Consider the following 70,398-nt stretch of genomic DNA (forward strand, 5'->3'; position numbering starts at 1 on the left):
GGACTGACTATAAAAATTTTAACTGATTAATTTAAGAATATTTCAGGCTATTTTCCTGATTTTACTATGCTGATATGAGCTAATATTTTGTCCATATTTAGACATGATGAAGACATTAAAATGTTAAGTTTATTTTGTTTAAGGAAGGTCTTTATTGCCTAATGATTTCTACAGTTTAAGGCAAGGATTGATTTTTTTCAATAAATTCATATTGTTAATTAAACACTAAATATATTAAACTGCTGACTTAGATCCCAATTTTGACAATTCTCCTTGGTTACTAAATTTGATTGATTCAGAGACACTGCTGATTCTTACATGTTACTTTGTTTCTTGGATAATTATGAGATTTGGGAGAACATTTTATTAGGACTGAGGTTTTCCAAATTAAAGTTGTATGTTAGTTTTGAGCAATAATGGTTACAAACCTTGTTGAAAATTCATTGGTACTTTATAAGTTCTCTGACTGGACCTATTATCTGTAAAAAAAAAAAAAATATGATAAGATTTATATATCACTCTCTACACTGGGAAGTAACCTTAATCATATTTTCTAAAAGACAATTAAGAGACACCTAATTAAAGGATAATATTCTGAAACATAGAGATATTTTAAGACCTTGTCTCAGAAAGAGGTTGATGGTTCTTTTTAAATTGTTAGAATAAAATAACTATCTATGTATTGGGAAATTACAATAATCAATAAAAGGTATCTCATTTTCATATCTAGCCTTAATTACTCTTAAGAGAAGGACTTAAAATTTTACCTACTAGAACCTATAATCAAGGGAAGCCTCTCAAACTTAATATAGACCAAAATAAATTCAGGGAGATTTTTCAAGAGATCCAGATTCATATATTAATATTTTAGAATTTACACCAGACCTTTAATCAATTTTATTAAATAAAGAAAAGGGGGAAACAGGACTTCACAGGCATACACTACATCTTACAAAAATTTCAAAATTTTCTTAAATTGTGATACTGAGAGTCTTATTGTTACTGAACATGATTCAGTAAATTAATCAGATTTCAAAAGATAAAGTTTAAACCTGTCATCATGATAATGACTGAAAAATCTGGCACAGGAAGGTAAATTTTCAGCTGTAGAGTTTATAGCTATGTAGATTCACGAGCTTGTCAGGTCAGTAAAACTTATGAAGAGACTTCTATGGACCCATTTCTCAGGTCCATTTTTAATGTACATTGCAATGTGGACTGGAAAGTCCACCAATGAAACTAGATTAATTGTACAGATGATACCACTAGATAATGGGTGACAAATCCTGCTTCCCCATGAAGTTTGAACATTAGAGAAGCATGCTGAGGTAAGCATATAAACCAGGGTTTATTTAAAAAGGGGTTACATAGACTTCTTCCATGAGGGAGAAAGGGGTCATAGCTGGTATCCCAAGAAGCAAGGTGTTCTGCCCTTTTTGTATGACCTAGGCTTTCTTTGTTCTCCTGTCTTTCCCCCCTTATCTTTTTCCTTCCTTTCTAGTGACTAGGCCCAGGAATGCTCAGTGGGTGGGTCAAAAGGTGGGAAATAGGTGGGCTGAAGAGGGAAGAGCAGGGTAGAGTACTCCTGGATATATTAACAACCTTATAGCTCCCTGTAGGGAGGGGAAATTCCTGGGACAGGTTACCTTGACAACAGGTTGGAGCAGAGGCAGGTTCTTGATAAGAACCCTCAGGGGACAGTCTCAGACTTACTCAGAATTGGCCTCTTGACCTGACCTAACTCAATGTACCTATCTATAGTGACTGCCTGTCTAATTCTGGCTTCACTGACCGTAATCAACCTATATGTTGATCCTATGGTAAACAGGATGTCTGGAAGTATCATTTGAGAAAAAGACAGCATATAAGAAACCTAAACCAGCCAATCATGCTGGTTCCTAAGATTAAGACTATATTTACTTATCTAGACAATTGTCAGAAAAATTAATAAAATAGATTTTTTTCCTATTCAAGACAGTTATTTACATAGAATATCCACCAATGTATTATTGCCCTAATATTTCTACAATAGAAGTTGATACCTTTTGTAAATGGATGGATTCTGCATGTCTTGACAGTACAACACAAGATATCTAGAAATAAAGGATATATTTTAGGCTGGTCTCCTAGAATGGACAAGAAAAATTACATGAGGATGCCATAACTCCTAGAAACTTTAAACTCTCAGTGAGATGGCATCCAAAAAGATGTTTTGATGTTTGACTCAAACCTTCGGAATATTTATATTACTGACAGATCTAATAAACTCCTTAAATGTGAGAATGAAGAGGAAGGATGAAAAATGCAACTTAGATTATTGTTATCTCTAGTTATTTCCAGCTAATATTTCAGATCTATTATATGCTGTAGTTAATATTTAGGCTTTAAAACAGGTGCATGCCAATTAACCAGACCTAGGCAAGCTCTTGATCTCATGATCCTTGAAGTGATACTTTAAATATTATTCCTTGCTTCTACAATATTTCTTGCAGTTATATCTTAAAACTTATATTGATTTTATTAATATTTGACTTAAATTACTTCCAAGATTCTTCATAGTCAGATAAGTGCTGATGGAAGGATTGGAACTAAGTTAAAACGCTCTAAAAAGCCTCTATAATAAATATTGTGAATGAGCTGTCTGCTCTATGATTTGTGGAAAGGTCTAAATGCCATGCCAAATAAAATGTTACTATGGCCAAACAGAATGCTTCCCAATAAAACTGGGAAAAGATTAAGAATCTTCTGATAAGTATTGGCAAAATAATAATAATAACCTGGATCTTCCAAAGTTAACTAAATAACTTTAATCCTAAATATGTTGAAACATTCCACATGGTATGTCATTGAGATAATATGTTTTCTACTAATTCCTTTTGTGTTTCAATAGTAGATCATGATGACCTCAGACCAAGAATTCAGTGACTAAAAGATATAATTCCTCAATTGTATTTAAATATTAAGAAAGGGGGAATATGTGGGGAGCCACACTGAGCTACCATGCCTTCCAGTCCTGATGCACCACAGGATCTGAAAGATCACTGTAGTTGGCATGGTAGTGCCATGACTCATGACTCCGTCTTTTCCCCCACTCAGATAGCAAGGCCAGTCTTCTGAGTAGGCATACCCCTGAGGTTGAGCTACATGCACCTATTCTTTTTGTAACACTACCCCTTTGCCCAGTTTGGGATAGAACAGTCAGTCAATCTGCTGATAGCAGACATCATGAAGCCACACTCAACCCCCTGAAACCTGACCACGTGCATAATTTGAATGGCTTCTCCCCAATTAAAGGGATCAGCACATGTTCTTTCTTTCCATGAACCCCTAAGGTCAGAGGAGCCTTCACAGGACCCAAAGAAAAATTTTTCTCTCTCTCTTGTGTGATTATTTCATGCAGCCCTGTTCAGTTTACCTGGAGTGACCCTAAGTGTTTTAGTCATGAGAAATGCAACAATTATGGGTAATGTTATTGTGAGTTTTGCCCTCTCACCCTTGTCAGGAATCCCATGGAAACTGAAAGCCATATATCCTGGTGCCCTAAGGATTCTGAGTAATGTTAGGGCCAGTATTAGGGCTATGGTAAGTTTAGGGTTTGTTTTGGTACTAAGGATTGAACCCAGGGGTGCTTAAGCACTGAACCACATCTCCAAACTTTTTATTTTTTGAGACAGAGTCTTGTTAAGTTTCTTAGGGCCTCACTAAATTGCTAAGGCCAGTTTTGAACTTGTAATCCTTCAACCTCAGCCTCCCAAACCTCTGGGATTAAATACCATGTTTAGCATTTTGCTGATTATCTTCTAGGGATCCTGGTGGTTTCTTCCAATTAGAATTGTGGGTAATGTAGTCCTGGGTTTAGCCCACTCACTATAAGAGAAGGGCTCTGACAACTTCTGCCCCTTGGCATCATGGTTGATATAATTCTGAGTTTTGCCCACATACCTCTGCTAGTAGTCACATAAAGATGAATGCCTCATGCTTGCCCTGGTACCGAGGATTCTGAGCAGTTAGGGTTAGGGCTAGGATTAGGGCAAGGGCTAGGGGTTGGGTTAATACTTTCCCTTTGCTGATTGGGATCCTGGAAGTATCTGCCACTTCAGATTGTGGGTAAGGTAATCTGTGATGTGCTTGCTTATTGTGGAGAATCCTTGGAGCATTGGGTGCTCCCTAGCTTTTGGGGTATAAGGAGAGTAAAAGGTGAAAAATGACTGAGGGAACCTGAGGACAGGCTGTGCTTCTAGGAGAGATTGAGGGTGACATTGAGGTACAAAGAGAGTGAAGTGCTTATAATCAGGGTCAGGGTGAACCACAGGCAAGCTCGGTTCAAGTGGTCAAGAGCCAGGGTGACAGAAGGGAGGTCACTGACCTGATGAGAAGTAGGGTCCTGGAGGCTCTTACCATGTGGTAAGAAGAGGTGATGCACCTCAGCCAATCTTTGCACAGGGGACAACTGATCAATGACCCTCTTGCTCACTGGAGATTTGGGTAAATGAGATAAAGCCTCTTTTCTGCAGAATCAAAACAAGGATATCTGCTGTTGCCCTCAGATCTGGTCATTGTCCTAAAACTCACCCATTGCTGAGCCATTAGGACCAACAAAACCTGTCCCATTCAACCACAACCACTAACACCAGATGACCCCAAGTCATAATCTACAGAACCACAATCCCCAGGCCTATGGTATTTCAAGCACAGATATCCTAGGACAAACACAATTTCAAGGCCACTGGCTTCCAGGTGCTGTCATCCCCTCAGGCAGTGGGGCCTTCTCTCTTGCTCAGTTCCCCTCCTTCCTTAGTTGGAGACCAGGGTTTAGAGAGGGAGGCTGGAGCACAGCAGTGATGAACTTGGCTCAGGTGGCCTGGAATAGCTGGGCTGGATGCCATGTCTGCCTCCCTACTTGAGGTTGTGTTATGCTGCATGTGGACTATTCTCCCTCCTCCCTCCAGTGGGTTGTGGAATTTCTTTCCTTACAGGATTTACCCACCCATGCAGCAGCCATCACCAGAGTGTTCCTGGAGAAGGGTCCAGGCCCAAGAGATGAGCTCTCAAGAGATGGGCAGCTTTCTGGTAACCGTGCTTCCACCATAGACTGCTGATTTATGGTCCCCAGAGGTAGGCCCCAAGAGCTGTGGGCCTAGATAAGCATTTCTGCAGGACATGAGGTTGGATACTGCCTGATTTATAGACTTGCCATCTCAGAATATGCAGATAAAGCTTCCTCATGGATTTCTGAAAACTCTAATAGTTCCTGCCTACATCTTTCAAAAATAGCAGTTTTGCCTTCTAATAAAAGAACAAGCTGGGGAGGGTCTTGAACAGCCTAGGTAAGAAACTGCTCTTGATGACATCGAAGTTATGTACTATTGAAGATGAAGCAGAGATGACCAAGGTCTCTGGGAAACTGCAGAGATTGGGTGGAAAGTGTGAAGGTGTCATCTGGGATCTCCTTTGGAGAGATAGACCAAGACTTCAAAGATGGGAAAACAAGTAGGAGACCACAGAGACAGAGTGTACATTGTGGTGGAATGGTCTGGGGTCCTCTGTGGAGAGATGACCAAAGACTCCAGAGTGGGAATACAGGTTGGGGGTTGCAGAGAGAGGGGGTGGGATGGAGAAATGTGATGGGATGATCTGAGGTTCTCTAGTGGAGAGGATCACCTCCACCACACTTGTCCTATCTCTATTAGTGGCCACCAGGACTAGGTCCCTGGGATAGAGCTAAAGATCTGGGGACCCAAGGCAGGTGCTAAGTGAGGGTAGATTAAGGAATATGAGGAAAGGGTAGTAGCCCCCACATCACAGGCTCTGCTTGCTGAAATGACAGAATTATTAGAACACAGATGAACTTGCTGTTGCCAGGGTAGGACAGACACCTCAGAGCCACCTGTGTCCCTGTGGGTGGCTGACAGTTGCTTACCTGTTCTGTGGATGACATTTGCATGTTGGTGGTTATGTTGTGGGGCAGGTCACTCAGAAAACACATCAAGTCCCAGTTTTGTCCAAATTGAAGGGTCTATTCTGACTGGCTTGGACTACTTCCTACAGGACCAAGTTGTCTCTGCAGAAAACAGCCTTGAACTTCAACATTTTAGGGTATTTAAAGGCAAAAGCCACATCCAGGTTGATGTAGCTGCAAGCAAGCAGGGTACAGAAGCTGAATTGAGCAGTTAATGAAATAATGCAACAGATGTTCCATGTTGCCATAGCAGCAAGCAAGCAAAAGGAAAGTGTGTCAAAATGACCCCAGTTGAGCACAAGTTAGAGAATAATTACTAATGGTTACTAGACAATCTCTGTCAGGGTACATTGCCCAAGAAAAATGGGACCAAAAAAAACCAGTTTTACTTTGTATAAGAATTGACATTTTGTGTTGAAAAGTATGCTATGCTAGGTAAATATTAATGAGTACAGAGGCAGGTCTTTCCCATAGGAGAAGTATTTCTTACAGGATATGGAGTCTCAGGATAAAATGGAGTCTGTTGATCATTGCCCATATAGCCTGACCCAAGACAGAGCATTACAAAATAGGCTGCTGTGAACATTCCTGTGCATGTGTGCTCTGCAAACACCTTCACTTTCCCTGGTGCACAACTGACCACCAACATGGAGGCATGTGTTGACATGTGTAGGAATAACTGTTGTCCTGGGTGACTATGTTTGGCCATTATCTGCTCTCCCTCCTCCTGATCCTTAACTTTGTCCTAATGGCCTCCCATCTCCTTCATAACTCAGGCTCATCCTTCACCATCTCCTCCTTCACATGTGTGCACTGGATCCATCTCCATAAACTTGCTCTGACACCCTATTTTCTCTTGCCCTGTGACTTGTGGAGCAACTCTATTCAGGATGTGTCACATTTCCCTCTTAATAGACACCCTTTACAGGGTTGAACACTGACAGAAGAGAGTATTCAGGATTCACATTGAGCACCTAGGATGACTCCTAATGTGGAAACACATTGGTGGGATGATCTTGTTAGGGAGACAGAGCCCATCCTGATGTGTAAAAAGGGGACTGCAATGTCTTATCACATAGCACCCCTGAGGCAGGGCCCATCTCAACACTGTTCTTCTGCCAGGGCCCCATTGTCTGCCATCTCAGCACGCATGCTGAGCCAACTCCTGCTCTCCAGCAAGATGAGGCCTTCCTATGAGCACCACATGTTTCCCTCTTCCTTCATGATTTAGAGCTCAAGGCTGAGGAAGGCTCAGCTAGTGTTGTTAATATGAATATATGAGGTTAACAAAGATCAGAGACAACTCACAGCTGAATGTAGTGGACTGAGAGCTGGAGTGGGGTTGTTGCAGGGCATTGTCCCCTCCAGAGTCCAGAGTATGGCCTGCACATGGCCAGGAGGTGCCATGGGGAAGACAGACCTTGGGAGAGGTGCCTCTTCATGTAATGCTTTATTGGCTTTCTGGGCACATTGGCCTAAAGCTGGGCCTCCTGTGATGCCTTCTTGGGAGGCAGGAGGCTACTTGAACTGGCATCTGGGCAGAAATATGTATGGAGAGCCAGGTCAGCCCCCCATGAGGATCAGGTAAAGATTGTCAGTTTTTCAACAAAAGTTATAGAGCTTCATTTTGAGTAAAAACAGAGGTCCCCAGAAATTTTTTAAGGTTTCTGTGGAGACAAAAACACTGCCACCCTAGGGTAGTGTGTTTGGCAGCTCCTTGTGTTAGAGGGAGCATTTGAGAAATGTTCAGAAATTGAGCAGCAGCCACAGGTCAGAATTGAGCTCCCTGTGTCCTCTGTGCAGTGAAGTCTTACCTAGAGAGAGAAGTGTTCCCTTTCCCACCACCTGTGCACAAGATCACATTCCTGCACCCCACTAGCCTTCTAAATGGGGTGTGGGCTGCATTCTGAAATGCTTGTGTCCATGGGGCATCTCCTTTGAGTACTGAGAGGGAAACCTGACTGAGGAAGGCCCAGGGAGGGTTGACAAGGGTGGATTTTGATTAAATTGTAATCCATTGGATTTGAGAAGAGGGTTGTAGCCCCCAGCTTATTCTACTCTCACTGCCTTAAAAGGCTGGCTGGGCCCAGTGGACACAGGTGAGATACCATGACCAGGTGGAGCATCCTTTTCTGTGCCTTCCTGAGACACCCTTCCTGCTGAGATTAAAAGGGACACCTTGGCTGTTCCAAACTGTGGATGGCTAGGGGGGCATGAGAGATTGGTGGACTTTCTGGATTCTGTGATTTTGGAGATTGAGTTTCTTTCTTTTTTTTTAAAGCGAGAGAGAGAATTTTTAATATTTATTTTTAGTTATTTGCGGACACAACATCTTTGTTTGTATGTAGTGCTGAGGATCGAACCCGGGCCGCACGCATGCCAGGCGAGCGCGCTACCACTTGAGCCACATCCCCAGCCCAGAGATTGAGTTTCCTACACAAGAAATTTTAAACACATGTGGAATGCAAACATTCAAGCCATAGTGGCATGTTTTTAGATTCAGGCATGGGATAAGGGGTTCAATTTCAGCTTCAATGTGCAAACTTATGTTGTGGAATAAAGGGAACACTGAATCTCTTTGGCCATTCTGAATAGAATTTCTGTGTATAAATGCATGTTGTATATAATATTTTCAAGACATTTTCTAAGCAGTTGTCTAAATTCTTAAGTTTTTATTGGATCATATGGTGTGCTTATGTATGGCTCTGGAAAAAAACTTAAAACTTTTAAAAGTGATAAACTATTATGCATTTCACCAGCAATGAATGAGAGTTCTGGTTCTACATCTTCCAATTGAAAAAGTTTGGAGCCATTGAATGCAGTTGAAGTTCCATACAGCATAGTGGGTCATTTCCTCTCATGTCAGGTGTAGCTGAGCAGCATTTCTATGCTTTTTTGCCATTTTCATATCTTCTTTGTTGAGTTGTTAGTTCAGATATTAACCCATTTTAATTCAATTGTTTCTTACCATATTTAGGATACAAGTCCACTTTAGATGGACTTCATGTATTTTCCAAATATTTTCACCAGTCTCTGGCTTAATATTTTTGTTCCTTTAATATGAATTTTTCAGAGTGGATGTTTTTATTTAAAAAAATTGGGGGGCGGGGCTGGAGCTGTGGCTCAGTGGTAGAGCACTTGCCTAGCATGCATGAGGCACTGGGTTTGATTCTCAGTGCCACATATAAGCAATTAAATAAATAAAGGTCCATCAATAACTAATAAAAATATTTTTTAAAAAAATTGGTACTGAACATAAAACACAGGGGTGTTCTACCACTGAGCTATATTCCCAGCTCTTCTTAACTGTTTTACTTTGAGACAGAGTCTTGCTAAGTCACCTCAGGCTACCTAGTAGCTGGGACTACAGGCATGTACCATCATGCACAGCGACAATTTAAATTTAAATTAAGTCCACATTATCAATTCTTTCTTTCATGGATTTGTTTTTACAGCTGTATTTTTTAATAAAAACTCAATATGAAACATGGTCATAGTAGTTTCTACTATAATTATTATAGTTTCACATTTTTGATGTATGCTATGGACTATTTAGAGTGAATTTTGTGAACCTTATAAAGGTTTTCCCTGTCCATTTCTCCCATAGGGTTTCCAAACACTCCAACACCATCTGTGCAGTAGATGCTGTTTTCTTCATGAAGGTCTCTTTCCTTTGACAAAATCAGCTGCCTGTAGGCATGTGTGAGTTTTGGGCTCTCCACTCATTTCCATTTATATCTACCTGTCTATCCCTTCACAGCATCACATTTCCTCACTACTTCAGGTGTTGTGACACAGATGTGCGAGTTCTTTGTCCTTCTGTAGTCTGTGACATCTATTCTAGGTTCAGAAAAAAATTTCTGGAAATTTGAGTGTGATTGTGCTGAATCTGCAAATCAACTGTGGGAGAATTTCATCTTTACTATGTAGAGACCTGAACAATGAATATCTGTATATTTTGTTTGATTTCTTTCAATTGTTTCAAGATTTTCTAAAAGTATAGTTGTAATTTAAAACATATAACTTTTCAATTTTGGGGGTGCTATTGTAGATGGAATAGTTCAATTATTTTTCTTATTCTAGTTTTTAAATTCCAATTTTTCCTATATAGTTTTGCTGATTTATAAGAAATCAATTGATTTTTTCTTATTGACTATGTATTTTGCTTTTTTTCTATCTGTATCCTTTATGAACATGGTATGGTGGATTCTATTGCTGTTTGATTTCCAAAATTATGGCCTCATAAAATCAAAACCATGAATTTCAGAGCTTCACCAGGACTGCTACAAGGGGGTGCAGGGCCAATGCTGAACAGTGAGCACTGATTATCCTCAACTGCCCACAATGGCCAGAAGAGGGTTCTCAGAGTGACTTTTTCTAATCCCCTTGAATCATATGACTGCCAGGGATGGATGTCCTATTCCCACAGCAAACTTTTTTCTCGGGACTCAGCTGGTGAAATTCCATGGCTGGGGGTACCTGGGGTCTATGTCCACAGTGAGGTAACCCAAGACTTGCTGTAACTTAAAGACTTGCTGTAACCCTCACCCTTGTTGTCCACCAGGGGAGACCATTGCTGTGGACACCTTGGGCTATGAGTGTGGTGACAAAAGCTTCCTTCTCCTTGGGACCCACACAGGAAAATGCTGTAGCTGAGGACACCTGGTGCCCATGTCCACAGTGAAGTAACTCTAACCCAAAACTGGGAACCCACCCAGGAAGGGACCATGGGTGCAGGCTAAAGGCACCTTGGAGCAATGACTGTTGTGACAGAGCTTCCTTGATACCCTCACAGGGAGATGCCTTGGCTGGGGACACCTAGGGACTGTGTGTACCATGAGATTTCTTCCCCTAGGAATCTACATGTGGATGGCACAGTGATTTTGGGATAAATGAAGTCTATCTGAGGAAAAGGTGGGGGAAGAATGAGGAAAAGCCCCTTTGTCCACTATCCCAGGCACTGAGAAAGAAGCTCTGCTGTGTTTTTACTTTTGTAGGTAATATTTTGGTGGGACTTAATTTTATGAAAGTATTCCTTGTGAGGCTTTGAGTGCTCACTGTCATAATATATTTTATGGGGAGAAAACCCAGCACAATAAAAGGAGAAATTGAGGCATAAACTCAGGGTAGTGCAGGGGAGGCCTGGGATTCCCAGCACAGGGGACTCACTAGTGCCTGAGTGCCTGAGGGCTAAGGCTAATGCTGCTTCATTGTTATATTTATTCTGGGTGAGTCTGCACACCATTGAGTGATTTGTCTGATAATTCCCAGAAGCCACTGTGGTGATAACTGTGCTTACATAGACATCTGACAGAGGTGTATGTGGGAAAAACACTGGACTACATTACCCACAATTCTCAGGGGGCAGTAGAAGCTTACAGGAGTGCTCCCCACTGTGAGCTAGCAAAGTGTGGGACTACATTACTCACAGTCCTAAGGGGGAAGAAGCTCTCAGGATCCCCCACAGAGAACCAGCAAAATACTAGACTACATTACCCACAATGCTTGGGGTGGAGGTGGGAATGGGAGGGTCATAGGAATTCCTTCACCATGAGCTGTAATGTGGGACTACATTACCCACAATCCTGGGGGACAGAAATCACAGGATTCCCATGCCTCACGTGAGCTGGTAAAACATGTGACTAAATTATTCACAATCCTGAGGTGGCGGATGCTCCCAGATTCCCCCACAGGAGCCAGCAAAATGTTGCACTACAGTGCCTTCAGCCCTCTGTTGCGGAAATTCTCAAGAGCCCCATTTCTCCACCCCCCAGGCAGGCAAAATGCTGAACTACATTATTTATAATCCACGGAGGGGGAGGGAAAAGTGTACAGAATCAACCCCCCTGAACCAGAAAATACAGGAACTTCATTACAATCCAAATGGGGCAGAAGTTCCCTGGGTTCTGCAGAGAGAACCAATACTGGACTACATTACCCACAATCTATGGGGGGGGGGTCACTTCACTGGAGCAAACTAACAAAATGCTGGACTACATTACCCACAGTCCTCAGGGTCATAAACTTATAGGAGAATTATTTCCACCTCTTCCCATGAGTGGGAAAAAGTCTGGACTAAATGACCTACAATCCTAAGGAAGATGAAGCCCCAGGATCCCCCATGAAGAGCTAGCAAAATGCTGAACTACATTACAACAAGAATAGAGTTAGGGTTTGGATTTTTCTGACTCTCCTTGGGAGATTCTGGGTGCTTCCTCACCCTAAGAATTATAGGTGATGTAGTCCTTGATCTTGGCCACACACCTCTGCCAGGAGACCCATGAAAGCTGAATGCACATGCTTGCCCTTATACCCTGAGGATTCTGAGTAATTTTAGGGGTAGGGATAGGGCTAGGCAAAAATTAGCCACAGAGCAAAGGTTAGTTAGATTTACAAAACCAAGAGGTACTCTTGAATTTCTGCCACTAAAGACCATGGGTAGTATAGGCCCAGGTTTAACCACTGACACTGGAGATCCTGGGAACTTCTTCCCCTTAGGATTATGGATAATGTAGTCCCAATATTTCCTGCTCTTAGCTTGGTATAGTGGGAGGCTCTCCCCAAATATTGTGGGTGAAATATTAACAGGTGTATGGCTTAGGTTGAGGAATTCTGGGTAATTCCTCCTACCAATTCACATGGAATTGCAGGTAATATAATCTCATGTTTTATTCAAACTGTGGAGACTTGTGGGAGATTCCTCCCCTGTTAAAGTTGTGGGTAATGTAGCTTCATGATTTATTGGCTCTGTGCAGAGGATCTTGGGAAGTTCCTCCCTCCTAGGATTATGGGTAATATAGTACAATTTGCCTGCCCAATGCTTGGTATTCTGGGAGCTCTCCTCCCTGAGAATTTTGGGTGATGTAGTCCCATGATTTGCCCTCTCCATGTAAAGAATTCTGGGAATTTCCTGAGCCACAGAATTGTGGGTCATGTACTCCCAAGAATTACACCGTGGGTGACTTGCAAAAGCTTCCTTTCCTGTGGACTTGTGGGTATTGTAGTCCCATGATTTAGCCTTTCTGAGCAAAGAATTCTGGGAACTTCACCTCCTTAGAATTATGAATGAGATAGTATCAACATTTGCTGTTCACCACTGGGTATTCTGTGAGCCTTTTTCCATAGGGCCCGTGGGTGAAGTAGTAAAGAGCATACCACTTACTTTGGGCAGCTCGGGAATTCCACCCAATATAATTGTGGGTAATGTAGTCCCATGATTTGTCCTCTTTGTGCAAAGGATCTTGGAAACTTCCTCCCCTTTAGTATTATGGGTAACATAGTCCCAGTATTTCTCCACTCACCACTTGGTATTTTGGGTGTCTCCTTCCCTGAGGATGATGGGTGAAGTAGTCAGGAGCATACCACTCACTTTGGGGGATTCTGGGAAATTCCACCCCTCAGAATTGTGGGTAATGTAGTCACATAATTTATACTATCGGTGGGGAATTGTGGGAGATTTCTCTCTCTATTTGAATTGCGGGTAATGTAGTCTCATAATTTGTCTTCTTCATGCAGAAATCCTGAGAACTTCCTCTGCTGAGAATTATGGGTAGTGTAGTTCCAACATTTGCTTGCTCACTGCTGGGTATTCTGGAAGCCATCTTACCCCTTTGTTTTATGGGATATGTAATCCCAAGTTTTGCCTGCTCACTGTAGGAGACCTGGGAAATGCGTCTTCATAGAATTCTGGAAATTAAAGTTCCATTATTTGCTTGCTCACTGATGGCTGTCCTGGGAGACTCTTCCTCTAAGAAGTATTAGTAATGTAATTTCAGATTTACTGCTCACTTTGGGGAATCTTGGGTGCTTTGAGCCCATGTAATTATGGGTATTATAGTTCTAGACATAATCTCTTCGGAGGGGGAGGGGGACACCATTACCCATAATCCTAAAATGGAGGAAGTTCCCAGTATCCCACTTCTTCCATTTTAGTATTATTGGTAATGTCCCAGGTTTTTCCCTGATAGTAGCAGGGTCTCAAGTGAGGATTATGGGTAATGTAGTCCAAATTGCCTGCCCACTGCTGGTAGGCTTCCTCCCTGAGGATTTTGGATAATGTAGTCCCATGATTTGCCCTCTCCATTCAAAGAATTCTGAGAACTTCCTGTGCCATAGAATTGTGGGTCATTTTCTTTCCTGTGGACTTGTTACTCTCCCAATGAGGATTGTGGGCAATGCAGTCTTTGGTTTATCACTCCCTGAGGGATTCTGGGAGATTCCTCCCCCCATAAAGATTTAAATACAGTGTCAGGTTTACCACAGGCCAAGGGGTTCCTGGAACATCTTTGCCTTAGGTAATACAGTTCCAAGATTTATGAATAATATGCCCCCATTTTTCCTTGATAAACATTGGCAATGCTGGGAACTTCCCTTTTTTCTTGGGATTGTGGATAGTGTAATCCCTGGTTTAGCTGGCCCACAGTAGGGAAATAGGAGTTCCTAAACCTTAGTCTGTACATGATACATTCCTAGGTTTACCACTTATGACATAGGATCTTGGAAACTTTCTCCCATTAGGATTGTAGGTAATGTAGTCCCAAGTTTTACCTGATCACTTAGGGAATCTTAGGAATTTCTGCCTATAGTAGGATTGTGGGTAAAGTGGCCTCACAATGAGAAATTTTGGAGTCTCTTTTTAGAAAATTATAGATAATTATGGATAACTAAATTATGATTAATTTAGTCCTGGGTTTAACCACTCAACATGGGGTATTCTGGGACCTTCCTACCTCTTTAGAATTGGAGGTAATACATTTCCAAATTTATTTGCTTGCTTCAGGGATTCCTGGGAAACTTGTTAAAAATTATTGTGGGCACTGTAGTCCTATTTGGCTGCCCATTAGATAATCTTGGTGCTTACTACCCCTTGGGATTGTGGAAAATGTAGTCTATGGAATGCCCCTCACATTCCACAGGAATGTGGAGGATCCTGGGAACTTCCCAGGACTGTGGATAATGTAGTCCCAAGTTTTGACTGCAAACTGCAGTGATTTCTTAAAAACTTATTCACAAAGGATCATGGGCACAGTAATTCAATTTGACTGGTCACTGATGGGCAACCATGGCAGTTTCTGTCCCTTACAATTGTAGGCAAGTTAATCATTGGAATTTTCCTCTTGCTATAGAGGATTATGGAAACTTCCTTCCTAAGAACTGTGGGTAATGTAATCCCAAAATTCCCTATTTACCTCAGAGAATTCTGCGAAATTTGTCCATGTAGGATTGTGGGTAATGAATATTTGCAATTTATCACATAGCAGGAAAATCTAGGAACATACAGTGTCATAGCATTGTGGGTTTTGTAGTCCTTGGAATTGCCCTCTTATTGTGGAGGATCCTGGGAACTACTTCACTAAGTATTGTGGTGAATGTTGTCTTGTAATTTACCAGATGACTGTATGGATTACTAGGAAACTTGTGCATTAAAAAACTGGCCATCAGTGAGCAGTCAAATTATTCCAATTTGACTGCTCACTGATGAACATTTGAAGGGTCTTAACCCTTACAATTGTGGCAATATATTCCTTGGATTTACCTTCTCAATGTAGAGGATCTGGGGAAATTCCTACCTAAAGATTATGGGTAAGGTAGTCTCACACTTTGAACACTGAAGAGATTCTGGGAAACATGTCCATGTGGGATGGTGGGTAATGTAGTCTAGCAATTTCACCACTCATTTCAGGAACACCTGAAAGCTTCAAGGACCACAAGACTGAGGACAATGCAGTATTCAAAACTGCAACCTAGCTACATAGAATCCAAGGAACTACTACCCCAAGAATTATAGGTAATGTAGCTCAACAATTTTAATGCTAAGTGCAGGGTTAGGTTTAAGGTAAGATAGTTAGGGTTAGGGTTAAGGTTAGGGTCAGGGGCTAGGATTAGAGTTAGAGTTAGTGAACTGATTTCTATGATACCAAGACTCACAGCAGTACTGTACTCTACATGGTAACCTGGGGAATTTAGGCTCTATTGATGGTACCACTCTCCGAGATACTGGCTATATGTGCATAACCACAGAATAGGTTTTCTATTATAGGCAGTTTCACTGGCTCCTGAACTCTATGAAAAACCATATAATTCATCTTATATGATGGTAGGATACACAAGCCTGGTGAGCAAAATGTAGAACATAGTTAACTGTTTATAATATGTTAGAATTCCCAGAACTGTTGAGATCTACCTATGGTTCTTAGGATTTATGATAAAAACCCTACCATATCATCTTGTGTCTATGGGAGTCATATAACTGGCTTTCCATTATGGCAGGATTCATAGATCTGCTGATCTCTATGTGTAGAAAAAGGAACTAGTTTCTATGATGCGAGGAAAGCAAAACTGCTGGTATCTACAAAGAGAATCAGAAAAGTGGTGTTGTATTTTCTAAGGATCCCCAGGTCTTCTGCACTTTACTTGGAGATCCAGATAAGTAGTGTCTTATGATAGCAGTTATAAAAGGTATGCTGGTCTCCATGTGAAAAGCAAGTGAAATAGGGTTTACTATAGGTAGAAGTCAAATGACTGTGTGTCCAAAGCTAGGGAACTGGGTTTCTCTCATGTCATAACACACAGAGGTGCTCAGCTGTCTGTGCAGACAGAAAAATGGGTTTCTGTGATGGTAGGTATCCCTGGGCTTCTAAACTCTATAGTGGCCAGCCAGGGATCTGAGTTTCCTTTGTTGGCAATGTGATTATTGTTGCTGGGTCTACATATAGAGACAGGTAACTGGCATTATAGAATGGCAAGACATGTAAGACTGCCAGATTCTACTTTGAGAGTCAGGGAAATAGGGTTTATGATGATAGATGTTTGAAGGCTGCTGGATTTTATTTTGAAATCCAGGCAACAGGGTTTAAATTAGGGCTGACTCCAAGGACTGCATGGCTCTCCATGGAGGCCTGGTCAATTGCAATCTATGATTTCCTAATACCCAAAGCTGCCTCAAAAAATGTGGAGTCATAGAACTGGGTTCTTTGATGACAGGACACCCAAAGCTACTTGAATCTCTGTGGAGAGTAAAAAATGACAAATTCTATAATGACAAAACTTATAGAAATGTAAGGTTTTTTAATGGTTAGCCAGAGAACAGGAGAAATAAAATAGCAATAAAATAGAAATAAAATAAAAGAAATAAAATAAAATAGGGATTCCAAGTCTTCATGATCATATATGGAGAATCAAGGAACTGGAGTACTGATGACAGAATCTCCATACTGCAGGACTCTTTGTGGAGTGTCAGGGATTTGAGGTTCTATTATGACAACTTGAGATTTGTCACTATAATGGTGAAACTCACAAAGTTGTTGAGATTTATGTATCCTAGGTAAATGGGATTATATTATGACAGGATTCACATTTTATTTTGGCCTCTTGGTGTGAAAGACCTAAGCAATTTCATTCTGCTTGGGATCTTATTTTGCTCTGAAACTTAACCTCTGACTTATTGTAGTCCTAAAGTCAGGAAAAACACTACAGAAAATCTCTGTGGAAACAGTTTTTGGAAAAGCCCAAAAAGCCACAGATAGGCCAAGATAACCACATATCTGAAATTCCAGATGGCTTCCACCTAGGTGTGGTGACCAGTATCTAAACTAGAAGCCCTTCAGTTTGGCAAGTACTCCCCTTGCGACATCCTCACGGTTTAAATCAATCAGTTTAAATGAATCCCCCTCTTGTAGTGACCAATACCCCCTACCCAACTTGTTCCCACCAGTGAATGTGCTAATCATGTTTTAGAGTTGTTATTTGATTTTCCCGCGGTGTGTGATGATTTTCTAAGGGAGACTATGATGTGTGTAAAGTCCCTGCCCTCTCCAAAGAATGTATGAAACTGCTGCAAACCCTGGGCTCGGGACCTCTCAGCTTCACCAGTTGCTGTGTGTGCATGCGGAGGACCGAGCTAGCTCGCAATAAACACCTCTTTGCTGCTTACATCGATCTTGGGTCTCTGATGGTCTTTGGGGGTCCCTTTCTATTGAATGACCGGAGAAAGGGAGGTTGGGGCCTGTCATCAGGTGTTGGCCAGGACAGAGTAAGTTTTCTTGGAAGCCTTGAGCTTTCCTCAGGCAGTTGTTTTGATGGACGAGGTGGAGGTGGGGGTGTTGCACATGAGGCACAAACTATGCTGAGTCCCTGAGCTCAGGGCATTTGCTTCCAGCAGGGTGTGTGGACTTGGGGGAACACCATCTTCCTACCTGCTTCAGGAGGACTGGGCTCATGCATCCCTGTCCAGGAAGCCCTCCCACCCCACTCTAGAGGGCAGAGGCAGTGACTACTCTGCCTTTGGCTGCCATGGGGAGTGCCCGCCCTCAGCCCCCGCAGGAAACATGCAGAGTCCCTAGACATCCCATGCACCTCTGCGTGCCTTTCCATACGTGCACACAACCCCATCCCTGTCTGGCTTGCACCTCTGAGGCTGAAGATTGGAGGAAACCAGGAGAGGAGCCAGGAGAAGCCGAGGGAGGAGCCTGGCAGCAGACAGAGGGAGCATGTGGTCATGCACATCTTCTAGAGTTTTGCAGTTTCGCATTGTGAACACAAGTCTATGGAGTATTTTGACAGGTTCTGGGCTGCAGTTGTGTGCCTTCTTGAGGTGCGTCTGGATCCTAGGTTCAGAAACAGCTTGCTGGGAATTTCACTGGGAATGCACTGAATCTGCAGAGGAGGTTCATCTTAATGACACTGAGACCTGAACAAGGAATATCTCTGCATTGATTTATATTGCATTTGATTTCTTTCTACTGTTTCAAGATTTTCTGAAAGCAGGTACTTCAATTTTGGAGGATGCTATTTTACATGTTAACACATTTAAAATTCTCTTATTCCAGTTTACATATTCCATTCTTTCCTCTACATGATGGTACTATATAGGAAATCAGTGGAATTTTGCCTAGGGGCCATGTACTTTGCAGCTTTCTATCTCCATCCATTCTGACCAAGACATAGGAAGGCTCTATTTTTTTTTTTTTTTTTTAGATTTATAGTTGTAGATGGACAGCATGTCTTTATTTATTTATTTATCTTATTTATATAATGCAGTGCTGAGGATCAAACCCAGTGCCTCACATGTGCTAGGCCAGAGCTTTGCCACTGATACCGCCCCATCCCTCTTTCTTTTTGATTTATGAAACTATGACCAGAAATCATCAGAACTATGAATTTCCGAGCTTCTCTGTTGACTGGCACTAGGGTGTGCAGAGGCAGCTCTGAAGGCTGAGCCTCTGGCGCCCTGCGCTGCCCATGGTGGCCAGCAGGGGGCGCGCATAACAACTGTCTCCACCACCTGCTTTTGGGGGGTGGTGTTCTGTGTCCTCTGCAAGTTTCCTTCTCCTGGGGACCCAGTGGGAGATGCCACATCTGGGGATGCCTGGGGGCTCTGTCTAAGGTGGGGATCAGGGCTTCCTTACCCTGGGGACCCTTTGGAGAGACACCATGGCTTGGGGATGCCTGGGGGCTCTGTCTAAGGTGGGGACCAGGGTTTCCTTACCCTGGGGATCCTTGTGAAGAGACACCATGGCCTGGGGATCCCTGGGGGATATGTCTAAGAAGGGGACCAGGGCTTCCTTAGCCTGGGGACCCTTTGGAGAGACACCATGGCCTGGGGATGCCTGGGGGATATGTCTGTGGTGAGGACCAGGGCTTCCTTCTCCTTGGCACCTACCCATGGAGACTCCACTGTGGATTCAGGATGACCGAGGTCCAGGTGAAGAAAACATGAGGAAGAGGCTTCCTGGGCACTGCCTGGTGGGCTGAGGAAGAAGTTCTGCCATGTCCTTTGCTTTCCCAGGTAATATTTCAGCAGAACTTCTTTTACAACAGTTTTCCTCACTGAGGCTTTGGCTGCTCGTCATGATGTCACTTCAGTGTGTTTTGTGTGGCTTGAGTGTATTTTGGGGAGAAATTCAAGGACACAGGAGAAACCCAGATGGCCACTCAGGATGGTGCAGGGAGGCCCAGTGCCTGGAGTCCCACTGGGGTCTGAGGGGAAGGGCTAATGTGCACCTCATTGCTTACTCTTATTCATGTTTTAAGGACTAATTTTTCTTATAGGTTTAAGTACTTGAGAAATATTGAGAAGTTGATGTGTTAAAGTTCAAAAGTTACGTTAAGTGTAAATATTTCATTTGTGTCGGTTACGAGAAGAACCTTGTGGTGGGGTTCTAGATCAGGGGTGGAGTGCTCCATCCCAGGAGCTCTGAGATGAAACCAAACGAAGAAGCAAAACACAGACTTGAAGATCTACAGTGTAAATCAACCACAAGTAAAGGAGGACTTCAGATGTATTAATCCAGTGTACTGCATGCTCCTATTAGAACCTCATTTGACTTTATCTAAAGTCTATTTGAAATAGCTGGAGAAATCTGTGTATCAGTTGGGTGTTAGATATTAAAGAATTATGATTATTTTCAACGGTGGCTGTATTAAAGACTTCTTTCCATTACGTGGCTACAATTTTTTAGAAGAAACTGGATGATGCTGGGGTTTGCTGGGTGAGTCTGTCCCAGTGGGGTGGGCCCTCTGACCAGTCCCACAGTGGGGATGGCTGCGTGTGCAGTTTCTTGGCTGAAGTACCCATAATACTTGGGGTACCAGGACCAGTAGCCCTTAGGGGCCTCACATTGAGGGGCCTGTGGGCAGAATGCTGGACAGCAGTGCCTAGAATCCTCAGGGCCCACAGTTCCCAGGAGCCTCTGGTGAGAACTGCATGACAGACCACTACTACCCAGAATGATGGGGGCTCCTGGCAACTGTGTGGCCTGCAGACCCCAGAGGCCTTTGTGGAGGATTCTTGACTGGGCGGGCAGTCACTGGGATATGCTGCCCAGAATCCTCAGTGTACCAGGGCAAGCACGTGGCCCAAAGCTCCCAGGGGCCTAGGTGGGTGTGAGCAGCAGAATGCTGGACTGCACTGCCCAGAGTCCCCGGGTGCTTTGTGAGAATACAGCCAGCAGCTCCCAGGAGACTCTGGGGTGAGAGCTGCAAAGGTTATGATGGCCTGTCCTACCTAGAATCCTTCAGGGCCTGCCATCACCAGAGCCCTTTGCAGTGAGGGCAGCATAAGTCAAATGACAGAAGGCAGTATCCATCACCCTCGGGGACATGCAGCTTGCAGGGACTCTGGAGTGATGGCTGTACTGACAAAATGACAAACTGTGCTACCCATTACCCTTGGAGCCTGCTGTTCCTAGGAACCTCTGGGGGCAGGGCTGCAAGGGCAGAACACCAGGCTTCAGTGCTCAGAATCCCTGGGGATCCCTGCAAACCCTGTAACTCCCAGGGTTTCTGTGGTGAGGGTTGTGTGGGTAGAGCACTACCTGGAACCTCTAGGGAACCAGGGAAAGCATGAGGTCTGCAGCTCCTGTGGTCCTCCCAGCAGGGCTGTGCAGGTCAAACCTACCCTACATTACCCAGAACCCTCAGGGGCTGCGGCTCCCAGGATCCTTTGTAGTAATTGAGCAAGAACACTGCACTACATTACCCAAAATCCTCAGGGGCTGCAGCTCCCAGGATCCTTTGTAGTAATTGAGCTGCACTACATTACCCACAATCCTCAGGGGCTGCAGCTCCCAGGATCCTTTGTAGTAATTGAGCTGCACTACATTACCCACAATCCTCAGGGCTGCAGCTTCCAGAACCCTCTTTGATGACTGAGCCAGCCCTGGGACTGAAGTACCCACAACCCTAAGGGGGAATTTAGCTCCCGGAACCCTCTGATGTGAGTGGGCAGAACTACATTACTCACTACCCTCAAGGGCTGTAGCTCTAAGGATCCTCTGTGGTGAGAACGGGAGGGCATAGAAGTTAACTGTACTACCTGGAATCCTTGGGGGGAGGTGTTGTCCAGGTGAGTGTGCAGCCTGCAAGTCCCAGAGGCCTTCACAGTGCGGGCTGTGCAGAAGGCCAGACTACACTGCCCAGAATCCCTGAGCCCTGGAGTGCCCAGCCCTGTTCAGTTTCTATTTTGAGGCAGGGTCTTGCCAAGTTCCTTAGGGTCTAACTAAGTTGCTGAGACTGACCTTGAACTTATGATCCTCCTGCCTCACCCCCCAGAGCCACTGGGATTTCAGGTGTGTGCTACAGCATCCAGCCTTAACTTCTTTTCTTAAAAACCATGATCTGAATATGGGGCAGCCTCTGGCTAAGTCGCTCTGTCTCAAAAGCCACACTTCCCAGAGACCTCTGCAGTGGGCCGTTTCTGGGCTTTTGTTGGGCGCATGAGAGAATTTCCCAGCTCCTTCAGCTGCACATGTCTGCACCCCTGCCCACCTGGCCCCTGGCTGCAGCAGCGCTTGCCCTGGTGGAGTGTAGGGCTGGGGTGCAGGTGTTAGGTAGTAGCTAGCAATGAGCAGAGAAATGCAGGCAAGGTCCCAAGAGTTCTTTAAACTACTCCCAAAGTAGATGAGAAAGCAAAGGTGGTAGTTAATTTGTAGAAATAAACTGAAGCATAGGAGCTAATGGGAAGACATGTCAAGAGAAAGGAGTAATGGGACTAACTCTTGGACTGTCCACTGAGGTTGGTGGGAAGCTAGAAATCACGGCTAAAGGTGGCTCCATTTGTCTGGAAAGGAAGTGCTGCAGGGCACAGACCAGGCAAGACAGCAAACAGGAAGCAGATTTTATTTGGCTATAGCCAGGTTCAGAGGGCACAGCTTTTGGTGTAATCAATCAATCCCCCTAAACTTTGAGTTCATTAGTTTCAGAACTCTATACCCAGCATAAGGGGAGGGCCTCAGAAGTTCCCAGGCTGCAAAAGTTCACACACAAGCAGCTTTGTCTTTCACTGTTCTGGGCAAGTTAACCCTTCAAGGACAGCGACTGAGAAGGGGGGAGCTGGTTCTCCCCTCCCTTCCTCCCCTGCCAGCTCTTACCATGGAGCCTGATTGGTAACTTCTCTTATCTTAGAAATGTAGCCATCTCAGTGAGGCTCCAGCTCAGGGCCAGAGGCCTGGTTACAGGATTTGTCTTCTATTTATTTATTTATTTTTATCACATTAAACAGTAAGAATCATTGGGCAATAAAGATCTTCCTTAAAGGAAATAAAAACATTTTAATAGGTTTTTAACATGTCAAAATATGGACAAAATGTTAGCTCACATTAGCATAGTAAAATTAGGGAAATATCCTGAAATATTCTTGAGTTGATCAGTTAAAATTTTGATAGTCAGTACAATACATATAAATCTCTTTTTTAATTGTTTTAGCTTTTTATATTATCTGTCTAGATAATGATATAAAGATTTTCTGGTTTAGGAAAATACTTTTAAAGTTAAAATCTAGAAGACCTTGTATCACCCAAAGATGATTTTTTGATTCTTCTTAGGACCTCCAATGTGTGCTTCCTCTCAGTTGAAGAATCTTTTCCTTTTAGAATTTTTCCTGGTTATACTTTAGAGTAATTTTTGAAAACCTTACAATCTAAACAAATTTTTGTACTTTGATAAGAAGAAATATCAATGAAAATATAGTTAAAGCCCTTGAATATTTCTGAAGATAGAATTATATTTGTTTATCATCTTATAAAAGTTTATACAGGAGCTGGGGTTGTGGCTCAGCAGTAGGGTGCTTGCCTAGTACATGCGGTGCGCTGGATTCAATCCTCAGCACCACCTAAAAACATTAAAAAATACAAATATTGTGTCCAACGACAACTAAACTAAAAATTTTTAAGAAAAAATTTTGTATAATAACTTTGAGAACTAGAGATTACTTGAAGGTTTTTTTCTCTCTTGAAAGGAAATTTATAGTAAAATGTATTTATCTAAGATGTCCGTATCTAAAATATCTGTAAACAGAAGCAGAGGAGCTAAGGCAGAACATCAGAAAAATGCATGTATAAGAAGTATATAAATCATGTGTTTTCTGTTGAAGAAAAGCAATTAGATAAATATATATTAACTAAACAATTTGACATATATGCTAATCATTTTATGAATTAAGAACTATAGGTTATCCAAGAACCTAGAAAAATATATTAATAATCAAGGCATAACTTATAATTGTATTAACTTTATGTAACCACGTGGTTCTTAAGATATTTGGATCCATTTTAATTTACTTTTAACTAGGAGTGCATAAATAAATGTGTGATGTCACATGATGTCGCTGAAATAAGACCCTTATGTTTATTTTTTGTAATTACTTAGTCAGGAATGAGAGTAAGGTTTTTATGCTCATCACAGGAACATTGCTGACTTTTGTTCCTGCGACAAGCAAGTGCACCCCCATAACCTTCAAAATTAAAAGCAAAATGTAAAAAAGCATAGTTGGAAACTGCCCATCAATAGCATTATTTAGTAACATAACCACAAAGAAGAGTCAGGTTATTTAATTCAAAAATAACTGAAATGTGGGAGGCGGGACCAGGAAGCCCCTCTGCCAGGCTTCCAGTGGTTACCAAGGTGACGGAAACAGCCTGGAGCCTGCTGCCCACAGTCAGGCAAAGGTTCCCTGAGCTCCCCTAGCTGGTGGGATTCTGTTAGATTTGCCTCTATCCCCAACCTGGGCAGGATCCTAGGGACGGGTAGCAGCTTGTATTTTCCTATGTTTTGTACTTTTCCTTGTAGCACAGAGGACTTTAAAGGTGAGTTTTAGGGGCTGGGGATGTGGCTCAAGCGGTGGTGTGCTCTCCTGGCAAGGGCGGGGCGCTGGGTTCCATCCTCAGCACCACATAAAAATGAAATAAAGATATTGTGTCCACCAAAAACTAAAAGATAAATATTAAAAAATTCTCTCTCTCTCTCTCTCTTCTTTTTTTTTTTTTTAAGTGAGTTTTAACAGGAGACACCAGTGTTTCTCTCAGATTTTAGGGCAGTCTTCATTTGGCACCAGGCCAGGTTGCTTAAGGGTTAAAAGCACTGCTGGATGTGAGCCTAGTTACAGACACCACAGGGAACAGCAGCTAAAGTCTTTTGTCCTCAGTGGCTGAGTTCCAGCCTTTCTGATTCAGTAGGACAAGAATGTAGCAAAGAGGTTCAGTATAAACCTTCTGAGTATTTTCACAAAATAACATTCACTCCTCTACAGCTAAAGAATCCTTGTATCAAGTCTCATCACAAAATCCTCTTTCCCCTTTTCTCACTCTCCAAGCACAGACTTCTAGTATATAACCCCCAAAATCTTTACCTAATATTTCAAAATATAAAAATTCACAAAAACAATCCAAAAAAGTCCACAAAGACTTAACAACACACCCCATTAATCATCTGAATAATTCTTTACATTTAGAGTCTCTAGAATTATAAAAATAATTTTTTTCTTTCTAAAGACAAACTACTCCCAAATATTAAGAAGTTGAATGTCACAGATTTTTCTTCTACTTCACTTACTTTCTACAATTCAGCCCACAATACTCTGCAATCCTAAGCACGCTTAACTTCTGGAGAGAAATTCCAAACCCACTAAATTTCTAAAATTCATCCTAGAGTTCCATATGGGCCACAAATTGTCACCTTTCTCATGACTAAAACACTCAGGGTCACTCCAGGTGAACTGGGCTGTGTGAAATAATCACATAGAGACAGAGAAATACCTTTTCCTTTGGGTCCTATGGTGATGGCTCCTCTAACCTTAAGGGTCAGGAGAGAGGGGGAGGGGCGCCCGTGGGCGCACATGCACACACACACACTCTCACTCTCTCTCTCTCTCTCTCTCTCTCTCTCTCTCTCTGAACACTTTTATTGAGGAGAAGCCATTCAAATGAGGCAAGGGTTCAGGTTTCAGGGGGCTGAGTCTAGCTTCCTGATGTCTGTGTCAGCAGGTTGACTGACATCTAGGAAGGCCACACCCAAAGGCAGATCAAGAGCAGGGGACACACAAAGGGAGTTTCCATGGACCATTCTATCCCAAAACGGGGCAAAGGGGTAGGATTACAGAGGAACAGGTGAGTGTAGCTCAACCTCAGGGGTGACACCTACATCTGAAGACATGCCTCGACTTTCTGAGCTGGGACAATGCCCAAGTCACCATGAATTGATTGAAATGACCCGTCAGAGCCTCTTGCTTCAGGACTGGAAGGTGTGGGTCATTCAGAGTGGCTCCCCACACTTCTACAAACTACTAAACTGGATAAATGTCTGTGGTAAACTAGTAATGGGGTGTTGAGCACCTGGAGTGATGATTTCTTCCAGGGCAGTGGCCAAGTGAAATAGAGAAACAGGAAAATAGGAAGTTTACCTACATTGATCTCTCTTGTAGACAGAGACTCTTTTGCTGAGAGTCCTCAAATCAATTATGGTGAAGATTTCTGGGGAAACTTAGTTAAGATTTTCTGTGGAGGAGGGGGTTCCACTACAGAAGATCCCTTTAGTAGCACAGTCACACTAAGGTAACTTCTGACCAGCAATTGACCCCAGTGCCCACATCAACACGGACTGACTTGTAGATGAAGCCCCCTAATAGGATGGCCACCGTGACAGTTCTGGAGAGGACCAGCTAAGGTCAACAACTCCACTGCCCAACGTGAAGGAGGAGTTGACCACCTGATGGGCAGAGTACAGAGGTGGTCCCCAGTTCTCCTGAAAACATCAACAGTAGTGAAGTTTGGGGACAGCCTTGTCTCCTTTTATTCCCTGCCTGGAGATGCCCACTGTCCCCCTTGAGAGTGCTTTTGCTGAAGCCTCACTTTTCTCTTAGTCTGTTTCCACCTCACGGTCACTTCTCAGAACCCTCTCCTGCATGGCTTTTGGTGTCTGACTTTAAATTTTCTTTTGCTGGAGCTCAAGAGCTGGGGTTTGGCGTTTCAGCTCCCTGCTCTCTGGTGAACGGGGAGGTGGGCTTCTGGCTCCTTTTTCTCCTCTCCTGAGATTCCACTCCATGATGACACAGCCAACACTGCCAGACCTTGTGACAGCAGTGGGGACAGGTTCTATCCAGTAACAGCTGAGAGTGGAGAAAGGGCTGAGGTTTACCAGGAATTAGGGGTGGGCACCACCTCTGAGCAGGAGCAGGGTCCTGCGGGGCATGGCCATCAAACTGGCCATTAGGGGCGTGGCCATCGGGCACGTGGCTATCCAGGCACTTGGCCATCAGGGGGCGTGGTCATCAGGGGCGGGGCCTCGCTGCCATCTTTGACGCCAGTCCTCCTCCTTCAGGGTGAGCGGTGAGCTTTCTTCTCAGGGCCCACTCGGCAGAGCCTGGCTCCTGGAAACTGTGGGTCGCCCTTCAGGGAGGGCCCGAGCCCCCTTTTCCTCACAGGTACCTCAGGTGGACGCCTGGCTCGGGGACACTGGGGGGTCATGTCTCTAGGGACACCTGGAGCTCCCTTCTCAGAGCTGCCTCAGGTGGGCGCCTGGTTTGGGGGCACTGTGGGTCCTAGGGTCGCCCATAGTTCTCTTCTCCTCAGAGCTGCCTCAGGGAGCCACTGGGCTTGGTGACACTGTGGGTCATGTCTCTAGGGACCCCCGTAGCTCCCTTCTCCTCAGAGCTACCTCAGGTGGACACTGGGCTTGGGGACACTGTGGGTCATGTCTCTAGGGACCCCCATAGCTCCCTTCTCCTCAGAGCTGCCTCAGGGAGCCACCTGGCTCGGGGTCACTGTGGGTCACTGTTAGACCAGGACGCAAAGAAAAGACCAGTGACTCCAATTAAAATCAAATGAAATCAAGCTGATTATTTCCACCATCTGGGCTGCTTCTCCCACCCAAAACTACGGGAAAAGACAGCCCCAGCTCCATACCCAGGAAGTTCCACAAAGGGGGTTACAGCTAGCAACACTCGGACAGCAGAGCACAAAGGCTGGTTTACATTTTTGCTGGCCCCGACATCAGAATTTATGAAGGTCATTAGAGCCTCAGAGAGCGGCGTTGTCTGGCCAGGGAAGGCCAGGGGCGTCACTGCAGTTTCAGAGTGGGCTGCTGTCTGGTCAGATGGCCAGGCAGCGGGAGTCCAAGGCCCCGGGCAGGCATTCCAAGCAGGTTCAGAATCTGCAGTAATTTACAGTGAAACCAAAATTAGCTTTTCATGGCTTTGTGGCAAGATGGTTCCCAATTTTAAGAGGGAATCAGGCTGGGTCTATTGTCATGTCTCTAGGGACCCCTGGAGCTCCCTTATTTTCAGAACTGCCTGAGGGTGATGTCTGGCTTGGGGACACTGTGGGTCATGTCTCTATGGATGCATGGAGCTCCCTTCTCCTAAGAGCTACCTCAGGTGGATGCCTGGCTTGGGGACACTGTGCATCATGTCTGTAGGGATGCCCAGAGCTCCCTTCTCCTCAGAGCTACCTCCGGTGGATGCCTGGCTCGGGGACACTGTCGGTCATGTATCTAGGGATGCCTGGAGCTCTCTTGTTCTGAGTTGCCTGAGGGAATTGGACTAGAAGCTTCTGGAATCACCCGCAGTAGGTGTGGGAAATGTGGTGTTGGTGAGGAGAGAGCCCCACCTTGGGACTGAGCTGAGGAGAGCCTGGCTGTGCGCCCTGCTCCTTCACTATTTCATTCAGGCTGGCTCTGCAGCAGGTCTAGGTTGTGACCCTCATCGTCTGTTTAAAAATAATTTACATTAGGTATATATTGCCATAATTTAAAATAAAATTTAGATGTAGTTGAACCTATACCTTTATTTAATTTATTTATTTTTATGTGGTGCTGAGGATTGAACCCAGAGCCTTGCACGTGCTCGGCGACTGCTCTACCCTGGAGCCCCAGCCCCTCATCATCTTCCTACAGTACCCCCAGGTTTTTCCTGGAGATCCTGGGTGGGATGAAGGAGGAATGATGAACGAGGGTTCTAAGCCCAGGAGAGACTCCATTACTTGTGTTCCTTATTGCTTATTTTTTCAAATATTATTTTAGTTGTCCATGATTGTGTTTTATTTATTGATACTGAGAATCAAACCCAGTGCTTCGCACATCCTGGGCAAGTGCTCTGCCACTGAGCCACAACCCCAGCCCTCCTTACTGTTTTAATGGTGTCAAAGTAGTAGAAAAGAACACGGAAATATGGAAAAGCACATGTGTTACCAGCCTACTACTTTATTTCAGTTTAGTATGTTATTTGTAACAAATTCATTTATTAAAAATGTATTTCAGGGCTGGAAATGAAGCTTTCTGGTAGAGTGCTTGCCTAGCATGTGTGAGGCCCTGGGTTTGATCCTCAGCACCACATATAAATAAATAAGATACAGGTGTTTGAAAATATTAAGAAAGTTTATTCCATGTACTAAACTCATGAACCACATTTCATGGAACTAAACTCACAAAACTAAACTCAAACCACATTTTTCTTTGGTTGAGAGAATTCCAGTTTAATTGTCAGTATATGTGCATCTTCCCTCTTTTGAAAATTTTTTTAAATATTATTTTTAGTTGTAGTTGGACACAATACCTTTATTTATTTATTTTTATGTGGTGCTGAGGATCAAATCCAGGGCATCACGTGTGCTAGGTGAGTGCTGTACTACGGAGCCACAGCCCCAGCCCTGGTGCATTTTACTTATCCATAATAGTGGGGTCCATTTTGATGTATGCGGACATGCATGGAGTATAATTTGTTCAGTTTCACCCCAGTATTTCCATGTTCCCTCCACCTCCGTCCTCCTGCTCCCCTTTCTCTAGTGGTCTTCCTTCTATTTATTGTTTTGTTAAACTGGTGGTTGATAGACAGACATGAAGGGGGGATTCACTGTGGTGTGATCGTATATGTACTTAGATCGTTTGGTCAGTTTCATTCTGCAGTTCCTCCCTTTTCCCATCCCTCCTCTCTCCCCCTACACCCCCTTCTATTCCACTGACCTCCTTTCTATCTTTATGGGATCTCCCCATTTTATATTTCCTTATTTACCTCTAGTTTTTGTGTATAAGATAAAACATTTGACCCTTGGCTTTCGGAGTCTGGCTTATTTCAGTTAGCATGATGTTCTCCAGTTCCATTCATTTACCAGCAGATGCAGTAATTTCATTCTCCTTTATGGCCGAGTAAAACTCTGATGTGTGTATATGCCATGCTTTCTTTATCTGCTCATCTGTTGACAGACACCTGGGAAGGTTTCATAGCTTGGCTACTGAGAATTGTGCTGGCTTAAACATTGATATGGCTGTATTCCTATAGCATGCTGATTTTTGTTCTTTTAGGTAAATACCCCCCCCCCCCAAAAAAAAAGGGTGGGAGGAAGAGCTAGATCATGTGATGGCTTCATTTCTAGTTTCTTGAGGAATCTGTACTGCTGTCCATAGTGGTTGGTTGCACTCGTCTGCACAAACAACAGGTGAGTGTACCTTTCTCCCTATCCTCACCAGAGTTTGTTGGTTTTTGTATTCCTGATGTTTGCCCTTCTAACTGGAGATGAAATCTTAATGTAGATGTGATTTGCATTTCTCTGATTGCCAGGCATGTTGAACCTTTTTTTTCCCATGTTTTTTGGCCATTTGTATTTCTCCTTTTGAGAAATGTCTGCTTAGTTCTTTCACCCATTTTTGTGTTGAGGTATTCATTTTTCTGTTGTTACATGTTTTGAGTTATTTATATTTCTGGATATTAATCCCTTGTTGGAAAAGTAGATGGAAAAGACTTTCTCCCATTCTGAGGGGCTCTCTTCATGATCCTATTTCCTTTACAGGGCAGAGCATTTTAGTTTGAAGGCATTCCACTTATTGCGTCTTGGTTTTATTTTTTGAATTTTATGGATCTTGTTGAGGAAGTCAGTGCCTGCCCTGCACCAATATGTTGGAGAGTCAGGTTTCTATGAGCCCAATCTACTTTTCCACTGACTTACATCTTCATTTTAGAAATCATTTATCTTGAATTGATTGATCTATAATAAATAGCATCTTACATTTTAGTTTTCAAGTGCTCTACAGCTTCTGCCAAAATAATTCATTGTTCATGAATGTGGTAATGCATTTAAATGATGATAAGATGAACGTAGAATAAAAGGAATTGGGTCTTATAAAAACAGTGTACCCATTGCCTTAAATTATATACATATTTTAGACTGGGATTTGAACTCAGGACTTCATGTATCCTATGTAAGTGCTCTACCCCTATAAGTAAGCAACACCCTCACTTCTCTTTTTGAGAGAGGATCTTGCTAAATTGCCCAGACTGGCCTCAAATTTAGAATTTTCATTTCTCTGTCTCCCTAAGTAGCTGGGATTATGATGGTGTATACTACCGTACCCGGGTCCTCTCCTCTTTCAGTGGAATACCTGCTACTTCCATGCACTTTATGGTGGCTGGTACAGAGCAGGCAGGGGTGGTGGATGGCCAGGGACTTCTGCCCAGGATTCAGTGAAGCTGCTGGGGCCTACTGTACCAGGTGGAGGGTGGTGGGTGAGGCAGACTGTTGCTGCCTCCACCCAGCTCAGGTCAGTTTCCCTGAGGTGGGTTGTTGGGATGGAAGGCTAGAGAACTAGGGGCTCTGAGTGAGTGACCACCAAGGCCAGTATTCCTCACCATCTGTGGTCCCTCCTGTTGGCTCTGACCCTCCTCCAGACCCCTCTTCCAGGCCCTGTCTTTCTTCTCCTGACCCCACCCCATCCCCCAGACCACATCCTCCATAGACTCTGCCTAGACCCCTCCCCCAAGGCCCCCACATCTCTTCTCCAGATTCCTGCCCTGTCCAGACTGTGGCCCTCCTCCAGACCCTACCCTGTTTCCAGGCCCTGCCTCTCTCAGCCACAGCTCAGGGCACTAATTGACAGTACATTTGCAGTGGTGCACAAAATAGCCTGTTGAATAAACATTGACATTCTACATGGATGAAATATCTTGACTATATCAGGCTTTGATGGAACATGAACTGAATTTAGGAAAGTCACCTTTTTTTTTTTTTATCTAGATCATAAACATTTGAAATAAAATCAGAATTTGTGAAAGGTCAGGTAACACTTAGCTGTAAGACCTAATGATCCCAGGATCTTTTCCAGTGGGAGATCTCCCAGCAGCAGTTCCAACTTTGCTATGCTAATGGATCGATTGAGTTTTCTTAATTTAGTTGTTTTGCAATGTCTGTATTTCCTAGGAAATGCCCCATGTCCACCAGGTTTTCAGTTCTTTTTAATTTTCTACAGAATTCTTAATCCTGTGAACTTCTGCTGTTTTCCCTCAGCAATATTTTTAAAATATGCTTTTTGCTTTCTTGGTTTTCCATTGAGAAACTTGTCTTGTTTGAAAATTCTCATGATAATCTTAAATGATTTTAATTATTTTCTGCTTATTGAGATGTCTTTGCATACTGGGTATGCAGCTCAGTGACAGAGCACTTGCCTAGCAATTGAGAGGCCTTGGGTTCCATCCCAGCACCATACACACACACATATATTTTTACACACACACACACACACACACACACACACACACAATGTCATTTGCTAGAACTCAAGCATCAGAGGTATCCAGAGATATGTTCAAAAACATTATGTATTTACACACACACACACACACACACACACACATATATATATATATCACAATATCTCTTCCAGATTTAGATGAAATTTTTCTAAGAAAAAATTTCAATGTCAACTATTATATTGCATGATTCTTTTTTTTTTTTAAACCTTTATTTATTTTTATGTGCTTTTGAGGATCTAACTCAGGGCCTCGCACATGCTAAGGAAGCACTCTATCGCTGAGCCACAACCCCACCTGATCCTTTTTTTAATATTTATTTTTTAGTTGTACACAGTAACTTTATTTTATTTTATTTATATGTGGTGCTGAGGATTGAACCCAGGGCCTTGCACATGCTAGGCGAGTGCTCTATCACTGGGCCGCAACCCCAGTCCCCTGCATGATTCTTTTTTTTTTTTAAGAGAGAATTTTTTAATATTTATTTTTTAGTTTTCGGCGGACACAACATCTTTGTTTGTATGTGGTGCTGAGGATCGAACCCGGGCCGCATGCATGCCAGGCGAGCGCGCTACCGCTTGAGCCACATCCCCAGCCCATCCCCTGCATGATTTTTAAAACCACTGTAGATGAAGTTTCCTTAGGATCCAAGTCGTTACAATGTGTAAGAGACAAGTCAATAGCTGAGTTGTGTAATTAAGAAATATTTTTTACTAAAAATAAATTTTTAAACAAACATTTTCTTTTCTATTTTTCAATTTAGAAAGCATATCCCTATGTCTTATTAAAGTTCTACATTTGTTTATTTTTATGTGGTCCTGAGAATCGAAGCCAGTGCCTCACATATGCTAGGCAAGTGCTCTACCACTGAGCAACATCCTCAGGCCCTAAAGTTTTACATTTTTAAAAAGTTGTTTTCTTATTCATTGCAAGCAAGGGATTGGGTTTTCTGATGAGCATGATGCTTTGTATATTGCCAGGAATTCTTGTTGGAGAACTCTGTTTGTGTTTTGTATCTGTTTGAAGTATCATTGAAAATATACCATTATGTTTTGAGTTCAGAAATTTGAATTTCTTCTTTTGAGGTTATATGTTTATTAAGAGTTATTTCATGTGAAGTGCCATAATTACATTTTATCCTAATGATTGTGCCCCTATGTGCTTATAAGTTGGCTTTTAGAGCAGAGTTGAGTATATTGCACATCTGCTGGGTTTATTAGAAAAGTACATACACTTTTTATCATATTTAAAAAGCTATCATATTTAAAATATTATCATATTTAAATTAGTAGAAGCAGAAGTTAGATATGTTAGCATTGTGAGCTGAACAAAGTGCAGGTTTACTTTAATTATTTTAGGGAGGTTGATATAATGGCTTCTTCCCTGTTCTATTCCTGCAATGGTTGTCTATGATCAGTTGTGTGGCCTGGAGAGTTTTTGTTCACACTGGGTGTTGACCTCAGGGCCTTGTATGTGCTTGGCAAGCACGTAGCTACATACATCCCTAGCCCTTTTTAAAATTTAATTTTGAGACATGGTCTTGCTGTATTGCCCAGGTGAGCCTCAAATGTATGATCCTCTTGCCTTAGCCTCCCAAGTAACTGGGATGACAGGCATGTGACTGGCATGTCCTTGTGCCTTGTGCATGCTAGGTGAGCTCTCTACCATGGAGCCACAATCCAGCCTGGAAATGTAGTCATGTTTAAAGTTTTATTTGAGTATCTTTATCTTTATACAGAAATTTCAAAGGAAGCCTCAACCTGACTTTGCCCTTGTGATGACTTAGGTGCACTATCTCAGATGTATTAACATCTTAGACCATTTGTCATGAAGAATCAACACTAGTATGCTATAAATAACTGAAGTTGTATTTCCTCTGGATTCTCAGCTCTGCCTCTTCCTGTTCCAGGACCCCACCCAGGACCCCAAGTGACATCCGGTCAACATGTCTCTGTAGACTCCTCTTGGGGTGACAGTTTCTCTGAACTTCCTTGTTCCAGTGACCTCGGCACATGGGGAGGACCTGTCAGGTATTTGTAGATTGTTCTATTTTGGGGTTTACTTGTTTTTCCTTACATCTAGACTTGGGCCATGGTCTGGGGGAAGCAGTCACAGAGGTGGAGAGCTGCTCTGTCATCTCAAGCCCTCAAGGTGAATGTCACTTTAGTACTGAGTGTGCTCAGCTGGCTGGGGAGTGCCTTTCAAGTTTCTGACTGTGGAGTTACTATTTTCTGCATGTCCCCATTGTCTGTGTTTCTGGAGGAAGCCATTATAGAGGGCCCACACTTAAGGAACAGGGAGTTAGCTGCACCTCCTCGATGGCCTTGTCTGCCTTAGTTATGTGGTATGCTTCTTCACAAGAGGTTTCTGCACAAGAGAATTGCATGTTGTAAATAATTTATCTCAGTCTATAGCTTTTCTTTTTGTTCTGTCTTTCACAGAGCATACAATTTAATTTTTTCATGTGATGCTGGGGATTGAACCCAGGGCCTCACATATGCCAGGCAGGTGTTCTACCACTGAGCTATACCCCATCCCTTTAAAAATCTCCAGGCTGGCCTTGAATTTGCAATCTCCCTGCCTCAGCCTTTTTTTTAAAGAGAGAGAGAGAGAGAGAGAGAGAGAGAGAGAGAGAGAGAGAGAGAGAATTTTTTAATATTGATTTTTTTAGTTTTCGTCGGACACAACATCTTTGTTTGTATGTGGTGTTGAGGATTGAACCTGGGTCGCACGCATGCCAGGTGAGTGTGCTATCGCTTGAGCCACATCCCCAGCCCCCCCTCCTCATCCTTTTGAGTAATTAGGATTCTTGGCATGCAACACCACACTTGGTAAAAATTTGATTTTATAAAGTCCATGCTATCAATATTTTCTTCTGCCAATTTACTTTTAGTATTGTGTGTTAAAACTCATCACCAAGGGCTAGGGATGTAGCTGAGTATTGTAGCTGAGGTTGTCCACCATGTGTGCTGCCTGCATTTGGTCCCCAGTTCCAGAACACATACACACACACACACACACACACAACAAACACACAGTATCACTAAGATTACATGGATTTTCTTCTGTTTCTCTTTAATTTTTTTTTTCAAATTTTAGTTATGGATGATTATGAGTCAATTTTTGTGGAAATTTTGGTTTGCATATACTTTCATTTCACTGAATATAGTTTTCAAAGCTTGTTAAATCACCACTTTTTGACAAATAGTGTTTAATGGGTTTCATTTCCATTTGAATTTCCAAAATCATGTGCCAGGTTTCTCTTCTTGCAACTAAAAGCCTCAGGGGCCACTCCAGGTAAACTGGGCTGACTGGGCTGTGCAAAATGACCACACAAGAGATACAAATACCTTTTTCTTTGGGGTCGTTGTGACGGCTCCTCTGACCTTAAGGGTCCTCAGGAAGAGAGAGAGAGAGCATGCACTGACCCCTTTTATTGAGGAGAAGCTATTCAAATGAGGCAAGGGGTCAGGTTTCAGGGGGCTGAGTCTATCTTCATGATATCCACTGTCAGCAGGTTGACTGACACCTGGGTAGGCCACACCCAAGGACACAGTAAGAGAAGGGGACCCACAAGGCACTTCCATGGAAGATTCTACCCTAAACAGGGCAAGGGTTATATCACAAAGGAACAGGTGAGCGTAGGTCCACCCATGGGCTGTAGCAAGACAAATCCATGCCCCAGACACCGACCCTCGAACCCAAGAAGGTGGGGAAAGCTCTGCCACATTTCTGTGACTGAGTGCCTCAGCACCCAGCGGGGGAGTGTGACTCATTCACGTCAAAGTTGGTCTCCCACACAGTTGCCTCCTGGACTCCCAGCCCCTGAGTGGACAGTGGTGGTCAGCAGGAGGATGCCCACTTCCTGGGCCCCTGCTTGGCCTCCCTAAGGTCCCCACCTGGCCCCTCAGCACCCTGTATCAGGGGCTGCACCTGAGACCAGGTCTCTCCCTCTTCCCAGGCCAGCTGCCCCTCTCCAGTACTGACCACTAGGCCAGGACCAACTCCACACAGGCCTCACTCCCAGGATGGAGGCTCAAGCCCCAGGACGGCCTTCCTGTTCACAGCACTGCCTGCCCCTGCCCACAGCACAAGCTGCACTCTGCCACCATGACCACGGGGACCCCAGGACAGAGACTCCCAGCAGCTGGCAAGCAGAGCCGTGTGCAGCTGCAGGCGACCTGTGTGGGGACCTCCAGGAGCTCTGTGCTGAGCCCTCTGGAGTCGGGGACTCTACGTTCTACGTCACTCTTAGCATGTGCATTTGAGGAGGGCAGCGTGGAGCCCCTGTGCAGGGACAGTGCGCAGGGGCCTCTTGGGGTTATGCAGGGAGTTCACATTCCACATTACCTCCAGCCTAGGTACGTCCCTGAAGACCCAGAAATAGACGCTGGAATGAAAACTTGTGTGTGAACATTCACAGCAGCACCATGCACAAGGGTCAGAAAGGAGAAGTAACCCAGTTGTCCACTGAGGAGGAATGGGGAACAGGACGAGTCCATCCACATGATGGAATATTACTCAGTCCTGAAAAGGACTTCAGCTCTGACACATGCTACAAGTGGGACGGACCTTGAGACCTGGGGCTCAGTGAGAGAAGCTGACACAGAGGGTCACATAGTGTGGACTCCGTGGGCAGGACCTATCCACAGCAGGCCATCCAGACACAGGCAGTGGGCAGGTGATGGGGCTGGGCAGGGGACTGGGTACTGCTGGAGTGCAGGTGCCTTCCAGGGGTAAATGGGCTGTTTGGAAGTAGAGGCGCTGGGCGCCCAGTGCTGTGAAGGCAGCTGATATCCGGCTTGATCCCTAGCTGATGGACTTGTGCATGTCCAGCATAGCTACAGCCCATGCTCAGGTTCCAGCTCTCAGTGACCCAGCACCAAGTAGAGGCAGAGAGGCCAACCTCAGAGACACCAGTGTGGCCACATGTTCTGGGGAATGCAGGTGACCTGTGGGGACCTTGGAGAACACACAGGGGCATTACAAGCTGAAGCTGGGTGACACTGGACATAGCATGGGGCAGTCCTGGGGGGGACCACATCCCAGGGCAGCAGCTGCACAGATGACGTTGAGGTGGCCACATTTATTATCAGCTGTGAACAGCGGTCAGGCAGGGAGTGCCCTGCCAGAGCCGAGCCTGGCCTGACCCCAGGGACGGAGGCCTGGCTCAAGCTGCATTGGACGATGGGGTTCCTCAGCCAGAGAAGTGGCAGGATACAAGGCCTCTCACCCCCAGGCCCAGGACCTGCGGGAGGAGAGGGTGGAGGTGAGTCCCTGGGCACAGCTGAGTCTCCCGGCAGCACCAGCCACGGCAGTGCCAGCCACACCAGCTTCTTAAACCTCCCATAAACGTCTCTGTGTACAGCAGGGCACATGGGGTCTTGGGAGGGCTGTTTTCCAGGTGGACAGATGGCCCCATGGATGCTGCCAAGCCCGCTCCAGTCCCCTAGGTCAAGATGCGTTACACCTGGCCGAGCAGACATGGCCGGGAGCCAAGCTGACCCTGGCAGGGACACCCCACTGACCTTGAAGACGTGTCCTGCCTGCGGCTCCCGCAACAGCTGCTCTGGACTCAGGCTGTCCGCTGCAGAGGTCACGTATAGGTTGGAGTAGTCAGCCCCCCCGAAACAGCAGGACGTCACCCTGGACACTGGCATCTCCAGGGTGCACAGCCGCATCCCTGTGAGTAAAGCTCAGGTACATCCCTGAAGCCCAGCCACCCGCCTGCTCCTGGACCCCAGGTGGCCTGACTGTGACCACTCCCCAGTGGGGCCCTGGGCCGGCTGGTTCTCCCTGGCACCTGCAGCACTTGATCCCCAAGTCTGCCCTTCCTCATGGACTGCAGGGGTAAGCAGGGCCACCTGGAGCCCAGGAGCTGGAGAGGCCAGTCTCCTGGAGGAGCCTCTCTGGAGCTCATGGAGGGAACTGGACACCATGGTAAGAGGTGGGTCCTGTCCACATTTGCACCCCAGAACCTGTGAGTGGGACCTGGTGTGGGAACAGGTCTCTGCAGAGGTCGTTAGTGAAGGGTCTGAGATGGGCTCCTCCTGGGTCAGGTGGCCCTCATGCAATGGCCATGTCCTCCCAAGAGACAGAGGAGGGGACACAGACCCAGAGGAGGAGCCCAGTGGAGATGGAGGCAGAGACTGCAGGGAGGGACCACCAGCCCAGGGCCACCTGGAGCCCAGGAGCTGGAGAGGCAGGAGGAGCCCCCTGGAGCCTGTGCAGGGAGCTCAGCCTGTGACCCTGGTCCAGCCTCCGCCCTCCAGGGTGGGAGAGGACAAGGTCTTATAGTTTTCAACCACTGGTTTGTGGTCATTTTCTACATCAGCCCCTGTGTTCCCTGCACTGCCCATCTGCACAGGTCCCCCTGTAGCTGGACAAGCAAGTGGTCCCACTCCTGGACCCTGAACACCGTGGCACAGAGCACCCCATGGCCCCTCCTTGACCGACTGCCCTGTGCACACACCTGTCTCAGCGTCCATGCGGATCACCCTGCCTCCATCAATGCAGGCCACCCAGAGTGTCCCTGTGGTGTCCATGAACAGCCCATCTGGCATGCCTTGCTCTGGCTCCAGCTGGCACACCAGTCGTGGGTTTGCTGCGGCAGGACAGACAGAGGCGCGTGGCCCCTCACTGCCCAGACCAGGAGGTGACATAGTGTGGCCTCAACAACGTGAGGGAGTGACAGACCCCGTGGTGCATCTGGGACCCCAGGAGGGGACTCAGGAGGGTGTGGGGGGCTGGCCATAAAAGGCCCTCCCCGAGAAGGGCATGGGGGGCTGGCCATGGTTGGTCCCGCCCAGTGAGGGCTTATGGGGCTGGCCATGGAGGCCCGTACTTCAGGAAGGATGTGGGAAGCTGGCCATGGAGGCTCCTACCCCAGTGACGGTATGGGGGGCTGGCCACAGAGGCCCATACCTGAGGGAGGGCGTGCTGGGCTGGCCAGGGAGGCCCTGCCCAGGTAGGGCATGGGGGCTGGCCATGGTGGCCCCACCCATAGAGGGTGTGAGGGCTGACCACGGAGGCTCCTACCCCAGGGAGGGTGTGGGGGGGCTGGTCACGGTGGCCCCATCCAGGGAGGGTGTGGGGGCTGGCCACGGAGGCCTTCCTCTGGGGAGGGCGTGGGGGGCTAGCAACGGTGGCCCCTACCCAGGCCTCCTGTCTGCACGTCGTAGTCATAGGACCGCACAGAGTAGTCCAGGCCATCCACGTGGTAGAGAGTGTGATGGTCCAGGGACCAGTCCAGCCCGTTGGGGATGCCCAGCTGGTCCAGCTGTCTGACCACGGAGCGGTCAGCATAGAGTGTGTACAGGGAGCCCTGCCCCGGCTCCCACACTCCTGGGGCGGACGCCTCTGGCATGGTGCCTGGAGAGAGTGGAAGGTCAGTGGTCAGCACCCCACCCTGTCCTGCCCACCCCACACAGACCCGCTGTGCAGAGAGCTGTGGTCACCCTCAGTCGGGGGACAGCAGGCAGGATGGCCCTCAGGCGGCATCTGTGAGTGAGCCTCTGTGCTGGGCGAAGGGGGGACCCCAGGGATGTTCCACTGGGAAGAGTCCTGCTCAGGCAGAGGTGCAGAGCCCTCAGCCGCACGTGAATGACCTCTGGCCACTGCCCCACCCTGGCTGCTTCGACCCTCCCAGGGTCCTCTCTGGGCAGGGATCTGGGAAGAATGACATGGAAGCCATGGGCTTTGGAGCGGGAGGGAACCTGTGGGCTGCCCAGCACCTGCATGGCCTCGGGGGCCGCTTGCCAGCAGCCTGGGGAGGACTCCTGAGGTCCCCACCCAGCCGGCACCCGCCATGACGGGAGGCTCTGCAGGTGGCCTGGGCCAGTCCTTTCAGCAGCCCACCTGCCACAAACCTCCCGGTGGGGTCCATCTTCCCGTCGTTGAACCTGTTGTGGGGCTTGTCCCTGTCCAGCCAGGCCGCCCACTCCACCTGCCCCGTCGCCCAGTCCAGGAGGCCAAGGCAGGTGCCAGAGGCCACCACGTAGCTGCCCTCTCGGTGCAGAGCCACACATCCAACGGGGTCTCCTGGGAGGACAGAGGACAGCAGGGTGGCCCGGCTGCTGCTTCTCCAGGAGACTCCACCCACGGGGCTCCCACCAGGAGGCACCATCAGGGCACAGAGCACATCTCAGCACAGGACCAGTCCTGCTGGGCCTGCGTGGACCACCTCTCTGCACCCCCTCCCCATGATGGCCACCACAGGGCCTCCAGATGGGACTGGAGGCTGCCAAGCCTGCCTGCAGGGCCACCAGGACTGCAGGAGTGGAGAGCGCTGGCCTCTCCTCACGTCAGTGCCAGTGTGAGAGCCGCGGGTGCCCCTGAACCCTCGGGTAGGACGCTGGGCCTGGGGCAGGCTCCACAGGAGGGCGCCTGAGGCCAGACACAGACTTGGGGCCAGCCCTGATCTGCAAGGGGGACAGTGGCACCTGCCCTTGGGGAGGGGGAAGGTGAGTGGGGGATGCTCCCAGAGTGCTGCTTCTGCTCCTCAGAAAACCCACAGGGGTCGTCATCCACACAGGTGTGCAAGCCCCACAGACACACAGGTACCTCCCAGTTGTGTGTATCCACAGGGGTCAGCAGTCCACACAGGTGTGCAAGCCCTCTGACACACAGGTACCTCCCAGGTGTGTGAATCCACAGGGGTCAGCAGTCCACACAGGTATGCAAGCCCCACAGACACACAGGTACCTCCCAGGTGTGTGGGTCCATGCACACACATGAGCCTGGAAAATGCACAGTCACCCCCACCCTAGCTCCTGAGTCAGGACAGGTGCATGTGTGGCATAACCCGGGGACAGAGCCAGGTGCGGGCTCCACACAGCAGCCATGAGGATGTCAGTGTTTCCAGGATTTAACCTGGATGACAGCAAGCCCGGCTTTGGTCCTTCCAACTATAGCTATACACCAGGACTTCCCACCCCATCGTCTGTCCTGTGCCCAGGGTGTGACAGCCCACACTTCAGGGGCTCTGGAGCAGGGGGACAGGTGCTGAAGAAGCAGGTGCCCCGGCTGGGCCCCTGCAACCCTCAGGCCACGAGTGATGCTGGACACCTGTGGCAAAGGTACCAACGAGCCCTAGGACCTCAGGGACATGGGTCCACAAGCAGGAAGGACAGCTTCAAAGCTAAACGAGCCCCAGGACTTCAGGGGGACACGGGGCCCTGGGCACATAGGATGGTCTCACAGCTCCCTTCCCAGGAGCACCTGGATCTCCAGGGGACCCATACTTCCTCAGGCCCATGTTCTGCAGGCCCCAGGCCCACTTCCTCTGGCCCAAAGTCTCCACCTCTCAGACCCACTTCCTTTGTCCCACCCTCTGCAGTCCCCTAGGCCCACTTCCTTTGTCCGACCCTCTGCAGCCCCCCAGGCCCACTTCCTTTGTTCCACCATCTGCAGGCCCCAGGCCCACTTCCTCTGGCCTAAAGTCTCCACCCCCCAGACCCACTTCCTTTGTCCCACCTTCTGCAGCCCCCCAGGCCCACTTCCTCTGGCCCAAAGTCTCCACCCCCCAGACCCACTTCCTTTGTCCCACTCTCTGCAGCCCCCCAGGCCCACTTCCTTTGTTCCACCATCTGCAGGCCCCAGTTCCACTTAAGTCTGCACCTCCCCAGAGAGTGGGTTCCACCAGCACACAGTCCTGGTGTTGATGTCCACAAACACCAGCTGCCCGGTCTCCTCTTCCCACATGGGACACTCCCCCATCCTGTGCCTGTCCCAGATGACAGCCTCGATCCTGGGGGACGCCATGGCCTGGGAGGAGGACAGGGCTGTGAGTGCCCTGTTCTCTGTCCCATTCTCCTGGTCATCAGGTGAGGGCTGCTGGGCCGTGCAGGCTGGGCGCTCCCGGGTGTGTGACATCCTGTGGTCTCAAGGACAGCCCTCTTCTGCTCATGAAGCCTCACCCAGGCAGACAAGGGGATGCAGAGAGGGAGCCGGCCGAGCCCACGCCCCTCCTGGCTCCTCTGTGCCTCGTGTCACTCTGCATGACCCGAGAAGTCGACAGAACGTGCAGGTTCCCCGTCACTTGAAGAGGCACCCCCTGGCAAGGTTCCAGGAGTCCCCCTTTTCCTCTGGTGGCACAGTGTGCCCACCTCCCCCACCTTCCAGGCCCCCCACCTACAGCCTGGGAAGCAGGGGCTGCTAAGCTGAGCCGCTGTCCAGGTGGGCCCGGCTCAGAGGCTGGGGTGGGTGCGATCTGCAGGTGGCTGGCTCCGGAGCACACACCCTGGCCTCTCCGCCCAGGAGACCTCTGCCCCAGAAGGGCTCACTTCTCAATGCTCCTGTGAATTGGGTTGCTGTGAGACCCCTGCGCTCCGTGGGACTCAGTTCACAGGGCCCTTCCTGGACAGCACCAGGAGGCCCAGGAGCCCAGGGCTCCCATACTGGGGCGGCTCACGTGCTCCTCAGCCCTGGTCCTGTCCTGCTCGCTCAGCTCTTGGGAATCCACCGCCCTCTAGCCTCAGCCAGCTGAAGGCTCCACCAGGTGGGGGCAGCGACTCCCTTCTGCCCTCCCCTCCCCGGTTCCTCCTCTGTGCTTCCCCAAATCAACAGAGCCCCAGGCGGTGGCATGTCACCTGCTGTGTCCTGCAGAGCCAAGGTAGCAGTTGCAGGAGTCGCCCGTGCGCTCTGCATTAGAGTGGGAGAAGCAGCAGCCCCTGGGACCTCGCTTCCGTAGAGACCCCCAAGGTCGCGGCCAGCGCCCCGCCAGGCATCGCTGAGCCTTCCCCTTAGGGCCGACCATTCGGCTCCCCAGCCCTCCTGGGTTCTCCCCTCGCACAGGCGCTGACCTGGGCAGCGGGACACTGTGCTCCTCTCCTACTGCAGAAGCGCACCCGCTTGCAACTGGGGGTCCACGGGCTCACCCAGGCAGGCTCACAGGGAGCACAGGCTTGGCCGGGCAGGCGCAGAGGGACGCAGGGGAGGCACGGGGAGCCATGGGCAGGCACATGGGGCGCTGGACAGGCGCAGAGGGGGCGAAGGGGAGCCCTGGGGAGGCACAGAGGGCACTGGGCAGGCGCAGGGGAGGCACGGGGAGTCCTGGACATGCACGCGGGGCGCTGGGCAGGGCTCTACTCACAGGCATCCTGTAAAGAATGGACTGCTGACCCCTGAGCTTCACCTGCTGACCCGACCCGGCCTTGCACACCTGGCTGTGTCACCCACATGTTCACAGGCACCAGCGCCCCCTCCCACCCCCCGTCTTCCTCCGCCCTCTGAGATGGTCTGGGCGCCACTCCCCCAGCCACGGGTTCCTCCCGCTGTGGAGCAGGGCTTGGCACAGGCATGTCGTCCCCCGTCCCCGAAAGGAGAGGTGCTGGTGGTGGAGGTGGAGTCCCCGCACCCACGTCTCCATGCCGCTAAGTGAGCCCAGCTCCTCCACACCCCAGGCTCCAGCCCCGGAACCCGAGGACCCCAGGCTCCACGGTCCCCTCCCCGTGGGCTAGAACCGGCCTTTTGGGTGAAGGACTCCCTTGGGAACCTCCTCCTCCTGGGTTCCAAGCCAGCGCTCGGCAGCATCCTCGCCCCAACCCTGGTCCCAGAGCTCCTTAGGGCCCCCGGACTGCAGGCGCCTGTCTGGGAGACCACCAAGGTGGGTGCTGGGGGCTGGTTCCTGCTCCCACAGCCCAGGAGAGGCCACCGCCTGGGTGGAGGGGGCCTAAAGGAAAATGGATGGAGAGCTTGGACCTGGAGCTCGTCCACTCCATGAAAGGTGCTGTGGCTCTTGGGAGCACTGGCTGCAGCCAGGGGGCGCCCCCTCACCCCGAAGGCTCCTGCTCAAGGGGAGGTCAGTGTGTATCCCTGGATCTCACCCAGATTGGGAGGGGCCCTCTGGTCCTTCTGATTGGCCCTCAGGGTTTGAAGACAGGTCATGCCCCCCTGCTGGGCAGCCTGCAGTGTCCCCTGGAGCGACCCCAGCATGGGTGTGTCCACTCACTCTCTGGCCACAGTGGGCAGGACACACACCTACTCTGCGGGGCTCTTGTAGGAGCAGACACCTCCCAGGACCACCAGTGACATGCAACTCTTCAAAGCTAAGGGGACATATTTAGGGAGCCATGTGGGACCCTGAGGTCAAGATGGCTGAGGTGGCCCCTGATCCATCCCCATGGCTCTCCTCTCTATGCTCAAGCCGAGGACAGACAGCAGCCGGACAGTGTCAGACCTCACGACATCTTGAGCATCAGGACACAATGCTGCCTTGGCTTGGTGGGAAGGTACAGTGGTCTGGAGAGAGAAACCAAAGGTGGCAGGCAGCCCCTTGGCTGGGCAGGCAGGGTGATGGGCCTCCATGCAGAGCACCTAGCTCTCCCTGAGACACACTGTGAGGGCGCAGAGCCCCACACGCCCTTTGCTCCCACATTCCAGGGGCCCTGGCACCAAACCGCTTGTCAGGCCCCTGTGACCCCACAACAGGACGCCAGGCACCCACCCTTCTCCGCTCCCTGGTGGTCCGGCCGTCCACCTGTGCTCGTCCTCCACCTGCCAAACGCTGGCCCATTCCCAGGCCCTGCCTGGAGTCCCGGGCAGCTTCCTTCTGCACCTGGGGCGGATGATCTCATCTGTCTCATGACTTACACCCTCCGACCTGCCCATGGCTCCCCCGTTTGTAGATGAGAACACACAGGCTCCCAGACGGGACTCCATGCCCAGCACCCTGCTTGGAAGTCTATCAGGCATCCCACATGGGCTGGCCCACTCGCCCCTGCTCCCCTGCCTTCCTCCTCCCCACCTGGGATGCCTCATCATGTCCTACCCCAGTGGGGTGACTAGCACCCCAAGTGCACTGGGACCTCGGGTAGGGCTTCTTTTGCATGTAGGGTCTCTGCAAATGTAATTAGGTAATGATCTCAACATGACACCATCCTGGGTAAGGGTGGCCCTCATGCAATGGCAGTGTCCTCACTAGAGACAGAGGAGGGGACACAGGCACAGAGGAGGACCCATGTGGAGACGGAGGCAGAGACTGCAGTGAGGGGCCACCAGCCCAGGGCCACCAGGAGCCTGTGCAGGGATCTCAGCCTGGGGCCCCTGGCCTTGGCCTCTGCCCTCCAGGGCTGGCAGAGGACAGCTTCCTGTGGTTTTCAGCTGCTGGTTTGTGGTCATTTCCTACATCAGCCCCAGTGTTCCCCTGCACTGGCCAAGTGCTGAAAGGCCACCTTGGCACTCCCGCCATCTGTAAAGTTCCCTCTGTAGCTGGACAAGTCCTGCCTGGAGCCTGTGGAGGGAGCTAAGCCCTGTGACCCCTCCTCTCAGCCTTCTGCCCTCCAAGGCTGGGGGAGAAGATCCCACTGGACTGGCGAAATGGTTTAAGCCCCTGTGACTCTTTGTTTCCAAGCGCAGGACACTAACAGGGCCATGAAATTGCATCCAAAGTTGGCTCCTCATCCCAGCCTTCCAGATGTCCTGTCCACCAGGCTCCTTCCTGCCTCCCTCTGCTCAGCTCTGCAGCTCCCTTGGCGCCGGGGCTCCTTCCTGCTCAGCTCTGCAGCTCCCTGGGCCCTGGGGCTCCTTCCCTCCTCCCCTCTTCTCAGCTCTGCAGCTCCCTGGGCCCTGGGGCTCCTCCCCCCTCCCCTCTGCTCAGCTCTGCAGACCCCTGGGTTTGGGAGCCTCTTCAACCAGGTCTCCCTGGCACCACCCTCTCCCAGTCTGCTCCCCCAGAGCAGGAGCCTTGTGCCAAGTCAGTGTGAGCCTGTGTCCCCTATAGTGACTCCTCTGATGTCCTGCTGCCACCCTGCTGGCATGGGGTGGGCTCCCCCACCAGAGCAGGGCTCAGTCACATGGACAGTGTCCAGTTCTCACCCTCCTGGTGACACTCCTTCCTCCCTGTGGGACAGCTGGAGATAGTTTGCTGGACTCGGCCTGCTGGCCCCACGTCCCACTTTGCTGTCCATTGAAGCCGTGATGGCCCTGAGGCACCTTGGGAGCTGCAATGACCTGTGTGCTTGTGGTGAGCCCACCAGGCGGTATTCCCTGTGGGAGACCTGCTGGAGTGACTCGCTGGACCCCGACACAGGCCTAGGCCCTGGGGTCATGCCCCCTGCCCCCTGGTGGGTCAGCTGGCTCCCTCTGTCCAGAGCATGAGACCCTGCCCTCCTCTCTTTGGGTCTGTGAGTGGTGGCACTGCTTTATCACGTCTCCTGTCTAGGAGTGGCCCCCTCTGGGGCTCAGCTGAGCACCCCCCATCCCAACTCCTTCCTGACTGGGGTTGTCGCCCAGGGACCCTGTGACAGGAAAGCACCCTGGGTCTGCCAGAGCCTTGGGTCACCTGGCCTTAGGCTGCTTCCTGGGAGAGGCACAGGGGCAAGGTGGGGCTCAGGCTGTGGTCTACCTGGGGACAGATGTCTCCCTGAGAGAGAGGCTCAGTGCTCCTCCATCACCAAATCCCGCAGCCCAGGGCCTGAGCCTCCCTCCTCCTGCGCCCAGCACTCCATGTCCCTCATGAGCCCTGGCTGGGCCTCAGGGTCCCGCAGGAGCACTTTCCTCTCCCACAAGTGACTGGCTGACTTCTTCCCCAGGCTGCGGCCTGAGCCTCCACCTGAGCCTCTCCTGAGTGACTCTGGGTCCTGCCGCTGCCCACGTCACAGCCCTGAGTCTGTGTCAAGGTCCCCTTCCATGAGCATCTGTTCATCAGACTGCCCGGCTCACCTGCCTGGTGTGTCCAGTTCGGGCAGGACCAGGACAGCCCCGCCCTGCTCACCTGCCCTGTGTGTCACCATGGGATGGACCCAGTCCCTGCCTCAAGGCAGACATCAGCGGCGCTGATGCTCAGAAGACTCCCTGCGCCCCCTGCTGGCCGCCGTCGGCCCTACACCCTCGAGGCTCAGAGCACCTCCTGCCTCTGGTCCACATCTCTGGGGCTGGGGTCCTGAAGGGCAGGCCGTCCTCTGCAGGGTCCTGGGAAGCTCCTTCCTGCATCTCCCCACCCTCAGGACCCCAGGCCCTAAGCTTGGGTCCTCATCACTCCAGTTGTCTCCCTGTCCCCTCTGTCCCTTCTCCATCTGCCCCTCTTCTCAGCACCCTGCTGACTCCTTGGGCCCCAAGACCCTCCAGGTCACCTCCCTGTCCGCATCCCTACCTATCAGGTGACAAAGGGCCTTTTGCATTCCCAGGGCCAGCAGTGGATGTGGACACTGACATCAGCGGGCCACAGAACTCATGCCCTGGGCAGCAAGGACCTCCCTAAGCAGAAGAGAGTCTCTGGGAGACCCTGCCCCAAAGGCATGACCCCCACAGTCCCAGGAGAGCTTCTGGGGGAAAGGGGGGGCTCTCATATGGAGAGACTGGGACCCTGCATCCTGTAGACCTGGGGTGACCATGGCAGCTGTGGGGTGGGGTGCCCAGTGGAAGGTCATCTGCTTGTAGAGGAAATCGGGGCACCCACCCACCCATCCCTGCTCACAGGCCCCTGTACCCCTCCCTCCCTCTCCCTGCTCACACCCCCTGTACCCCTCCCTCCCTCTCCCTGCTCACAGACCCCTGTACCCCTCCCTCCCACTCCCTGCTCACACCCCTGTACCCCTCCCTACCTCTCCCTGCTCACACCCCCTGTACCCCTCCCTCCCTCTCCCTGCTCACAGCCCCCTGTACCCCTCCCTCCCTGTCCCTGCTCACACCCCCTGTACCCCTCCCTCCCTCTCCCTGCTCACACCCCCTGTACCCCTCCCTCCCTCTCCCTGCTCACAGGCCCTGTACCCCTCCCTCCCTCTCCCTGCTCACACCCCCTGTACCCCTCCCCCCTCCCTGCTCACACCCTCTGTACCCCTCCCTCCCTCTCCCTGCTCACACCCCCTGTACCCATCCCTCCCCCTCCCTGCTTACACCCCCTGTACCCCTCCCTCCCTGTCCCTGCTCAGTCCTGCTACACTGCTAAGGGTCCCCCACCTGCTGCAGAGCTGAACTCTGAGCGACCTGAGTCAGTCTGGCCAAGGGGCCTGGGGTAAGCAGCACAAGATCATCAGGTAGAGGGCAGCCCCCAGGGTGGGCACTGGGTGTTCAGGGCCCTTTGGTCTAGTGGGTAGTGACCCCAGGCATCAGCCCTGACTTCACATCAAAACTGAGATTCAGAAGTGAGGCCCCCTCAGCATGAGGGGAGGGTCCCCATGGCCCTCTGCACAGGGGCTTGTGCAGCACCCGAGGTGGGATGCCCACATGTGGCAATGGGCAGGACCCCAAAGACACCAGCTCCTCCACGGTCATTCGTTCAGACCCTGTCACACAGCTCCTGTGACCGCTGCAGCAGAGTCCATCTGCCTTCATGAGACCCACACAGCAGAGGGCCTGCTGGAGCCAGTGACCACCAACCTGGGGCCTTAAGTGGAAATGCATCTTCCACGTGGCTCCTCCTCTGAGTCTGTCCCCTCTTCTGTTTTAAGGACACGGCCATTGCATGAGGGCCATCTGACCCAGGGGAGCCCATCTCAGGACCCTTTACTAATGACCTCTGCAGAGACCCTGTTTCCACACAAGGTCCCACTCACAGGTTCTGGGGTCAAGATGTGGACAGGACCCGCCTCTTACAATGGTGTCCAGCCCTCTCCACAGGCTCCAGGGAGGCTCCTTCTGCCTCTCCAGCTCCTGGGGTTCCAGGTGGCCTTGGCTGGTGGCCCCTCACTCCAGTCTCTTCCTCCATCTCCATGTGGCTCCTCCTCTGTGTCTGTGTCCCCTCTTTCTCTCTTGGGAGGACACTGTCATTGCATGAGAGCACCATGTCCAGGAGGAGCTCATCCCGAGACCCTTCACCTATTACACCTGCACAGGGGGCAGGCGGCCTGGGGAGCCAACAGGGCCCTTCCCAGGGCTTGAGGACATGAGTAGGGCTGAGTCCTTCCCACATGGGCCGGGAAAAGGGGAATTGGGTCTTTTCTGGGTTTGTGGACCAGGTACCTTTGTTGCTAGGGCAAGTCTAAGTTCTGAATGGAGAGTCCACAGATAGGGCTGGAGGTGGGGCCCTTCTCCACCTGGCGGCCTTGAAGACAGGTGTCCTCCAAGGGAAGTGCCTTGTCTACCGTCTGGGCTGTGCACACACGTGCTCCTCCTGGTCACTCTCATGGGAAGCCAAGGTCACTGAGGAGGATGAGGTGTCCAGTGTGTATACTGCAGGAGGACACTGCGTCCCAAGTGTGGGCTGTAGGAGAACACCGTGTCCCAAGTGTAGACTGGAGGAGGACACTGTGTCCGAGTTTAGACTGGAGGAGGACACTGTGTCTGACTGTAGGCTGGAGGAGGACACTGTGTCCCCAGTGTAGGCTGGAGGAGGACACTGTGTCCCTTGTGTAGGCTGGAGGAGGACACTGTGTCCGCAGTGTAGACTGGAGGAGGACACCGTGTTACGAGTATAGACTGGAGGAGGACACTGTGTCCGAGTGTAGGCTGGAGGAGGACACTGTGTCCCTTGTGTAGGCTGGAGGAGGACACTGTGTCCCATGTGTAGGCTGGAGGAGGACACCGTGTTGCGAGTATAGACTGGAGGAGGACACTGTGTCCGAATGTAGGCTGGAGGAGGACACTGTGTCTGAGTGTAGGCTGGAGGAGAACACGGTGTCCCGAGTGTAGGCTGGAGGAGGACACTGTGTGCGAATGTAGACTGGAGGAGGACACTGTATCTGAGTCTCCCAAGTGTAGACTAGAGGAGGACACTGTGTCCGGAGTGTAGACTGGAGGAGGACACTGTGTCCACAGTATAGACTGGAGGAGGTACCTGTGTCCACAGTGTGGACTGGAGAAGGACACTGTGTCCCGAGTGTAGATGGAAGGAGGACCCTGTGTCCGCAGTGTAGACTGGAGGAGGACGGTGTGTCCCGAGTGTAGACTGGAGGAGGACGCAGTGTCCTGGGTACATTCACGACCCCATCCCTGCCAGGACTCTTCAGTCTCTGTGCCCTGGACTCCATCAGACCTCTGAGGGGTGTCGGGCTGGGTACTTCTGCAGGGAGGCTCACTGAGGGACACAGGCTCCCACGAGACCTCTTCCCAGACTGACCACAGAAGTGAAAGTGGTGTTCCTCTGGCTGTTCTCAGGCTACCCCTGACCTGGGCCGACCCTAGGAGGTCCCCGCTGAAGGCCGGACCCACGCCCTGGGCCTCCACCACGCCCTACTGCCCCGCCCCAGGCCCTCCCCCGAGGCGCCCTTCCGCCCTGGGCTCTGCTTCCCACCCGGCCATTCCGGATCCCGGCGTCCTCCAGGGCCTCCCTCCTCCAAGCCTGAGCCGCCCCCACTCCCCGCCGGACCCAGATCACTTCCCCCCGCCCAGCTCCCCTCCCTGCCTGCCGACCGCCCCGGGCCGTCCACCGCCTCTGGCCCTCCCGATGCCCTCTGCGTGGCCCGCCGCGGTCCGCTCAGGACCTGGACACTCTGCGCCGCCCCTGAACCTGTTCTTTGGCCCTCGACTATTCTCTGCCAACACGGACTCTTTCGGTCCCCCTTTTCCACTCTGCCCTGGACCCTTGGCCCTTTCTGTAAACACTTGGCCCTTCCGAGGTCACTCAGCTCCCTTCATCTCTCTTCATCAAGACTGGGCACTTCAGCTGCCCTCGGCTCTTCTCATTGTCTCTCGGGTTTCTCCGAACACACTCGGTCCTTCCAGGGCCTGGGCTCTCTTCAGTGCTGTACCCTTTGGCCACCTCGGCCCTTCCTGTCCTTCCTGGACACGCCCCAACTCCCGCTCTTGGTGTCCATCCTCTGTCCACCTGGTGTGCATTTTAGACCCCTGGATCCCCAGCTTTTCACTGCTCCTTTTGTTCTGGGCCTCAGCTGAAATCGCACCTTCTGGAGCAGTCTCCTCTGATCACGTGGCTGTCTGTCTCTGCTTGCCTGCGACACTTAGGTGCAGGAAGCCCTGCAGCCATCCAGCAGGTCCCTGTGAACTCAAATGTAGCCAGAGCCACCCTTGATAACTGGTCACCAGATACCGGATCTCATGCCTCAACCTCCCCCTCCTGGGTGATGTCCCACAACCCCGTATCTGACCACCTTCCTCCCCTCCTCCTCCCCGGATGATGTCCCATCACCCTGTATCTGACCACCTTCCTCCCCTCCCCCTCCCTGGATGATGTCCCATCACCCTGTATCTGACAAACTTCCTCCCCCTGCCCCTCCCTGGGTGATATCCCACCACCCCCTTTCTGACCACCTTCCTCCCCTCCCCCTCCCCTGGGGATGTCCCAATGTGAAACTGATGTGACTCCATTTTTGAGAAACCAGCCTCTACCTCAGAGCAAAGCCTGTGCAAGACTTGTTCTTGGAATAACCCACTGAGCACTCCTAAGCACATACCCACCCTGCTGAGTTGTTTGTCTGTAAATAACAGGAGAGATCTGAGGCACCAGGTGTCCTTGACTCAGTTAGGCTAGGTGAGGACCCATAGCAACCCCCTAGCAATCTCCAATCAGCATGAGACAGGGAAAATACCCGGGATGCCAGATGACCCCCAAGTACTTTGTGGTGGTTGATAACATGTTGGGAAACCATGTAGTTTAACACTTACAACCCTCGTGGCTTAAACCAATCAGTTCAAAGGAATCCCCCTGTTGTAGTAACCAATCACCTACCCAACTCATTGCTGCCAGTGAATGTGCTGAGACCTCCTGACAGCAGTGGGAACAGGATTTATCCAGTAACAGCTGAGAGTGGAGAAAGGGCTGAGGTTTACCAGGAACCTAGGGGTGGGCACCTCTGAGCAGTGAGCAGGGTCCTGCGGGGCGTGGTCATCAGGGGCCATAGTCATGGGGTGTGGCCATCCAGTCTCGCGCCTATGGGGGGCGTGGTCATCAGGGGTGGGGCCTCGACGCCATCTTTGACGCCAGTCCACCTCCTTCAGGGTGAGAGGTGAGCTTTCTCCTCAGGGCCCAGAGGGCAGAGCCTGGGCTCCTGAAAACTGTGGGTCGCCCCTCAGGGAGGGCTCGAGCCCCCTTTTCCTCACAGCTACCTCAGGTGAATGCCTGGCTCGGGGACACTATGGGTCACGTCCCTAGGAATGCCTGGAGCGCCTTTCTCCTCAGAGCTGCCTCAGGTGGGTGCCTGGCTTGGGGGCACTATTGGTCGTGTCTGTAGGGATGCCCGGAGCTCCCTTCTTCTTATAGCAGCCTGAGGGTGATGTCTAGCTTGGGGACACTGCCGGTCATGTCTCTAGGGATGCCCGGAACTCCCTTCTCCTCAGAGCTACCTCAGGGAGCCACCTAGCTTGGGGACACTGTGGGTCATGTCTCTAGGGACCCTTGGAGCTTCCTTCTCCTCAGACTGCCTCAGGGAGCCACCTGGCTTGGGGACCCTCATGGGCCATGTCTCTAGAGACAGCCGCAGCGCACTAGTCCTCAGAGCTAACTCAGGGAGATGCCTAGCTTGGGGACACTGTGCATCATGTCTGTAGGAAGGCCCAGAGCTCCCTTCTCCTCACAGCGGCCCAAGGGTGATGCCGGCTCAGGGACACTGTGGGTCATGTCTCTGAGAGCTGAGAAGAGCCTGGCTGTGCGCCCTGCTCCTTCACTATTTCATTCAGGCTGGCTCTGCACCAGGCCTAGGTTGTGACCCTCATCATCTTTTTAAAAATAATTTACATTATGTATATATTGACATAATTAAAAAAAAATTTAGATGTAGTTGGACCTAATACCTTTATTTAATTTATTTATTTTTATGTGGTGCTGAGGATTGAACCCAGTGCCTTGCACGTGCTTGGTGAGTGCTCTACCACTGAGCCTCAGCCCCAGCCCCTCATCATCTTCCTACAGTTACCCCAGGTTTTTCCTGGAGAACCTGGGTGGAATGAAGGAGGAATGATGAACGAGGGTTCTAAGCCCAGGAGAGACTCCATTACTTGTGTTCCTTATTGCTTATTTTTTCAAATATTATTTTAGTTGTCAGTGGATTGTGTTTTATTTATTGATACTGAGAATCAAACCCAGTGCTTCACACATCCTGGGCAAGTGCTCTGCCACTGAGCCACAACCCCAGCCCTCCTTATTGTTTTAATGGTGTCAAAGTAGTAGAAAAGAACACGGAAATATGGAAAAGCACGTGTGTTACCAGCCCACTACTTTATTTCAGTATAGTATGTTATTTGTAACAAATTTATTTATTAAAAATGTATTTCAGGGCTGGGGCTGAAGCTTCCTGGTAGAGTGCTTGCCTAGCATGTGTGAAGCAGTGGGTTTGATCCTCAGCACCACATATAAATAAATAAGATACAGGTGTTTGTTTGAAAATATTAAGAAAGTTTATTCCATGTACTAAACTCATGAACCACATTTCATGGAACTAAACTCATGGAACTAAACTCATGAATCACATTTTTCTTAGGTTGAGAGAATTCCAGTTTAATTATCAGTATATGTGCATCTTCCCTCTTAAGAAATTTTTTTTAATTATTTTTTTTAGTTGTAGCTAGACACAATACCTTTATTTATTTATTTTTATGTGGTGCTGAGGATCAAATCCAGGGCATTACATGTGCTAGGTGAGTGCTCTACCACAGAGCCACAACCCCAGCCCTGGTGCATTTTACTTATCCATAATAGTGGGGTCCATTTTGATGTATGTGGACATGCATGGAGTATAATTTGTTTAGTTTCACCCCAGTATTTCCATGTTCCCTCCACCTTCGTTCTCCTGCTCCTCTTTCTTTAGCGGTCTTCCTTCTATTTATTTATTGTTTTGTTAAACTGGTGGTTTGTAGATAGACATGAAGGGGGGATTCACTGTGGTGTAATCGTATATATACTTAGATCGTTTGGTCAGTTTCATTCTGCAGTTCCTCCCTTTTTCCATCCCTCCTCTTTCCCCCTACATCCCCTTCTATTCCACTGACCTCCCATCTATCTTTATGGGATCTCCTCATTTTATATTTCCTTATTTACCTCTAGTTTCTGTGTATAAGATGAAACATTTGATCTTGACTTTCAGAGTCTGGCTTATTTCAATTAGCATGATGTTCTCCAGTTCCACTCATTTACCAGCAGATGCAGTAATTTCATTCTCCTTTATGGCCGAGTAAAACTCTGTGGTGTGTATATGCCATGCTTTCTTTATCTGCTCATCTGTTGAGAGACACCTGGGATGGTTTCATAGCTTGGCTACTGAGAATTGTGCTGGCTTAAACATTGATATGGCTGTATTACTATAGCATGCTGATTTTTGTTCTTTTAGATAAATACCCCCCCCCCCCAAAAAAAGGCAGGAGGAACAGCTGGATCATGTTATGGCTTTATTTATTTCTAGTTTCTTGAGGAATCTCTGTACTGCTGTCCATAGTGGTTGGTTGCACTCATCTGCACAAACAACAGGTGAGTGTACCTTTCTCCATATCCTCACCAGAGTTTGTTAATTTTTGTATTCCTGATGTTTGCCCTTCTAACTGGAGATGAAATCTTAATGTAGATGTGATTTTCATTTCTCTGATTGCCAGGGATGTTGAACCTTTTTTTCCCCATGTTTTTGGCCATTTGTATTTCTCCTTTTGAGAAATGTCTGCTTAGTTCTTTCACCCATTTTTGTATTGAGCTATTCATTTTTCTGTTGTTACATGTTTTGAGTTTTTATATTTCTGGATATTAATCCCTGTTGGAAGAGTAGATGGAAAAGACTTTCTCTCATTCTGAGGGGCTCTCTTCATGATCCTATTTCCTTTACAGGGCAGAGCATTTTATTTTGAAGGCATCCCACTTATTGCATCTTGGTTTTATTTTTTGAGCTTTATGGGTCTTGTTGAGGAAGTCAGTGCCTGCACCAAGAGTCAGGTGTCTATGAGCCCAATCTAGCTTTTCTACTGGCTTACATCTTCATTTTAGAAATCATTTATCTTTAATTGATTGATCTATAATAAATAGCATCTTACATTTTAGTTTTCAAGTGCTCTACAGCTTCTGCCAAAATAATTCATTGTCCTTGAATGTGGTAATGCATTTAAATGATGATAAGATGCATGTAGAATAAAAGGAACTTGGCTTTATAATAACAGTTAAGAAGAGGGATACATCCCAGCACCACACACACACACACACACACACACACACACACACATTTTTACATACACACACAATGTCATTTGGCAGAACTCAAGCATCAGAGGTATCCAGAGATATGTTTAAATACAGTATGTATTTATATACATACACCACAATATCTCTTCCAGATTTCGATGAAAATTTTCTAAGAAAACATTTCAATGTCAAGTATTATATTGCATGATTCTTTTTTTAAACCTTTATTTTATTTATTTTTATGTGCTTTTGAGGATCTAAGTCAGGGCCTCACACATGCTAGGTGAGTGCTCTACCGCTGAGCCACAACCCCAGTCCCCTGCATGATTCTTAAAACCACTGTAGATGAAGTTTCCTTAGGACTCAAGTCATTACAATGTGTAAGAGACAAGTCAATAGCTGAGTTTTATAATTAAGAAATATTTTTACTAAAAATAAATTTTTTAAATAGACATTTTCTTTTCTAGTTTTCAATTTAGAAAGCATATCACTATGTCTTATTAAAGTTCTACATTTGTTTATTTATTTTGATGTGGTCCTGAGAATTGATGTCAGTGCCTCACACATGCTAGGCAAGCGCTCTACCACGGAGCCATAAACCCCAGCCCAACCCTCCTCCTCTTTAAGACCCTGCCTCTTCTTCAGACTCCACCCATCTTCCAGGCCTCCTCCTCCTCCTCCTCCTGACCTTCCCTCCCCCTCCTCCAGACTCTGCCCCTGCTAGTTTAGGATGAGCAGCTCCCTGGCTGATGTGCTAATTGGTGCAGAAATAACGTCGGTTGTACTGGTGCAGAAATAACGTCTGTTGTATAAACACTGACATCCTGCATTGGATGAATTATCTTGACTGTATCAAAATTTGATATACCATAAAATAACTTTAGAAAAGTCACCTTTCTCTCTTTTTATTTTCTCCATAGATAATGAACATTTGAAATAAAATCAGAATTTGTTAAAGGGCAGATGACAGTCAGCCTTGAGCCCTGATGATCCCAGGATCCCATCCAGTGGGAGAACTCTAATACCAGCCCAAGGTTCTGTATGTTAATTGATTCATTTTCTAAATTTAGAGTTATTTTGTAATGTAATTCCCCATGGCCTCCAGGTCTCCAGTTCTGGGCAGTAGGTTTTTCCAATTCAATTTTTGATTAATATTCTTTCAGTTTTCTACAGAATTTAAAAAATTTTTTTTTAGTTGTCAGTGGATCTTTTATTTTATTTATTTATTTTGTTTATTTATATGTGGTGCTGAGGATTGAACCCAGGGCCTGACACCTGCCAGGCAAATGCTCTGCCTTTGCACCACAACTCTAGCCCTTTATAGAATTTTTAATTCTGTGAAATTTTATTTTTTATAAGGAAAAGTTTAAAAATTACTTTTAGCTTACTTTGTTTTTGATTGAGAGAATTGTTTTGTTTGAGAGAATTGTCTTGTTTGGAAATGCTCATAATCAAATTATTTTAATTAATTTCCATTTATTAAGGTATCTTTGGAGACTGGGTGTGCAGCTCAATGGCAGATCACTTGCCTGGCATGTGAGAGGCCATGGAGTCCATCCCAGAAGATGTCTTTGACAGGAGTCGAGCATGAGAGGTATGCTTTAAAAAGATCATGTATTGGGGCTGGGGTTGTGGCTCAGTGGTAGAGCACTCACCTACCACATGGGAGCACCTGGATTCAATCCTTGTCAATAAGTAAGTAAAACAAAGGTGTTGTGTCCAACTACAACTAAAAATAAATATTTTTTAGAAAAAGATCATGTATTTACACATATACACATATACCAGAGTGCCTCTCCCAAATTCATATGAAATTATTCTAAGAAAATTTCAAATCAGTTTTAAAAGAGAAGAGGGATGATGATATTTTTACTGTTAACTGTTGATATTTTATGATATTTAACACCACTATAGATGAAATCTCCTAGGGTGCAAATCATTACAAAATGTAAGAGACAAGTCAGTAGCTGCTTTTTTGTAATTCAGATACATTTACTAAAAATAAGCTTTTTTAAAAATATATATATTTTCTTTTTTTCAAATTTAGGAAGCATTTCCATATGTCCTATTAAAGTTCTACATTCATCAGTAAGTTCTCTTATTCCTTGCATACAAAGGGATGGGCCTTCTAATGAGCATGATACTTTATGTTGTCAGGAATTCTTGTGGGAGAACCCATTAAGAATTTTGCCTCTTATATTCAAAATATCATTTAAAAATGTATCAATTTGTTTTTGATTTCATAAATTTGTCTTTCTTTTTAAATTAGGTATTTAATAGTATTTAATAGTTTTAATGTATTTATTAGTATTTATGGTTATTTCATGTGGGAAATGCCATGATTACATTTTATCCTAGTGTTGTTCTTATAAGGTGGCTTTCAGAATGCAGTTGAGTATCTCTCTCATATTTGTTGGATTCATTAGAAAAGTACATGCACTTTTGATCATATTCAAATGGTTATATTTGAATTATTAGAAGCAGAAATCAGACATGTTAGTATTGTGAGCTGAATAAAGTGCAGGTTTACTTTAATCATTTTGAGGAGGTTGACATAATGGCTTCTGTCCTGTTCTGTACCTGCCATAGTTGACTGTTATCAGATGTCTCACCTGGAGAAGTTTTTTTGTGTGTGTGTGCACTGGGGATCAAACCCAGGGCCTTGCATGTGCTATGCAAGCCCTGAGCTACATATGTCCCCAGTCCTTGTTACAATTTCATTTTGAGACAGGGTCTAGCTGAATTGCTAATGTCAGCCACAAATTTGTGATCCTTCTGCTTTATCCTCCCAAATAGCTGAGATGAGAGGCATGTGTCATTTTTCTTATCAACAGTCAATAAAGCCTTTTTGTTGTTTTGATGGTATGCTTAATGTGAACATGCTTTATGATGTGACACCACTGTTCATGATGGTCTAGCAATGCAATACACTATAAGGAGAGTATTTTGATTCTGAGAGTCTCAAGTGTTTTGGGCCCAACATGTTTTCTTAAGAGGAATGATTATTCATTTTCTATTTGATTACACAAATAAGACATAAATTCTTTTTTTCCTTTTGTAGTTCTGGAGGTTGGTCCTAGGGCTTCCTGCATGCTAGGAAATCTTTCTATCACTGAGCTACATCTTCATCCCCATAGGTCCTTTAGTTGTCATGAGCTTCATGATGAGCTAGTGACAATAAAATTACTTAGGGCTGGGGATGTTGCTCAAGCGGTAGCGCACTCGCCTGGCATGCGTGCGGCCTGGGTTCGATCCTCAGCACCACATACAGACAGGGATGTTGTGTCCGTCGAAAACTAAAAAATAAATATTAAAATTCTCTCTCTCTCTCTCTCTCTCTCTCTCTCTCTCTCTCTCTCTCTCTCTCTTTAAAAAAAAATTACTTAGAATTTCAACTAGATTTAGACTCATGCCAGAGTTTGGGCATCCATAGCTCCTTGTGATTTCTAAAAGGTAGAGTGTTTTCCCACAACATAGCAGCATCTATTATCACTCCTGGACTGAGTTGACACCTCTGCTTCTCTTGGCTCACCACTTCCTGCAGAGGTCTTGGAGGAGATGACTATTTCTTTGAGTATTTGTCCCAGTGACAAATATTTGATTATATTGCTGCTAAAAGGTATGCATAGAAATAAAATAGAGACAAGGATTCTTTGGGATAAGTCATTCAGTCACAGTGAGTCAATTAGTATTAGGACTTTTTTAAAATAAAGTTAAAAAAAGGAAAGTTAAAAAAGGGAAAGTTAAGCCATGAGTTGAAATAGAATCTCTAAAATGTCATTTTTACCCCCTGTAGTGATCAAGTTTTAAGAAGACAAACCTAGAACTTAGTGACATGTTAAAAATATAAGAAGTTATCATATATTATTACTTCAACATGAAATATGTAAAAGAGGCACATACTTTGAATTTTATATTAGTTTGAACTATTTGATTTTCGTGTTATAAATGTTCCTAATAAAATACAGAACTAGCTAAGAATTTCAGTTACCAGTAGTTAACTGTATAAATAATTAAACAAGTAGGTGTTTGAGGAAATATAATCATGTCCTAAGGTTTTACTTTAGAGTAGTTTAATCTTTTTTTTTTTTTGTGTGTGTGTGTGTGTGTGTGTGTACTGGGGATTGAATCCAGGGGCACTTAATCAGTGAGCCACATTCCCAGCCCTTTTTTGTATTTTATTTAGAGGCAGGGTCTCAAAAGAGTTCCTGTGGCTGCTCATCATCCTCATGGTTGATACTACACTTTATCAAAGACCTTAGCAGCTTAATAGTTGTGCAGTGCACCTTGGGGTCTTCGTTTTTGCTTTCCTCATGACAGGTGATACTAAGAGTCATTTCTATGCTTCTTTGCCATCTTGTATCTTTCTTGTGCTTTGTCTGTTCAGATCTTTACCCATTATGTTGGGTTATTGTTGAGTGTCTTACTATATTTTGTACACAAGTTTGTTTTAGACATATACTTTCCAAAGTTTCCCCCAGTCTTTTACTTGTCTTTTTATTGCCTTAATATGTTTTTTTTTTTTTTTTTACAGAGCAGTTTAATACAGTCCACATTATCAGGTTTTTCTTTCATGGATTTGTTGTTGTTATTGTTTGTTTGTTTGATAGCAGGGATTGAACCCAGGGGTGCTTAACCACTGAGCAACATCCCCAGCTTTCATGGATTTTTTTTGGGGGGGCTGTATTCATGAAACATGTGTTCATGCATATCTTCTAGAATTTTACAGTTTCCCATTTTAAATGCAAGTTTAGAGAGTATTTTGATAGGTTCTGGTGTCCATATGTGTGGCTTCTTGAAGTATGTCCTTTTGCAGTCAGTGCTATCTATTCTAGGTTTAAAAACAGCTTGTTGGGAATTTCTGGAATGCACTGAATCTTCAGGTCAAGGTTTGAGATAATTTCATCTTAATTATATTGAGACCTGAACAAAGTATATCTGCATTTATTTATATTTCATTTGATTTCTTTCTAAACATTTCAAAATTTTCTGAAAGACTTAAGATTTTAAGGCTTTAAGACTTACATGAAAGTACTTCAGATTTGGAGTCTCTATTTTAAATATTAATGTTTTAAAATTTTTCTTATTCCAGTTTATAAATTTCACTGTTTCCTCTACATGATTGCTGAATTCAATGAAATTTTGTCTATGGGCCATGTATTTTGCTGCTTGCTATCTCCATCCATTCTGATCAAGACATAGGATGGCAGGCTCTATTTCTTTTTGATTTCCAAAATCATGACCTGGAATAGTCACAACTATGAATTTTAGAGCTTCACTGTGCCTAGCACAAGGGGGTGCAGCTCTGAACAGTGAACACCCAGCATCCTGCACTGTCTATAATGGCCAGCAGGGGGCACTCAGAACAACTTTCTTTGATCAACTGCTTTTGGGGGCTGTGTTCTGTGCCTTAATCAAACTTCCTTCTCCTGGGGACCCACCTGAGAGATGCCACATCTAGGAACTCTTAAGGGTTCTATCTAAGGTGTAGACCAGTTTTTTTTTTTTTTGGTTTTTTTTTTTTTTTTTAATCCGAGGGACACGCCTAGATAGATACCAAGGCCTGAGGATGCCTGGTGGATATATCTATGGTGAGGACCAGAGCTTCCTTCTCCTCGGCACCTACCCATGGAGACTCCACTGTGGATTCAGGATGACTGAGGTCCATGTGAGGAAAACATGAGGAAGAAGCTTCCTGTGCACTACCTGGTGTGCTGAGAAGTAAGTTCTGCCATGTTCTTTACTTTCTCAGGTAATATTTTAGCAGAACTTATTTTACAACAGTATTTCTTTTTTTAATATTTATTTTTTAGTTTTTGGTGGCAAAACATCTTTATTTATTTTTATGTGGTGCTGAGGATCAAACCCAGCACCCCCCGCATGCCAGGCGAGCGCGCTACCGCTTGAGCCACATCCCCAGCCCCACAACAACAACAGTATTTCTTACTGAGGCTTTGGTTGCTCATTATCATGATATATCAATGTATTTTGTGTGGCTTGAGTGTCTAAGGACACATATGCCCCCTCAAGGTGGTGCAGGGAGGGCCCAGTGCCTGGAATCTCACTGGGGTCTGAGGGTAAGGGCACATGAAAATGCAGTAAGAAGCTCTCAGGAACCTCTAGGGTGAGAGATGTAAGGATTATGATGGATTGCACTACCCTGAATCCTGGTTAACTGCAGAATCCTCATTGCAGTTACCAGAGCCTTCTGAAGTGAGGGCAGCTTGAGTCAAATGACAAACTGTACTACCCATAATTCTTGGGGACCTGCAGCTTGCAGAGATCTCTGCAGAGAGGGCCGTAGTGACCAAAAATCAAACTATGCTACCAATTACTTTTGGGTGCCTGCTCTGCCCAGGAGCCTCTGGGGTGAGAATTTCAAGGGCAGAATACTAGACTTCAATGCTCAGAACTTCTGGGGATGCCTTCATACCCTGACCCTGTAAGTCCCAGAGGTTTCTGTGGTGACAGTTGTATTGTTAGAGCACACTACCTAGAATCTCTAGGTTACCAGGGAAAGCATGGGGTCTTCAGCTCCTGTGATCCTCAGCAGAACTGTGCAGGCAAACCCTAGATTGCATTATCCAGAACCCTCAGGGACTGCAGCTCCCAGAATCCTCTGTAGTGAGTGGGCAAACTATTGAACTGCATTACTCACAATCCTAAGGGAGAATTTGAGCTTCAGAATTTTCTGCAGTGAGTAGGAAAAACACAGGACTATATTACCCACAAATCTCGGTGTCAGTAGCTCTTAGGATCCTCTGTTGTGAGGACTGTTGGACTGAGAGCTTAACTACAGTATCCAAAATCCTTGGTGAGGTGTGTTTCCCAGGTGAGTATGCAGCCTGCAACTTCTAGAGGCCTCCCAAGTGAGAGCTGTGCATTATGCAGGTCAGACTACACTACCTACAATTCCTGGGGACACACTGGTGAGTGTTCTCTGCCTGAAATTCCAGGAGGCTTCCACAGTGAGGTCTTCAGTACCAAGGCAAGTATGTGGCCTTCAGTTCTCATGGCCCTTGCAGTAGGGGCATGTAGGCAAAACACTGGACTACCTTATCCAGAATCCTCAGGGGGGGATCACAGTTCCCAGGATCTGCAATAGTGAGGGCTGCAGGGTAGGGAGCTGAACTATACTACCTAGAATTCTTGGAGGTGCCCGGTGTCCATGTGACCTGGAACTCTCAGAGGCTTCCACAGTGAGGGCTATGGAGGCAGAAGGCAAGACTATGCTACCAGAATCCCTGGGGGCCTGCATCTCCCAGACACCTACCTTTTGAGTACTGCCAGGGCAAGGTTTGTATTGCACTACACAGACTCCCAGGGGTGTCTAGGTTGGCTTATGCTACACAGATCCCAGACCTTTGATGGTGAAGTCCACTTAGGTAGGATGGACTGCACAACCCAGAATAATCAATGGCCCACAGCTCTCAGAGACCTCTGGGGTCAGGGCTGACTGAGTAGATCGGACTACAATACTCAGAATTCCTGAGGGCTCTGAGCTCTAAGTAGTTACTGTACAGTTGAACATAGCACCAGGCTATAATACCCATAATCCTTGGGGGCTTGCAGCTCCCAGAATCCACTGTAGTGATGGCTGCCTTGGCAGAACACCAGACAACACTGTCCAGATTCCCTAGGGATGCCTGAATGACTGTGTAGCCTACAATTTCTAGAGACCTCTGCTGGGGGTAGGTGCTGCATTGTAGAAGACTGGATTACACTGCCCAGAATTCTGGGTGGGTATATGAGGGTGAATGTGCTACTTAAAGGCCCCATAGGCTTCTGGAGGGCTAAATGGTTAGAATGCCAGGCTACACTGTTCAGAATCACTAGGTGTAGCAGTAATTCACTTGCAGGTCAGCATGGGAAAAGAAAGAAGAAGAAGAAGCATAGCAAGCGAAGCAGCAGCAGAAAAAAAAGTCCTTTATTGTGTACAAGCAATCTTTTTATAGTATTGTGAACAAAGAAGGCAGTCTTCCAACATCAATAAATCAGGTCTTTCAGCTAATTAAACATAGCATACAGAAGTTTTACTTTCTAATCAGAAGTGACCCGCTTCTCATGGCTAATCTGCTTTCGGCCCGGAGTATGTTGAGCTCTGCTCTTTGTTAAGAACAGATAATAAAAATTTTCTCAGCGCCCTCCTAGCCCACTTGGCAGAACATCCCGTTTGCAGGCAAGTCCTCCCAAGGACAGCAGACACCTCGTTTTCAAGCATGTCCGCTGTTACCTTATCTAAACCTTGAAGGAGCCTCTCGTTTGCGAGCAGGCATGTCCGCTGTTACCTATCTATACCTTGACAGAATATCCCGTTTGCAGGCAGACTCCATCAAGGACAGTAATAGTAACACAGTCACATCTGATTCTCTACACTAGGGGTTCCTGAGTAGCCTGCAGCTCACAGAGACCTCTGCAGCTGGGCTGCATTGTAGAATACAAGACTGCACTAACCAGAATCCTGGGGGTATGAGGGTAAATGTGCATCTTGCAGCCCCTAGGCTTCTGGGGTGACGGCTGCATGGGTAGAACACCAGAGTCCACTGCCAGGGTCCTCCAGGGTGCCTGGGCCAGCACATGGCACACAACTTCCATGGTCCTGAAGGGCAAAGACTGTGTGAGCAGAGCACCAGACTACACTGTCCAGAATCCCTGAGAACCCTGAATCTGTGTAGCCTGCAGCTCCCAGAGGCATCTATGGTGAGAGCTGGAAAGGCAGGAGAGACTGAATGACCTAGAATGCTCTCAGAGGCTACTGGGAATTTGGTCTGAGCTCAGGTTCTTCTACCCTCCTACAGTGGTCACCCTGGGCTGGGAATTAACAGATTGTCTTAAAATTCCTGATTCTAAAATGGGGCAGACCCTGGCTAAGTCATTCTGTCTCAAAGACTACATGTCCCAGAAGCCTTTGAGTGGTCTCTGCCCTTGGGCGCCTGAGTGAGGGTCTAGACTCCTGGTGGAAGCCTCCCTCTGTGCCTCTGCCCACTTGGCTCTGGCTGCTACAGCCCTTGGCCTGTTGGAGTACAGGGAGGGGTCTCCACTTCTCCTCTCCTGAGATTCCACTCCTCATGGTGCCACAGCCAGACCTAGTTACAGCAGTGGGAACAGATTTTATTTAGTAACTGCTGAGGGTGGAAGAAGGTGCTGACATTCACCAGGGAGCCGGGAGAGGCCCCGCCTCTGAGCCGTGAGCAGCTGGTGCACGTGCACGTTGTCCAAGGGGCGTGGTCAAGAAGGGGCAGGGCCTCGCCGCCATCTTTAATGCTGCCTTCCCGAGAGTGAGGAGAGCTGGCTTCCCCCTCAGGACCAACCCGGGAGAGCTCCAGCTCACTGGAGTGTTGGGTCACTCCACAGAGAAGGGCAGAGCTCCCTTCTCAGAGCTGATTGAGAGAGATACTGAGGTTGGGGACCCTTGTGGGTCATGCCTCCAGGGACTTCCGGAGCTCCCTTCTCCTTAGAGCAGCCTCAGAGGACTTTTGGCTTAGAGACTTTCGTGAGTCATGGCTCTAGGAATGCCTGGGGTTTCTTTGTCTTCAGATCAGCCTGAGGGGGACGCCTGTCTTGGGGATCCTCATGTGGCATGTTTCTAGGGTTTCCAGGGTCTCCTGAGGGAGATGCCAGGGTTGGGGACCCTCACAGGTAATGTCTCTAAGTAGGCCCGGGGTTCCCTTCTCAGAACGTCTGGAGGAGACGCCAATGTGGGAACTCTCTTGGGTCACGTCTCTAGGGATGCCCGGGGTTCCCTTCTCTTCAGAGTGGCTGAGGAAGACTCCTGGTGTGAGGAGCCTCGTGGGTCATTGTCTCTAAGGACATCCGGGGTTCCATTCTCCTCAGAGCATCCTGAGGGAGATGCCTGGTGTGGGGCAGCCCTATTTTGTATTATAGAGACAGGGTTTCACTGAGTTGCTTCATGCCTTGCTTTTGCTGAGGCTGGTTTTGAACTCAAGATCCTTCTGCCTCAGCCTTCTGAGCCGCTTAGGTTTAAATATATTACTTCTAACAAAGCCAGAATTTATTAAAAAAACATCCCCTGTATTTTTAATAATGAACCACATTTTTATTCTTTAATCTTTGCTTAGTTTTGTTTAAATTTTTTTTTAGTTATAGAAGGACACAATACATTTATTTTATTTATTTATATGTGGTGCTAAGGATCAAATCCAGTGCCTCACACATGCTAGGCAAGCACTCTACCACTGAGCTACCACAGCCACACTTTTTTCTTTTGGTGGAGAGTTTAATTATCAAGAAGCCACCCCTCCAGGATCCTCTTGCTAAGGCTTCCCCCTCCAGACCCTGCCTCTTCTCCAGACCCCACCCATATTCTTCGGCCCTGCCTTGCCTCCTGAACCACCTTCCCCCTCCTTCCTACCCTGCCTCTCCTCTATGTCTTACTCATGTTCTAGGGCCTGTCCCTCCCTCAGGTCCCTCCCATCTGCCAAGCCCTGGCCCCTTGTGATTCATTCTCCCCCTCCTTCACACCCTGTCTCTCTTCCAGATTTTTCCCTTCTTCCTGTCCTGCTCCTCCTGCAGACCTCACCTTCCTCTCTCTCTCTCTTTATTTAAATTTTTTTTTGCACATGGACACAATGCCTTTATTTTGTTTATTTATTTTTATGTGGTGCTAAGGTTTGAACCCAGTGCCTCACACATGCTAGGCAAGCTCTCTACCACGGAGCCATAACCCCAGCCCAACCCTCCTCCTCTTTAAGACCCTGCCTCTTCTCCAGACCCCACCCATCTTCCAGGCCCCCTCCTCCTCCTGACCTTCCCTCCCCCTCCTCCAGACTCTGCCCCTGCTAGTCTAGGATGAGCAGCTCCCTGGCTGCTGTACTAATTGGCAGTATATTTGTAATGATGCACAAATAACGTCCGTTGTATAAACACTGACATCCTGCATTGGATGAATTATCTTGACTGTATCAGAATTCAATATACCATAAAATAACTTTAGAAAAGTCACCTTTCTCTCTTTTTATTTTCTCCATAGATAATGAACATTTGAAATAAAATCAGAATTTGTTAAAGGGCAAATGACAGTCAGCCTTGAGCCCTGATGATCCCAGGATCCCATCCAGTGGGAGAACTCTAATACCAGCCCAAGGTTCTGTATGTTAATTGATTCATTTTCTAATTTTAGAGTTATTTTGTAATGTAATTCCCCATGGCCTCCAGGTCTTCAGTTCTGTGCAGTAGGTTTTTCCAATTCAATTTTTTATTAATATTCTTTCAGTTTTCTACAGAATTTTAAAAATATTTTTTTTAGTTATCAGTGGATCTTTTATTTTATTTATTTATTTTGTTTATTTATATGTGGTGCTGAGGATTGAACCCAGGGCCTGACACCTGCCAGGCAAATGCTCTTCCTTTGCACCACAATGCTAGCCCTTTATAGAATTTTTAATTCTGTGAAATTTTATTTTTTATAAGGAAAAGTTTAAAAATTACTTTTAGCTTACTTTGTTTTTGATTGAGAGAATTGTTTTGTTTGAGAGAATTGTCTTGTTTGGAAATGCTCATAATCAAGTTATTTTAATTAATTTTCATTTATTAAGTTATCTTTGGAGACTGGATGTGTAGCTCAGTGGCAGAGCACTTGCCTGGCATGTGAGAGGCCACGGAGTCCATCCCAGCACCACACACACAGAAGATGTCTTTGACAGGAGTCAAAAAAAAAGCATGAGAGGTATGCTTTAAAAAGATCATGTATTGGGACTGGGGTTGTGGCTCAGTAGTAGAGCACTCACCTACCACATGGGAGGACCTGGGTTTGATCCTCGGCACCACATAAAAATAAGTAAATAAAACAAAGGTATTGTGTCCAACTACAAGTAAAAATAAATTTTTTTTAAAAGGTCATGTATTTCCATACACATATATATACCACAGTGCCTCTTCCAAATTCATATGAAATTATTCTAAGAAAATTTCAAATCAGTTTTAAAAGAGAAGAGGGATGATGATATTTTTAATGTCAACTATTGATATTTCATAATATTTAAAACCACTATAGATGAAATTTCCTGAGATGAAAATCATTACAAAATATAAGAGACAAGTTAGTAGATTTTTTTTGTAATTCAGATATATTTACTAAAAATAAGCTTTTTTTAAAAAAGATATTTTTCTTTAAAATTTAGAAAGCATGTCTATATGTCCTATTAAAGTTCTACATTCATCAGAAAGTTCTCTTATTCCTTGCATACAAAGGGATGGGCCTTCTAATGAGCATAATACTTTATGTTGTCAGGAATTCTTGTGGGAGAACTCTTGGTGTTTTGCCTTTGTTCAAAATATTATTTAAAAATATGTCAATTTGCTTTTGATTTCAGAAATTTGACTTTTTTTTGAAATTATGTATTTATTAGTAGTTAGAGTTATATCATGTGGGAAATGCCATGATTACATTTTATCCTAATGTTATCCTAATATTGTGTTAATAATTTCCTAAGCTAGATTATGTTCATTTTTCTTATCAACAGTCAATAAAGCCTTTTTTGTAGTTTTGATGGTATGCTTAATGTGAACATGCTTTATGATGTGACACCACTGTTCATGATGGTCTAGGTATACAATATATTATAAGGAGAGTGTTTTGATTTTGAGAGTCTCAAGTGTTTTAGGCCCAACATGTTTTCTTAAGAGGAATGATTATTATTCATTTTCTATTTGATTACACAAATAAAACACAAATTCTTTTTTTTTCTTTTGTGGTTCTGGGGGTTGGTCCTAGGACCTCCTGCATGCTAGGAAATCCTTCTACCACTGAGCTACATCTTCAGCCCCATAGATCCATTAGTTGTCATGAGCTTCATGATGAGCTAGTGACAATAAAATTAGTTAGAATTTCAACCAGATTTAGACTCATGCCAGAGTTTGGGCATCCATAGCTCCTTGTGATTTCTAAAAGGTAGAGTGTTTTCCCACAACACAGCAGCATCTATTATCACTCCTGGACTGAGCTGACACCTCTGCTTCTCTTGGCTCACCACTTCCTGCAGAGGTCTTGGAGGAGATGATTATTTCTTTGACTATTTGTCCCAGTGACAAATATTTGATTATATTGCTGCTAAAAGGTATGCATAGAAATAAAGTAGAGGCAAGGATTCTTTGGGATAAGGCATTCAGTCACAGTGAGTCAAGTTGTATTAGGACTTTTTTAATATTAATATTGAGATAAAAATTGTGGCCTCTGAAATTAATGTAATAGTTGTCAAGTGATTTTTTTTTAAGAGAGTCGGAGAGAGAGAGAGAGAGAGAGAGAGAGAATTTTTTAATATTTATTTTTTAGTTCTTGGCGGACACAACATCTTTGTTTGTATGTGGTGTTGAGGATCGAACCCGGGCCGCACGCATGCCAGGCGAGCGCGCTACCGCTTGAGCCACATCCCCAGCCCCTCAAGTGATGTTTTAATACTGATAGTGCATACATACTATAGCACCAAAACTGATGATATAGCAGCCTTGTAGAATTTCATAGTAGTATAATAATTATAACAGAGTATAAAACTTTAATATTAATAAAATATCTATACTGTTCATCTAAATCTGATGAAATGGCTGCCTGTAATCTATAATAGCCATATAATATCCATACCAAAGCTTCTAAAACTAGAATAATAGTGCCCTATGGCCTTTAATGCTAATAGGTATTCATACTATAGTATTTAAAGCTGATACAATAGCTGAATTGTGGTCTTCCATATCAATGCAATGTCAATATTATAGCATATTGAACTAATTTAGTAGCTTCCCTATGACATTTATATGCCAATATAATATCTAACCTGTTCACTTTAATACTAACATGATATTTGTACTGTAGCCTCTGAAACTGATATAATAGCTAATTTATCATCTAAAACTAATATAGTAGCTGCCCTGTAACTTTAAAACTATAACAATTTTATAGTATAGCATCAAAATTAATATAATAGCTTCCCAGTGGCTTTTATATTAATATGATATCTGTGCTACAGTATATCCAATACTAATAAAATAGTGGCACTGTGGCTTTAAATACCAATATGCTATCCATGCTACTGCAACTTAAGCTAACATAATAGATGATTTGTGTTCTTTAATCTTACTATAATATCCATATAAGCACATATATTACATAATAGATGATTTCTGGCTTTAAATATTAATATTATATCCATAATATAGCATCTTAAATTAATATTACATATGTCCTGTGTCCTTAGGACAAATATTATATCCATACAGTTGGATTTAAAACTAGTATAATAGATACCTTGTGGACTTTAATACTAATATGCTATCCATACTGTAGCTCCTAAACTTAATATAGTAGCTGCCTGGGACCTTTAATATGATATGTAATATGATAAACATATTGTGCTCTTTAAAACTAAAGTAATAACTGCTCTGTGGCCTTTAGTGCTAATATGATATTTATAATATACCATGTAAAACTAATGTAATAACTTCCCTGTGTCCTTTAATATTGATAATATAGCATCCAAAAGTAATATGATAACTGCCCTCTAGACTTTAATATCATAATATTCATACTGTGACCTCTAAATTTAATACAATAGCTGTCTTGTGATAATACCTTCAATGGCTTTTATACTACTATGATATCCATAATATTGCAAATAAAACTAATATTATAGCTTCCCTGTGGCCTTTAATATTAATGTAATATCAATAATGTGCTCACAGGGTAGCTATTATATTAGCTTTATAGATAACTGTATGGATATTAATATTAAATGTAAGGAAAATGAAAAGAGACAGAAAGAGAAGATGCAGAGTCAGAATGACAGAATGGCAAAATAGTCAAGCTGCCAGCTTTATTTATATCAATAGGTTGTATTTGGTCATTGGCATCAGTCATTGGCATCAGTTTATTGTGTCATTTGGAAGGTTGTAGAGTTAGCAATGTTATGCAGCTTATTCCTCAGTTACATTCTACAGTTACAATATACAATGTTAGAAGCTTTGTGTAGCTATCAAGAAAGTTTATTGTTTACAGTTACTGTTAGGTGGGCAGGCCCAGGAGCATGGGAGCTTGGTGAAACATTTTTATTGTATAACAAGAGTGTTTCTTTATTCCCAGGAGCTGTGTGCCTGCGATCAAGGTCAAAGCCAATAAGACTCTAGCACAAAGCCTTCTAATGCAGGGCATTGCTACAG

At 46.8% G+C, this 70,398-nt stretch overlaps 1 protein-coding gene across 1 annotated transcript; it reads right to left on the reverse strand.

Annotated features, from left to right (window-relative positions):
* Window positions 1–37,440: 37,440 nt before the first annotated feature.
* LOC143388115 (regucalcin-like) lies at window positions 37,441–41,499 on the reverse strand. Its single transcript, XM_077105635.1, has 6 exons — window positions 41,463–41,499; window positions 40,101–40,283; window positions 39,399–39,614; window positions 38,716–38,847; window positions 37,772–37,926; window positions 37,441–37,491 (listed from the first exon to the last, which is right to left on the reverse strand). Exons 1-6 carry the CDS (start codon window positions 41,497–41,499, stop codon window positions 37,441–37,443), a joined length of 774 nt encoding a protein of 257 aa, XP_076961750.1.
* Between the last annotated feature and the right edge of the window lie 28,899 nt (window positions 41,500–70,398).

Source organism: Callospermophilus lateralis, chromosome 17 (assembly GCF_048772815.1).
Source record: "Callospermophilus lateralis isolate mCalLat2 chromosome 17, mCalLat2.hap1, whole genome shotgun sequence".
In the NCBI taxonomy this organism is placed as follows: domain Eukaryota; kingdom Metazoa; phylum Chordata; class Mammalia; order Rodentia; family Sciuridae; genus Callospermophilus; species Callospermophilus lateralis.

Excerpts from the sequence above, each read along its gene's own strand:
- LOC143388115 (XM_077105635.1), bottom strand. The coding sequence starts at position 41,499 with ATGGGCCTGAGGAAGTATGGGTCCCCTGGAGATCCAG. Across the intron at positions 39,615-40,100 it reads CACCGGGAGGTTTGTGGCAG|GCACCATGCCAGAGGCGTCC; the intron begins GTGGGCTGCTGA and ends CACTCTCTCCAG. Across the intron at positions 37,927-38,715 it reads CCGCATGGACGCTGAGACAG|GGATGCGGCTGTGCACCCTG; the intron begins GTGTGTGCACAG and ends CTTTACTCACAG.